Here is a 72,089-nt window from a genome sequence, read left to right on the forward strand (position 1 = left end):
TGCAAGCGCTTTTGCGCTTCTTACAATCTACCGGCCTGTGTGAAAGACTTTAACTGGAATGCCTTGTGTGTGTGTGTCTCCATGTGTGCAGGTTCCTTTTTTTTGCGTTTTCCTCTCTGTCATCTTCCTAACCCCTATACCCCATCCCCAGTGTAGGGTAGCAAACCGGAGACTCACATCTGGTTAACATCCCTGCGTTTCCTTTTCATTCTCTCTCTCTCTCTCTCTCTCTTGTATTTGTTAATTACATTCCTCCTCTGCTGTGTTAGTATTTGTATCGTATTTCATCACTGGCCCCTTTACTAGCCAATGGCTATGGGTCCAGCAACTGTTTTGTATTTTGAAAGAAACATAAATAAAATCCTTGATTTGAATTGAAATTGAATTGAATTGAAGTTGTCCAATGTATATTTGAGTTTTAAGAAATGAGCAGTTCGCGTAAGTATATTTGCAGCACTCTTCAAGCTGCCGTAGAACAATCTAATGCTCGAAATCACGTTTCGGGAAATCGCATTTGAATGTGCGCAATGCATTTCAAGTGTGCTTTCATAAATACAAAATTAATTCGTCCAAAGGATACTTCAATTCTAAAAAATGGGCAGCCCACATAAACATATTTGCAGCACACTTCAAGATATCGTGGAACAAACTAATATTCGAAATCTGTCGGCATTAGTGTGTGGCGACTTCTTTGCCATCCCGTCACGTGACCTTGCACTGTCGTAGACTTCATGATGCTTACAGCCGGTTCAGTAATTAATTGTACTGTTGAAAACATTGATCCCTCGCATCTGGTAAAACCGACTAGTTCGAATTTTTTTAGACCAAGCGGATATATCTTTAGTGTGTTAATAGTGTATTTTAGTGTATTTTTAATGTAATGTGTTTAATGTATATTTTAGTATATTTTTAATGTATAATAAATATACTAAGCGGGCAGAAATTGTATTTTTGATGCATTCGTAAGAATGTTCAAAATGTTGCTCCCGACATACTTAGAAAGCATTCGTGTTGCAATTTAAGTATAGGGACAAAAATTCAAAATTAATATGAAATTAATACAACGCGCCCGAAATTCATTTTTAGCACTACCTTTTTTCGCTACGGGAGCTATAGGCATGGATTAACCGCACTGCTGACATCGAAAAACCGTCTGCCTCTTCGCAAACCTGCCTGCAAGTGATGTGAAGCCTCTGGACTCAGGTTAATGGATGTCATAGATAAGTTGAGTTCTACAGCGACATCAAGTGACATCAGGGACCTATATAGTGTACCAACAGAAACTGGGAACTGAGAAGGGAGGTGACTGGGTGGTGCAGTTAATATATTCATTGAGACCCATGGGAAGGGCTAGCGGGTAGTGTATGTTGTCTTCCTTCGTAAGCGGAGACGTCAGTGCAAGACCCAATAACTATAGAGCGATTCGAAGCGCCCGGTTGATCAGCCGTTGCTGGTAGCTCGAACCGCGCAGAGCAGCCTCCCAGGAGTAGAAAGAAGGATGTGACACGGGTTCTTACACGGGTTCTTACACGGGTCTTGGCCCACCCGGAGGGCGTGATAAAGGTTGTGGTTTGAATTTTCGCATGCAATATAATATTCAGGGTATTGGTGGTGAGGAAGAAAAGTAATTGTTATAAAGGTTAGGGCAAATTAAGTGGTTTGCTGTGTCGGAGTAATCTTCTTCAAGGAGTACTGGCTGTTCCTGAACTCGAATGGTGACACGGCCTTCTCAATAAGTTGAGGGGGCACTGAAGCTCAGCTCCAAGGGCATCAGGTGCCAGCGTTGATGCTTCCCTTCAGCGGCCTGCGGTCCTCTCTTTGCATATGACTTCGCAGACATAGACACGGTTCTTTTCGACGCAGGTTTTGCGCTCGAAGACTTAATACTGTTCACGCGCCATCTGTTGGGGCAGCGGCGTGCATCAGATAGAGGAGTTTTCCGGTGCCTGCTGTATGCCGGCTCAATTATGCCACGTGAAGCAAAGAGGATATTAAACTCCAACATGGTCTTTTGTTACTCTCTTAATTAATCATTACATAACTGAAACCTCGCTAACTCTACATGCATTAATTAGCAGTCGTAAGATCCTACTTCGCGTAAAAGACCCCATGATGTGCATATATATATATATATATATATATATATATATATATATATATATATATATATATATATATATATATATATATATATTTATCAGCAGACAGGGTAAAGAAAATGAGGGGCTCGTTTGACAAACTTATTAAGAGAGCCTACAGTCACCGAAACCAAGGTGCATAGGGGAATCTTAATTTTTTTAATGTGTTTTGCTTATCAGTGAGGTAATATTACTTACATTAATCTATCGCCTATAGAAAATTACTTATAAAGCAGCACAAAAAACAGCCATGCCGCCGGTGGGATCCGCATCCACGACCTACGAATATCGCGTCCGGTGCTCCACCAACCGAACTACGGCGACGGCTGTCCAATCTGCTATTCTCGTGGGAATTTATGTTTACTGGGTGTAAGCGAACTTTGAGAGTGTTCACCAGCGCCACCCTCGCCCATCGTGGCGGACGTAGCACGTCCTGTAATACCGCGAGTGCCCTTGTGGCCATGCTGCACAACCGTGCCTGCATGCGTGACGCTTGGGGAGCCCGTTAAACTCGGTAGTCAAGGAAGGCCGGTTGACATCCCGACTAAAATGCATTTTTGTTAAAAGGAAATCATTTACTTCATAAAACTACATCATTGAGACGTGTGGCGACATTTAATTTGCATTACATGTCATGTTTTATTAGCTTTCATTCCACAGATCCACTTCTGACGCCACGTTACGCGTGATGTTGCGTGTCACTTGAGTTGCACTGTACAACGCTGACGGGACGACGCCACTTTTTTCTCTGAACGGGTGGGCTAAAGCTATCACATTAAAAGCGACTTTTAAAGCCGTTTCGCAATCGCTTACTTATTCCATTCACCCCACACCCAGAGAGTTGAAAATGAATAAACCCCAGTCTATCATTCTCAGCGTCGTGGGTCTGGCTGATAGATCGGTGCCAACGGGAGGACCGCAAATGCCACAGGCTGAATCCGTTCCTGCCTGTCATAGCTCCGTCGTGTGTAGTGCTTGTGAACGTGTTCTGCTTTTTGCATTCAGTTCTTTGAAACATGACAGTGCTGAGGCGGAGCTGGCGCCCGTATTGCCTTGGAGGGCGACAACCGAATGTCGTTAACAGCATTCTCCTTTGCGCCTACTGTGGATATTTTTCTTTAGTTTCATTTTCAAAAACCAGATGGCATGCGCTGCCATCGACTTTCACGAGACTTGTGTCTACTTCCTTATCGTGCTTAGTAGGTGTGTCAGCGACAGCAATGTTCTGGTAAAAACACCCACTTAACTGTCATGCTTAACACGTCACTCTACTCAACTGTAGGCTAAGAAGATATCATGCGCGGCGATTGGGCCGCATCCGCCGCAACCGATGCTACCAGACCTACGCCGTCATGACAAGGAGGGCTCTGCTGCGCCCGCAGGATTGCTCTCGATGCAGGTGGCCCGGTTCTTGCAGATCTACACCAGCGTGCTCGCCGGCTTCTGCCGGCTGCTGCCACCCTGCTCGCTGCTCATGGGCGTCGTTAAGGTTGTGACGCTCGAGTGGGTGCACACCAGCTGCCAAAACCTGGCCGGCTGGCGCAGGGGCAACATAACCGCGCTGGTCGCCTTCTGCCGCGAGGTGTTCGACTACCGAAAGAGCTACGCGGCAGACAGGTTCACTGGCCTCGCCCAGGAACCCATAGACATGTGCTGCCTCAGTGAGTGCCTCGCGAGCAGTGTGCCTCTCACTTATACTCCGGCAATCCTTCCCTCGGGGTCAGTAGGAGTTTAGATTGTGCACTTTATATCGGCACTACAGTCACATCTTGCATGCTATTAAACGGTTATCAAAGCTGTGCCTCAGCGTCTCCATGCCACCGCAGCATTGCGGGATGGTGACAACCATTGTTTTGTAGGGAGGCACCATTTTCGATTCTTAAGTATTGCGTAGATTGCTCTTTGTTAAGAAGAAGCTCGTAACTTCTTTCTGAAATTACTTTCATTTTGGGAAGCTATAGTTTTTTTTTCTTCGTTACTGCAGCGCCCCTTGAAGCCAAAATTTAGATGGGCACTCAGACCTATGAGCTGGGAAACTGTGGGAGAGATAAACGTGAAAACTTATGGGGCCGCTTAAGTCCACTTAAAGGGGAAATGCTATAGCGGTGTGTTTTGGATCCACTGCGCGCGGATGAAAGTGTATGGAGACGGCATCTAAAGCACAGCGCGAGAGACTGGCAGTTAACCACGTGGCATGTTCGGCGGCGGCTATAGCGGAGTGATCTAATGCAGTGTCCAGAGAAGCTGATCTGTTATCGCCGCTGGGGTGAGGGGGGGGGGGGGGCGAATCCTGCTGATGACAATAAAATGCTTTAATTTATTCATTAATCTGTCCATCTTGCACTCTGACGACTGCAGATATATGTCTGCAGAGGGGGCAGTGCACCTCCAGTCTCCAGCTATTTGCGTTATTATTCTAAACCATCGTGTAACTGAGCTAGTCGCCTTTACTTGATATAGTCAGTCTTAAAGGCTTTCATTTGAGTAACCTAAAATAATCTTGTCCCACTAGAATTCATTCTATGGCTGACCCCTATTCATGAACACTATTATCAGAATGGAGACAGATTGTGCGCAGACCTTTTTTAATGCTCTCAAACACTTCTCGTGTATGCATGTTTATAAAGCTGTCCATGTCATATAAGCTTTACATGCATTAAATAAATACTACTTAGAACATTACAGGTAATAAGAATATAAATAAAATTCAATGAATATTCAAGTATGTAAGATTGGATGAGGAAATTATTGACAGACTATTACTGTAGTTGGTAATGAGAGATTTGAGCGCAGCTGTTCACACGCCACCAGCCGTGTAACACGCCACCAGCCGTGTAACATGTACTAACATGTACCTGTACATGTAACCTGTACCTGTGGCATGTTACGCTGCCAGCCACCCTCTAGGGTCAACCCGTGGCAGCCAGCTTCCGGTTGTCCACTCCTCCAGTCTTGCCTTGTCAGGTGGCGTTTCGCTCTATTACAACTTGCCAACACGCTACCTGTCGCACTCCTTCGCACGCCCCCTGACAGGTGACGTGTTACGCCGGCAACGCCTACTACAGTGCGGGCACCTACAGCAACGGGCGCCGAGGAGCTGCGATCTAAAATGAACAAGAAACTCGAAGTCTTGCAACCCCCCCCCCCCCCCCCCCCCGCTAAAAAAAAAAAGTTCCGAGGTCCCTGCTGACGCCCCCTGCTACGCTTGCCCTCTCAATTGGCGACGGCGATGCAAGAGACAGCATACCTATGAAACCGGAGACATACCGCCGTGAAAGTATACCGGTTTGCCGGACGCCTGTTCGACACTCGCCGTGGCGCCGCCTAGCCGAGACTCTACCCCTGAGTGTGCGCAGCCGGCGTCGTAAACCTGTATACGCCTACCTTAGTACTTCTCCGGTATACTAAAGGCAACTGCTGTCGCTGCTTCCCAGCTGCTCCGGTGGCGATGGATTTTCGAGTCTGGCGGCGCATCCTTGATGGTCACACGAAACTTGTGACGTCATCACAGTTTTGAGCAATCAGGGAAGTTCCATACATCCGGATAAATAATTTTGGCTTAATGACAGCTCGACTGCTATCGCATTTAAACAGTTAACGTCCATATTGTCTTGAACTGGTTACACAGACGTCTCAATGGCCGCCTTGCTAACGATCACGAGTGCGGTAATCAGCTGGTAATAGAGCTGGTATACTGTGAAACCTAGCTATACCATGACACCGGTGCATGAATAGCTTCCAAAGTGTGCATCGAAGCAGATTACGATAAGCGGACTAAATAAGGCGCAACTTTTTGCCCTGCTCCTGATCACCAACAAGCCGGCCCCTGTGACATGAGGGCAAGGTGTCAATAAATTTATTTCACTGTTAAATATCCTACCATCCCAAAGGCCCCTGTAATTACTCTTTACGTTTCAGACAGCCGTTGACATTCAGAGACAAGCTATATTCACTGCTTTTCTTTAAGTTTTCATTCTTGCGGTGAAGGAAAGCAGTGCTTGCCGGGGAGGCCATTGAACTTCTTTGATTAGAAATACAGACAAAATAGCAAGCTTGTCGAGAATGACGTGGATCGAGCACCATTATGGCTATTCCATAATGGAGTAGAGATAGGATCTTTGGTGAAACTGTTCTTTATAACAGTGACGCTTTGGCGGCTGGTTCCCGCCGCCACGCAGCTCTCGACCCGTCCAGCGACGTGAACTGGAGCCCGTTCCAGATGTACCACGTCGGCGTCGGCCTCGAGCTGGCCTCGATGCTCGTGCAAGGGGCGCTTCTCTTTCTCTTCATCAGCTGGCGCCACTCGGGCCGCACGCTGTGCCGCGACTCCGTTGGGGAGCTGCCCGACCGAGAGAACCAGGATCCGGACGTGTACAGTGAGACGCAGGTAGGTGGGTGTGCCGCCAGTTATCTCGCAAAGCACCCACTTTCACACTTACGCACGCGCATGCTTACCATGATCACTCAAAATGGCCCCGCTGCAGTGGCTAGCCCAGCAACAAAGGCACTCTACGGGAGTTTACCGCGGTATACCGTGTTCTAAAACATGACTTAAGAAAAAGAATAAACCAGCTCAGAGCCATGACTTGGGAGTAATTAACATTCATGGGGGGAACGTACTCTGTAGCTATCGCTGTTCACTGGTCCGCCCTAACCAGTATGGAACAATGCTCCTTCCAAAAGAGCGAGAACTGGGTCTAGTAGGTTGTACATCTTACAAGGAACGCGCTATACACATTACTGGCGACTACGAAGCATATGACACGACACACAAAGCTCGACCGTGTGTCTTGTCAGTTGTTTCGTGGTCGTCAGTAAAGTGGATAGTGCATTGCTTGTATGAGTCTTCTCTCCTTTTCTGTTGATGCAGTTCGGAACACGCTCTTCATTTACTCAAGCGTAGGGGAGCCGGGCCGGCCGATGATTGCGTTTCGTTTTCGTGATGTTTAGACACCGCAATTCCATGAAAACGTCAGCGTATCCACTATGCACAAAGGATATCAGGAAGAGTAAGAACGAGAACCAACAAAACTGTCCTCGCAGTGTAGTAATGGGTCTGTCGAACTTGTCTACAAGCATCGAGCTTAACCCCTTTCCGCAGGCCGTGTACCTAGCGTGCCGCGACCTCTCGCTCTCGGGCTACACGCTGGTCGCCGAAGACCTGCAGAAGTGGTTCCGCGGAGACCACGCCGTGCGCGGCTTCAATGTGGCGCTGCGGCCGAGCGAGTGCTTCGGTCTGTTGGGCGTCAAGAACTGTGGCAAGAGCAGCACGGTTCACATGCTGGCCGGCCTCTCACTGCCGACGCTCGGGGAGTGCCACATGGCCGACGCCAAGCTCTCCTGGGGCGCCAGGGCCGTGAGTATACAAGTCTTGCGGATAAGCCGATGCACTGTTTACAGGGATAGCACTCTTAGAAACTTTTCCGGGGGCGACAGCATCACCTTGTGTGCAGTAGTTTCAAACCAAAAAATTCAGCAATCTTGCTAGTGTCCATAGAGAATATTCATGTGAGCCGTTAAGTTTGGGAACCCAGGATTCTGTCCTCTGTATGTCATGAGATCCAGGCGGGTGTGGACTATGTGAGCGCTGAAGAGCATGAGCCTTCGCAGCTTTGAGAATGAGTCCAATATACTGCTTCGACAGCGTCCGGCACTGCGCTCTGCTGAACGCTGCGACTGCTGGGCGTGATACGCTCTGATGTTAGAGACAAGACGTTTCCTTCTTGATTGGAAATGGCTCTTAGCGAATAGATCTGTACGGAGGATTTAGCTTTGGCGTAGTTAGTGTCGCACCAGCATGAATGTGAACATGCTATTCCTTGAACCAGAATAGGAGGCTATTCTGTACTAAAATATTATTGTGCGAGAGTATCCATCTTCAAACAAACCTGCCACGCGCAGTGGCAGTCCCGCGTGGGCTTCTGTCACCAGGAGGACACGCTCATGGACGAATTCACGGCCGTCCAGACGCTGCAGTTCTTTGCCCGGCTGCGAGGCGTGCCTGGCGAGAATATCGGCGAGCTGGTCAACAGCTTCGTCAGAGTCGTGGACCTCACGAACGTCGCGCACCGGAGATGCGGGGAATACTCGTACGTTTACCCTACTGCAGTGCTTGTGGCGCATCTCTCAAGCAAGGATTTTGGAACAAAGGACACTTGCGAGAGAAAACCGTGGAAGGCGTGCGCATGCATGTTCGTTGTGCCTGCATCAGTCCGCCCGACTGTTCTATCTTCTAAGGCGAAAGCCTGTAATGGCTCATGCTCGCGTCCGTCCATCCGTCCGTCCGTTACGCTCTTCAGCTCGATAAGAAAAAAATCTTTGTGCACGGTGTGATTCGAACCACCATCATACCGTTCCGCAGCTGAGCGTGCTAACGACTACGCTATCTCCTGCCAACGCGAATGTAGTTCTCTTTGTCGAGGACGATGGAGAGGGTTTGCAGAAAGGCTTCGAATCAGACGGATGCCTCTCAAACGCCCTCAAGTGTCTCCAGCATTTAAGATTCACAAACAATTGTGTGCTTAATTAACACCTTAACCGCACATAAGTGACACAAGCACCAACACCGCGCGAAAGACTTTCGCCTCACCGCACTTTAGGTCAACAAAGTGCCCCCCTAAATTTTTGTCATAAAAGCCTGGAGATGAGTGGCCTACCGAAATATTAGCAGCCGACTGTACCTCAAACTTCGGAATTCCACTTCGTAAGTGCTGAGTTATTTAAATTTACATTTTCTCCTGCTGCAACTTGCTCCAGAGGTTACTATTGGCATATACGTGTGATAGTTTTCTTAGCTCTTCTTGCCTGAAGGTAATTTGCATAACCTTAACTACACCGCTACTTTCTTTCTTTGTGGTATTTTTTCTTTTAATTTCAAAGCGCTTGAGTTTTCCGTTGAAACTCATGTTGAGATGGTCTGTTGCTTTCTTACATTGCCCACTTGGGTCTCCTCGGTTCGTTGACGGTCAAGGTTGAGATGAACCCACGCGTTTAAAATACTATTTAGACAATTCCGTACGCGGTTGTTTCAATAGAGTACTCTACTGGATTTGTTAATCGCGTTGTGCAGTTCTTTACGGGAGCGGTACACGGTGCCAGTGGAGAAATTCGCCAAGCATCTTATATTAGCGCCAACATACCACACTCTGATCAGCCCACACTTTGAAACTCTACACACTCGCTGGTCACCTAATGACAATGAAATGAACGCTGTTCTTGAGATACCTTCAAAACTTGCAGAACGCCGTTTAATATCAGTCTGACTACGCACAGAGCAGGAGATACGCCTCTCCCTCATCTGTCCAATTAACCGGGTCCTGCGCCAACTGCGGTCACCGCATCCCGCAAACTTCTTACCGACATATGCCAACCTAACCTTCTTCCGCCCCCTGCTACGCTTGCCTTCTCTTGGAATCCACTCCGTTACCCTCAAGGACCAGACGTTCTCTTCCCTTCACATTACATGCACTGCCCAAGCCCATTTCTTCCTCTTGATTTCACTAAATTTCAGTAACTCGCGTTTGTTCCCTCACCCACTCTGCCCGCTTCCGGTCTCATAACGTTACAGGTATCATTTTTCTTTCCATAGCCCGCTGTGCTGTGCTTAACTTGCTGAACCCTTTTCGTTAGCCTCCACGTTTCTGCCCCGTAGGTGAGTACGGGTATGATACAGCTGCTGTATGCTTTTCTTTTGAGGGATGTTGGTGAACTGCTATTCATGACCTGAGAGAACCTGCCATATGCGCTCCACCCTATTCTTATCCTTCTAGTTATTTCCATCTTATGATCCGTTTCAGCGGTCACTACCCGACTTAAGTAGATGTATTCCCTTACCACTTCCAGCACCTCGCTGCCAATTGTGAACAGCTGTTCCCTTGCGAGACTGTTGAATATTACTTTCATTTTCTGCGTGTTAATTTTTAGACCCACCGTACTGCTCTGCCTGTCTAACTCATTGATATGCTTTGTAGTTCGTTTCTTGAAGGACTTAGCAAGGCATTGTCATCAGCGAATCGCAATTTACTTACGTATTATCCCTTAACTCTGTTTCCTGAACTGTTCCCAATCCAAGGTACTTGACACTATTTGAAAAATTAGTAGGAATGCAACAACAATTAAGACAGCGCGAAGAATGTAAAATTCTTCGCACTCTCTTAATTATTGTTGCATTCCTATTAATTTTTCCAATAGTGTCAAGTACCTTGGATTGGTGAATGGTATTGTAGAATCGTTTTTACATTCTTCGCACTGCCTTAATTGTTGTTGCATTCCTATTAATTTTTCAAATAGTGTCAAATACCTTGGATTGGTGAATGGCACTGTAGAACTGTAGCAATTCTACAATTTAAAAGTTGCCTTAGTTAACCCATTACATAAAAAGGGGCCCTTTAAAGGCTATTTAAAATTACAGGCTTATTTCAATTCTACCTGCGATTGCGCAGATTCTTGAAAAGCACCTATTCCAAGTTATGTACAGTTTTGTTTTCACGAATAATATCCTATCAAAGGCATAGTTTGGTTTCATTAAAGGTAAAGGAACTGTTTTGTTATCAGAAAGTTTTACTGATATTATTTACTCAAATTTTGACGATAACAAATTCGCATGTGGTCTGTTTTTGGACGCTAGCAAAGCTTTTTATTGTGTTCGGCATGACCTGCTTGAGAAACTTGATGTCATAGGGTTTAGGGGTCCTTTTAATGGTTTGCTTAAAGACTATTTTTCTAATCGGGCTCAAATTGTTGAAATAAGCGGGCATCGAAATTCTGAATCATTTTTGTCGGCAGATGTTCCACAGGGCTCTGTTTTATCGCCTTTGCTTTTCAAATTATTTGTAAGTGATTTATCAAATGCTGTAGCAAAATGTTAAATTTTCAATACGCCGATGACGTGCTATTGTTGTCAGCAAATGCTTCGCTGCCTCTGGTCATGGATGCTCTTAGAACCGATGTGGTGCATGTTATGGATTGGTTCTTAAATCATTCTATTTCAATTATTCAACAAAAAACTAAACTCATTTGTTTTCATAATCCCCATAAAAAGCTTTCCGTTTTTGAACCATTGTTTTTACATTCTTCGCACTGTCCTAATTGTTGTTGCATTCCTATTCATTTTTCAAATAGTGTAAAGTACAGTCATCTTGCCGTAGTATATAATAAGCTTCGCGGTTTATCATGTGTACTATAAAATGTTCGATATTTATTACCTTTTCAGACTCGCAAGCTTATTGCACATGATCTTTTTTATGGTATCCTCAGATATGGAGTCGCTGTGTATTATCACTGCTCAAAGACATAGCGAATGAAATTAAATGCTATACTAAGGATCATTCTCAGATCCATGGCATACACAACGTTTGTTTCACCTGACTGCAATTTATTTTCGTTTTTACAGCTGCCCTCTTTTGATGCCCTCTTCCACCATATAGTTATTCGTGCTCACCTTTAGGAGAGGGAATTTTTGGTTCCTTTCATTCCTGTTCGTCTTTTCCGACAGCACAGACGTTTTACGGTACCTCGCTGTTACACTTATTATGGCCACTTCACTCGTAATAATTATATACCCAAAATTTTTAATTCTCGGCCTGATTCGATCTTTTCAGTTTCTTCGCTGTCACAATTAAAGCACTTCTTAAAAACCCCTATTTCGGCAACTTAAACTGTTTGTTCTTGTTTGCTTTTGATATTAAGGTTTATCTTTCTTTGCTTGATTTGTCACACCTGTTTTTCAATATATTTGTCATTCACCTACTGCCTGGTGCTGTCCTACAAGCCTTCATGGCTTAGGAAGACCTGTCTTAAAGATTGTAAATATGTTTTCTGAAAATGAAGGTGTTTAATTATTATTATTATTATTATTATTATTATTATTATTATTATTATTATTATTATTATTATTATTATTATTATTATTATTATTATTATTATTATTATTGGAGAGATCCCGTCTCCCTGCCTGTCACACTTCCCTATTGTAATTTGATTTCCGGCTTTATGGGGAACTCCGGTAGGCGTGCAGGCGTAACAGATGTCTTCCAGTATTTTCACATAAGACACCTCTACACCCTCATTCTGGAATGCCTGCATTCTGTCGATAGCATTACACGCTTTCGTGCTTTGGCGTTTCTTAATAAGACCTTTCGTCTCCTGAGATAGCTTGCCGCTATCCTGTCCAACCATGCTACCGCCTACTTCTACTGCGCACTCCGTAAAAATAGCTGTGAGATTTTTGTTCATTGTTTAAAGATTAAGATCTGCTTCCTCGGTTGAAGCCGAATATCTGTTCTGCAGCGATATCCTTAGTTCCTCTACTTTTCTTCTTACTGCTAACTCGTGAATTGAATTCCTCTTCATTAGCTTCTTCCGTTCCCTCTCCAAGTGTAAGCTAATTCGAGACTTTACCATTCTGTGGTGGCTGCAACGTACCTTTCCGAGGACCTCCACATCCTGCATGATACCAGAATGAGCTCATAGAATGAGCGCATAGCGAGACCAGAATGAGCGCATAGAGCGCATATTTCATTTTTAGTCTCACCATTGGGGCTCTTCCAAGTCCACTTCCTGTTGTCTCGTTTCCGGAAGAAGGTACTCATGATCCGTAAATTATTTCTATCTGCGAACTCTACTAGTAACTCTCCCCTGCTATTCCTAGAGCCTATCCCATAGTCGCCTACCACCTGGTCACCAGCCTGCTTCTTGCCCACCTTATCATTGAAGTCACCCATCAGTACAGCGTACTTTGATTTTACTTATTTTGTTCATTGCCGATTTCACGTCTTCATAGAAGCCTTCGACGATCTGGTCATCATGGCTGGATGTAGGCTCATAAGCCTACGCCACCTTGACCTTGTACATTTTAAGCTTAATTACTGTAGGTGCCACACCGTCTCGTTAACACTATAAAACTCCTCCATATCGCCAGATATATCCTGATTAATGAGGAATCCCACACCTAGTTCTCGTCTGTCCACTAATCTCCGATAGCACAGTACGTGACCGCCCTTTGGTACTCTATGCACCTCATCTGTCCTGCTGACCTCACTAAGCCCCATGACGTCCCATTTAGTACCTGCTAGTTCTTTGAACAGCGCTGCTATGCTAGCCTCACTGGGTAAGGCTCTAGCGTTAAACATTGCCAGGTTCCTAATCTCGAAATCTCATCCAGATCTCACCCGGCCGCCCAATTTCCTGCCACCCGCTTCTATACTTTCCTCCTCATGGAATCCGCTCCGTCACCCTTAACGACCACCGTTTCTCTTGCTTAAGCCTTACATATCCTTCCCATGCCCATTTCTCCTTATATTCGGCTAGTATGTTATTACCTGTCATTAACGTTTCGGTCCTCTCGTCTCTCCTTTTCGCTCGGAACATCAGTCTAGCCCAAAGCCGACCTAAACAGTCATTAACTAGCATTTGATCCTTGATCCGCTCTCCACTATTCCTGCATCTTAACGTTATAGTTATATTTTTCGTTTTGACAGCTCGCTGTCCTGAGCCTAAGTTGAAACATTATCGTTAGAGTGCAAATCTCTGCACCGTAGATGAGTACTGGAAAGGTGCAGCTGTTACAGACTTTCTCCTGAGGGATTCAATATTCTGAGAGTACTTGCCAAGTGCGCTGCACTCATTCTTATTCTTATAATAACTTTACAATTGTGGTCCGGGTCTGCGGCTACTATATGCCCTAAATAGATGTATTTTCCCTTACCACTTCCAGCGCCTGGCTGCCTAAACTAAACTACACTTGTGGTCCGGATCTGCGGCTGCTATCTGCCCTAAGTAGATGTATTTTCCCTTACCACTTCCAGCGCCTGGCTGCATAACCTAAACTGCTGTTTTCTGCATACTGAATTTTAGACCTACCGAAGGCAATGTCATTAGCGAGTCACAGATTACTAAGTGCCAACTCCTATCCCCAACTGGTCCCAGTCCATGTCTCTGAATAAATCTTGTAAGCACGCGGTGATAAGCATTGGAAAGATCATGCCTCCGTGCCTTACACTCTTCCTTATTGAGATTTCAATACGAAAGGTTTACAAGCCTCATCATGTAAACAACGCAGTTTTGTTAGTCATAAAATTCTATATTTGTCGAGACAGTGATGATGTGACGTGGTCATTTGTCATGGCATAGCGCTGTTTAGTCAATGGGGTGTGTCACATAACAAAACCAAGAAATAGGGCTGGGTTGGCAGGTTCACTGAGAGGTGACAGTTAAGTGACATGGCCGGGCGCTGGATGGTTGTCGGGGTGCGCCATGTCATAAGACCACGTGACATGGCTCAGCGTGGTGGCGGGCTAGGTGGCAGTTGAAGGTGCGCTTGGTTATGTACAGACGTCTATAGATAGCTCCACGCATCAGGTTGGAATGAAGCCAGAATGAACGGCCCCTGTGTCTACTGTACTGGGAAATCTCCTGAAGTGGAGAGGGCGACCGCGGAAGTACGCCGTTGAAAACAGAGTATCGGCGGCTGTAAAGGCTCAGAACATGCGCCGAGCAGCAATGACGGCTGAGGAGAACCAGGCCGAGCGCGCTTCGGACTTTAATGCTATCTCATTCACAACCCGTTATATAATTAAGTGTAATAACGGAGTAATTACTCATTGGCACCCAACCAAGCGCAGCCATACGGCCACAAAGAAAAGCTGTACAGCTTTCTCAAAAATTCGTCCTGGTCCTGGGTTCGAACCCGGGACCACCGCTTCACCGGAGCAGTCGCTGTACCAACTGAGCCAACCTGGACGGCAAGCTCATGGTAGGGCGAGAGCGAATTGACCAAGAACTCGAAGTGGGAACAGAGTTGGTCAAATGTTTTAGGGGAATCCCCTCAAGGTCACCGGGAGTAGTTTTGTAATAAGGGAGTAATTAGTCATTGGCATCATCCACCCAAGTGCAGCCATTCGACTACAAAGGAAAGCTGTAAGTGTCCTCTAAATTTTTTATTACTTACGTTATAAAGGACTCCGGTGGCTGTGCAGTATTCGAAACCCACCGGTTGGTTCCAAACCCACCGCCGGACACCAACCGGTAAAAATGGGTTCAAGCCACCCCGGCCCGGTTCCCGCAGCTTCTTCAGGGGTGTGTGCTTGGAAGAGGCTCCGCAAACCCCGCTGCGACCCTTCGGGGGCAAACCCAGTTTCGAACAACTCAGCCTGCATAGGTGGAGTGTTCTACTCCTAAGTGCAGAGTTCGACTCAAGGCTCGTGCGTTGACATCAGCGTACCCAGCGTAAACAGCGCTGACATCAGCGTTTAACACCAAGTTCCATCTTCCTCAGAAGCGATCACTGATTTCCGGCTGTTCGACCTTGTGAGACCTGGGCGTCCGCTTCGGCTGCGGGAGGTGGTTGGTTGCGAAACCCACCGCCGGACACCCACCGGTAAAAATGGGTACAAGCCACCCCCGACTCGCGGCCGGCTCCTTCAGGGGTGTGTACTTGGAGGCGGCTCCGCAAGCCCCGCTGCGACCCTTCGGGGGCAAACCCAGTTTCGAACTCAGCCTGCAAAGATGGTTCGTGTTCCACTTCCAAGTGAAGAGTTCGACTCAAGGCTCGTACGCTCTAACCAGCGTCAAGTTCAAACACTAAGGTCCTTCGTCAGAAGCGATTGAGAGTATCGCTGCGGTCATGGGCTAGTCCGGCTTTTCGGCTTTCCGTGGCCTAGTGGTTTGGTCGTCCGCCTTGGCTGCGGGAGGTGGCAGGATCGAAGCCCACCGTCGGATACCCACCGAATGCGTACAGGCGCCCCCCGACCTGACGACCGGTTTGTTCAAGGGGTGCAAGCCTGGGGGAGTCTCCGTTGATCCCGCCATACCCTTCGGGGACGTACGCTGTTTCGAACACCAGGCAGATCTATCCTGTCCCATTAAAGTCCCTCCTCCTACTGCTTCGAATGATCCACCGCCACCTGAAGAGGTGGTTTCTGTAAATGTTTCTACGTCCTCTATGTGGTTGTCTCAGTGCCGTGTTATTGTTACCTGTAAGCCCGTCTCAAGGGGTGATGCCCAGGTTATCAATGTATTTTTACATGCGGCTCTTTTAAACCTTGGTCCCGTGTTGCCTGTACGCCTGCTGTGGTTTCGACTGAGTCAGATGCTGTCATGTAATCTACAACCGCTGTACGTAAGGGTTGGTTATATTTTGCGCATTTCTGTGACAACCTGACTAATGGTGTGATTACGGTCTTTTGTATATTAGCCTTTATAAAAGCCTATCTGGCCCTTTGCTTGATTGATGTTTAAGCTTGTCCTAATTTTATTATTGATTATCTTAGTGCACACATTGCAGGCAACATACAGTAACATGATCGCTCTTTTCAAGTAATTTACGTCTCATTATGGATTAACGCTTTTCTTACCGCGCACTCTTAGCATCGTTACCCTGCTAACGATTACTTCGTGCTCCGATTTCGGAACCTTCCGCGTTGCTTACGGGCACGATGCTCGTCTGGCTCGTTGTCCAAGAACTGGAAGTTCGTTTGTGGCGTGGTTTTATTTTTTACCGCGCTGCAGTATCTTTTTAAGCGACTGCGAATACGCGGTACCACGCTAATTGCCCGCCAACGAAGTCTCCGACTCTCGACTTCATAGCCTTCCCCATTGCTTACGGGCGCGCTGCGTCATATGGTTTGTAATTAGACAAATAAAAATTGGGGAAGACACTTAAGTTCCGCCTTAAGGGTATGGCACGATAGCATAGTGGGTCAGGCTTTCAATTCTGAGCTGTTTGACACTTTTGAACGCATTTTTTTTCACTTGTCTCAGTTATATAATTGATCAATTGCACACTCTAAATTTTTCTAATTAGCACCATTAACCACTGCATTTTAATTCTGAGCGTATCAAAAGCTTTGAACTCCTTTTCTCTAATTTTTTACACTTTTTAATTCCTTCAATTAATCAATTAATTGCTATCGTTTCATTAACTCGTGCTCATTAATTCGTGTCATGCTGCAGTTGTAGCTTTACTGAAAGACTTCTATTCAATATAGCAGTTTGATTTTATCACAGATTTTGCGAATAGAATATAAAATATTTCCGAAAATAAATTTTTTGTTCTTTTTCGATATAAACGTGTTTTTACAAGTTTTATTCAGTTATGCCTAAAATCTTGTTTATGGCCAATAAATTTTTTTATTGCAACGCGGAATTCACTGTTTTATCTCATGTGCCTAAAAAGCATAGTTATTTGCCTTGTTTTCGTGTTTTGCATTGCTGTTTAAATGCTTTTTAAATTTTTTGCAGAAGAAATAGTACTGAAACCTAAAAAAGAGAGTCATTATCCCCGCGTTAAGGAAAGAGTTAAGATAATGTTATTTTTCGAATATTCTGGCGCAGTCAAGGTATGAGCAATTACTTATTCAGTGTAGGCAATTTTTCTAGCACAATCTCTTCGCCATCCGTTAACACATCTGCTGGTGCGTCATCCTTGCCAGAAGTGCCAGGGAGCAATATGCTGCCTTGAGCCATTCAGAACAAAACTAGCGCGAGGAACCAGTGTGAGGCGGGAACCCAACTTGAATTATCTTCGGTATAGCCGTCATCGGCAGCCGGTGCTGCCTTAGCCGCATAAGACCGGTGCTGCTGCTATACATCTCTGTATAACTCCTTGGCCACTTTAAATATATTATCCACATTTATTATCGGAATTTCCTTCCTTGTGTTTTACCTCGTATGTCTGATTCTTGCCTATGCCTAATTCCCTCTTGACCGCTTTTAGGCTCCCACTGCTTTTTAGAGCATGCTTGATTCTCTTTATAATATACTTCCTACATCGGTCACATCACGCTTATTCATTAAATTGTATTACTCGGCCAGTTCTGTTCTGTCAGATGGGTTAAATGCTTTCCCGCCGCGGCTGGAGGCAGCCGCGAAGAGCAACGACCAAGACCAACAGCTATGGGCCGTCCAGCAGGTCCTCGGGGCACTCGAAAGGCAGGGACCCTGCGAGCCGGCAACGGCGAGCGGAGACCCGCGCCGAGTAACGGCGACCTCGTAGACGACGTAGGCCCTCGTCGGGGCGCGCGAGCGCCCAACTTCAGGCACAAATAAATTTTGCTCCAATACAATCCAATCACGATTTACAACACTGCTAGCGTGCCTCATAATCTTCAGACTCTGGGGAAAGTTCTTTACTCGATTAAAACACTGCCTTTTGTGGTACACGCCAATCACGCATCCGGAATAAGTTCAGAAGTCACGGAATACTCGTACCGTTCTCACATTAGTTACCTTTTCAAATCCTGCACAGCAGAAGTGGCACTTTGAGCAGATCTTCGAAATGGTTCCACTCCCTGTTCCAACGTTATGCTCACGGCGGCAAAAGAAGTGTCAAGTTTATGGCGCAAATTCAGTCTATAATGAACACTCGGAAGACGATGCAGCTACCACTTTTTAAGGACTTTGAGGGACATGAGAGAAATCCAATCGGAGGCACATGCGGCTGCTTCATTATTTGTTCTTTCATGTACAGATGACAAACTCATCCACCTGAAATGTAAGGTTTGACTCAGACTCAGAGTTCACGTTTTTCCTCAGGTCTGAAAATGCTACGAGGTTAAGTTGTTATCTTTTATCAAACAGGACACATAAGTGCTTTCGAGTTTGTTAGTCTCTCATTCTGCAAGAAAAGTAACTATGTCCGACCGAAGAACCTAGCAGCTAGCTAACCTCATGTGTTTCGGCCAGACTTCTCCCAAAAATACACTTCTTTAGAGCACTTGAATCCAAGTAGGGTGGCCGATAGTGATTTCCTTCAAACGGCATCCATCTGTGCTTGTCCACGTGGCGCTCCGGCTTCGAGCAAGGACTGCGACTGAGCTACCTGCTCAACTGCAACTCATGTCTGTGTAACTGGCTGTCGCTAAAATAGACTCCGCCTCACGTCGGCGTATTGCGTGTTCGCCGCAGCTGGAGCGCTCGACGCAAGCTGGCGACGGCCGTGGCGCTGGTGGGGCTGCCTCGTGTTGTACTCTTGGACGACGCGACCACCGGCATCGACTTGGCTGGTCGGGAGATGATCTACGGGGCGCTGAGGCACATTCGGGAAGCCGTCGGATGCGCCATATTCATTACTACGTACAGGTGCGCTCAAAGGGCAACGTTTCAAATTATGTTTCATTTAAGTTCATTTATTTGAGGATGCTCCCTGTGGAGTCAGTTTAAAGCTCAGTGCTGCGTAACTAGGCTTCGCTCCTGCTTAGATGGACGCAAAGATCATGCGCTGACTTAGCATGAAGTGAAAGACACTAGCAGTCTAAATCGTAAACGTCGAGTGGCCGTACGGAAAAGACTGTTCATCATTATATACGCGAACTGATTCTAATGAAACTACAGAATGTGCTCGTTAAGTGCTAAAATGGCACATGAGTGCAGAGGACGGGGTTGAAGTGCATGCGGCGTAACATGCTGCACGCTCTTCAGTGAAAGATTTCTATGAGCATGTAGCACAAAAAGACCGCCTCGCTACACGATATTTGCTTCCACGTTAGGAACCTGAGGTTGTCTAAATTAGAATCCAGAGCCTTTTAATATAGCGCCTCTTCTTCTCTTCGTTTCTTCACCCTTTTCTTCCCTCAGTGACTCGCAGGGCGTTCGAAAAGTCCGCCGAGAGTGAGAATGTCACCACGCCGTTTCCTTCGTTACGAAACACTTACATTTTTCTCTTCCCAGCACGGAGGAGTGCCAGGCGGCATGCACCCGAGTGGGAATCATGGCTGGCGGCAAGCTGAAGGCCCTGGGCAGTGTGGAACACCTGCGGGAGAGGTTCGGCGACGGATGCGCGCTCACCTTCAGGCTGGTGGAGCAGATGACCGTCTACCTGGTCGAGCGCATACACGTCGCACTCACCAGCTTCTTCCCCAGCGCCCGCCACGTCGACTACCGAGAGGTACGTGCGCATGTCCCTTTTCTTTCGGCGGCGCGGAGTGAGAGCGCACGCTATGAAAGCGAGCGTAGTTGGAGGTTACGCTGGCCACTGGCACAGGTCTTTAAAATAGTGCTGTGAAAGCAGACGCGAGAGAGTTTTGGCCGGCCGGTTGACAACTCTACCCTAAATTTTGGTCTACCCGTCTTCCTTGGAGTGGTAGACTAAATTCTAAGTACCAGTGCTGAGTGTTTCCTCCTGGTGTTGTCTAATTACCTACCTCCAGCTCCAGCCGCGGCCAACCCATGCCAGAAAGGTTCCTGATCTTATCTTATTGCCTAACTTTTTGATCGCTCTGAGCAGGTCTTCCTTCCACTGTGCTCCTTTAACACTATTAGCGTCTTTGTTACCTTAACATATCACCGGTCACTTGTCCCGATACATATCTCACTTCGATGCATTGTTCCCTTTACGATAAAATGTTATGAACCCAAGTTTGGTTAATAAAACATATAGAATTCACGGAATGTGGTTTTACATTCCATTATTGGGAATCATGAGTTTGATGGCTTATTAAATGCGGAAAGGGCAGGTTAGCCGAAGGAGTTCTGGCCGAATAATTAAGGTTTACGATATGAAAGGTAGGGAAACTGAATTGCGGCACATCAAAATATTCAGTGACGTGGACTAGTTAAGTATAAATTAAGGCAGTATTCATCGGGGCGTTGTTCTTTCTCAGCCCTCAGTTTCGCAAAAGAGATAGACTGCTGTTCGCGATCGTACGTTCCATTTTCGTGGATAATGTAGACACATCAATATTGCGCTTAGCGCATGATGGCATTAGTTTCCCATGTTCCTTAAAACCAAATGCAAAAATGTGTTCATGGAAAAGTTACGGCCATTTGAACAAGATACTAGATAAAAAAGTGGCATCAGATAAAGAAGGATAAGACTGTTCAAAGCTAGGCGCTGTTTGATAAATATTAGCGAGAATAACGAGCCTTAGCTGTTTATATGCTAGTCAGCATTCATAACAGGCATTGCAACAAACATACGACATGTTTACAGCATCAAGTATTTCAATCTTTTCAACGCTGCTGAAAATTTGGAGTTCGTCAAGCAGAAAAACCATAGGCATCTTAGAGAGGTGGTACGGCAGTAGCCTCACTCAGCCGAGGAAGGACGATGACACGAGATGAACCCGAGGCATCCGCTTGAGAAGGAGTGGACGTACGGCATTACCGCTTTTTTACGCCTATCATCCGGTCCTGTGCTCTGCTCCGAGTCGCACTAAGAAGATTTCAATTTCCAGCGGATTTTACTAGCGCGGAGACAAGGACCGAGACCTTAAAACTGGCCGCCCTGCAACTGTGTATACCTTCGCTAAGAGGCTGTTGCTCATCTTGTGAAGGCAAGGTTTCTTTATTGTCTTATTCAGGCATTCAATGACTACCCCATTTCTTACAAGTTTTGAATTACATGACTGGGGCTTCTTGCTCCCCAGGCGAATATTGCCAACAAAGGTGAGCTTAAGTCTATTTACTGTAGTACGCTATTTTGTGAAACTTCATGCCTGAATTTAAGTCCGGACCCCTGTTTTTACGAAACAATAAAGAACATACGGTACAGTTTCTGGCTCGAGGCATCCACAAAAACAAAAAAACAACCACAAAAAAATCATCCACATACCTACAAATGCGTATGAAACGACCGGCCAGGTCTCTCCGTTTTCTTGTGGACTTGGCTAAGGGTTTATGGGTTTATGGGGGTTTAACGTCCCAAAGTGACTGAGGACATGGGGGACGCCGTAATGAAGGGCTTCGTAAATTTCAACCACCTGCCACTGACATGACACAGTACACGGGCCTCTAGAATTTTGCCTACATCGAAATCGACCGCCGCGGCCAGATCGAACCCGCGACTTCGGGGTCACCAGCCGAGCACCACAACCACTGAGCCACCACAGCGGCGCGGACTTGGCTAAGAAAAGTGCTGCTAAGTACAGGGGCTACTTTTTCTCTTATAGACGCACCAGACGTTAGCAGCAGTGTTTGGCCACCCCAAACAGCGTACGTATTCTTCAGGTAGAAAATGAGGAGTTCTAGAAAGGATCCTGTAGGAACCCTGGCGGATTCTGGCGGAAAAACAGGATAGTCACTGGCTGCGTGGATATGGCAGTAAAGAAATCTTGTCTTCACAAGATCAGTAATAGCCTCTTAACCAAGGAACGCCGTTGCGGGGAGGCCGGTTTCAAGGCCTCGATTCCTGTCTCATATGAAGCAAAAATCCTGATGAAACTGACACACTTTAAGAACAACTCGGAGCAGTGCTTTGGATTACAGGCGCGACAACAGACAGACCACAAGGTAGATAAACGGGACGGAGCGCCACTCACAACTGATTTATTCAGAGGCACGACAAACATATATATACCAGCTGACACGCAAGGAATACTATCATGTTCCAATCTGATATGACAGCGAACGCGTGAAAAAATCGTTCTCTGCCCTATACAACGATATGGACGTGTCGCTGACACACATGCTTCTTTTCTTAGCAATAAAGAATGCTTCGATTAATTCCCTGGCTTTTGTGTCTTTACTTCTTGATAAAATTCGCACACCAGAAAAACATGGCTCACAAGAGCGTGACGGGCAAGACCTTATATGCTTAGGCAAATTTGGCCCTTCCTTATTTTGCTCCACATTCCTTTCATGTTCCCTGATTCGCTCATTAACGCAGCGTCCAGTTTGCCCTATATAGGAGCGGCCGCACGAGAGGGGGATGTCATAGACCACACCTTCGGTGCACTTCATGAACGATCGCCCATGTTTGGTGCCACACCCTCTCTCATCATTTCGTTCTCTTTCAATGCTAGAACAAAGGCTTCCGAGCTTTTTTGGGGCTGAGAAGACAAGCGGCACACCATGCCTGCTCGCAACCTTTTTCAAATTGTGGGATAACTTGTGCACATAGGGCACCACCACAGGTCGCACCACCTCTTCTCGAGGGACATCTTGGCCAGCTCTCACATCCTTTCTTTTTATTTTCTGTAGTAGGCTTTCTGCGACCGCCGTTACGAGCGAACCAGGGAACCCGGCTGAAGACAGCCTAGCCAATTGGTTTTGGAAACTTAGTTGCATCTTGTGAGAGCATGATTTTCTAATGGCGGATTCGAGGCAGAGTGTAGCAATCCCCCTTTTTATTAGCTTGGAGTGAGCAGAATCATATGGAAGAAGCCCCTTTTTTGCGCGCGGAGCATACGCCCAACAAACCTGTTCCTCACAAAAATCAAAACTAACATCTAAAAATTGTAAAACATTACCTTCAGGAACTTCACAAGTAAAACTTAAGCCATTTCCATTTTGTCTAAATAAGGATAACACATCACGCACACTTTCTTCGAAGTTTAAACTTCCGTCCTTGGTAAGAATGATTAAAAAGTCGTCCACAGATCTGAACACTTTAAAAACTTTGCTGGCTGGTAAAACCTGGTTCAAAACTTGATCCATTTGGGAAAGAAAAATATTACACAAAACCGGTGCAACACAGGAGCCTATACATATGCCAGCTTTTTGCAGAAAACACTGCTCGTCAAAAGTTACGAAGGTAGACTGTAAATAAAACTGTAAAAGGGTTAAAAAGTCATCGATGGATACACCCGCAGTATTTTGAAAGGAAATAGGGTCTTTACTTTCAATGCAATCTCTGACAGCAGTAAACAAGGCTTCGTGAGGAACAGAATAAAATAAAACCACAACATCTACCGAAAAGGCGCGTCCAACATCACGATGCGATTCAAAGAATTCACACACTTGATCGGACTTTTTGGTAAGAAAGGGGTCTTCTATATCAAGCTTACCCAACTTATCTAACAAGAACCGGCTAAGCAGCCTCTGCCATGACCCCTTTTCAGTAACGATAGTTCTAAAGGGCATACCTTGCTTGTGCGTTTTTACTGAAAAGAACACTTTTAATGCATTATTCTTGCATTTGGCAATCTGTTTGCTCAACTGGACTAAACCGAGCTGCTCACACATTGCAACAGCTCTGTTCTTAACTTTTGTCGCTTTCACTTTGACAGGCGAAAAATTCTTATCAATTGCCCGGGTTGCTCTTTCCGAGAAATTATTTTCCGATAAAACTACAAATCCACCTTCTTTATCTGCTTGTAAAAGCTTTAGGTTATTGTTCTTAAAGAAAGACACAATAGCTCGGGGTGAAGTTCCCTTATGCCGAACAGGTACCCGGTTACAGGATTTTAGCAGGCAGTCCACGCCCTCAAGTAGACACTTTTCATGCTCCTCTGGATTGGCCTTACTGGCGATTCGACGATTGATGGCTATCAGTTCTTGAGGCGGCACTTGTGGTTCCAGTCCAAACTTGAGCAAACTTGAGTTGAGCAAACAGATGGCCAAATGCAAGAATAATGCATTAAAAGTGTTCTTTTCAGTAAAAACGCACAAGCAAGGTATGCCCTTTAGAACTATCGTTACTGAAAAGGGGTCATGGCAGAGGCTGCTTAGCCGGTTCTTGTTAGATAAGTTGGGTAAGCTTGATATAGAAGACCCCTTTCTTACCAAAAAGTCCGATCAAGTGTGTGAATTCTTTGAATCGCATCGTGATGTTGGACGCGCCTTTTCGGTAGATGTTGTGGATTTATTTTATTCTGTTCCTCACGAAGCCTTGTTTACTGCTGTCAGAGATTGCATTGAAAGTAAAGACCCTATTTCCTTTCAAAATACTGCGGGTGTATCCATCGATGACTTTTTAACCCTTTTACAGTTTTATTTACAGTCTACCTTCGTAACTTTTGACGAGCAGTGTTTTCTGCAAAAAGCTGGCATATGTATAGGCTCCTGTGTTGCACCGGTTTTGTGTAATATTTTTCTTTCCCAAATGGATCAAGTTTTGAACCAGGTTTTACCAGCCAGCAAAGTTTTTAAAGTTTTTAAAGTGTTCAGATATGTGGACGACTTTTTAATCATTCTTACCAAGGACGGAAGTTTAAACTTCGAAGAAAGTGTGCGTGATGTGTTATCCTTATTTAGACAAAATGGAAATGGCTTAAGTTTTACTTGTGAAGTTCCTGAAGGTAATGTTTTACAATTTTTAGATGTTAGTTTTGATTTTTGTGAGGAACAGGTTTGTTGGGCGTATGCTCCGCGCGCAAAAAAGGGGCTTCTTCCATATGATTCTGCTCACTCCAAGCTAATAAAAAGGGGGATTGCTACACTCTGCCTCGAATCCGCCATTAGAAAATCATGCTCTCACAAGATGCAACTAAGTTTCCAAAACCAATTGGCTAGGCTGTCTTCAGCCGGGTTCCCTGGTTCGCTCGTAACGGCGGTCGCAGAAAGCCTACTACAGAAAATAAAAAGAAAGGATGTGAGAGCTGGCCAAGATGTCCCTCGAGAAGAGGTGGTGCGACCTGTGGTGGTGCCCTATGTGCACAAGTTATCCCACAATTTGAAAAAGGTTGCGAGCAGGCATGGTGTGCCGCTTGTCTTCTCAGCCCCAAAAAAGCTCGGAAGCCTTTGTTCTAGCATTGAAAGAGAACGAAATGATGAGAGAGGGTGTGGCACCAAACATGGGCGATCGTTCATGAAGTGCACCGAAGGTGTGGTCTATGACATCCCCCTCTCGTGCGGCCGCTCCTATATAGGGCAAACTGGACGCTGCGTTAATGAGCGAATCAGGGAACATGAAAGGAATGTGGAGCAAAATAAGGAAGGGCCAAATTTGCCTAAGCATATAAGGTCTTGCCCGTCACGCTCTTGTGAGCCATGTTTTTCTGGTGTGCGAATTTTATCAAGAAGTAAAGACACAAAAGCCAGGGAATTAATCGAAGCATTCTTTATTGCTAAGAAAAGAAGCATGTGTGTCAGCGACACGTCCATATCGTTGTATAGGGCAGAGAACGATTTTTTCACGCGTTCGCTGTCATATCAGATTGGAACATGATAGTATTCCTTGCGTGTCAGCTGGTATATATATGTTTGTCGTGCCTCTGAATAAATCAGTTGTGAGTGGCGCTCCGTCCCGTTTATCTACCTTGTGGTCTGTCTGTTGTCGCGCCTGTAATCCAAAGATGTACCAACTTGCCCAGCAAGACGTTCTTTTAAGGAGCAGTGCATTAGTCCGCATGAAAGGCGTAAAAGTAGCGGTAATGCCATATATTCATTCCTTCTCAAACAGATTTGAGAAAGTGGGGGCCAGATATCATGTCAATGTTATGTTCTCAGCTCATAATAAAGCTGGTAATGAAGCAGCAGCTGTCCAAAGAAAACAAAAATGAACTCGCAAGAAGACAGAATGCAAAATAATCCTTGCAAGCAAGTTTATTCCTTGTAATATTGCTGTTGCATATCAGATTCCTTTGTCCTGTGGCCATACATATATATGAAAGACAAACCGGTGCATCAATGTAATTATTTTGGAACGCCTAAATTCGTTACAGAATAAGTCTGCAAACCTGGAAAATTATGGTTTAGAATGTCAGTGCATACCATTTTTGACCTCGTGTTGGTTCACAACGACCGCAGCACAATTGGCAGAAATGTTTCGTATTTTTAGGAAAGGAATTCGATGCGCTGGTCAGCCTTCTTTAACCCTGTCATCCAAAGAAACGGGCTTGTTCATCAGGGGTGCACAACGGACATGGTCACACGTCCGTACACGAGACAATTTTTAGAACTGGTAGGTGCATGTGTTTATTTGACAGTGCGCATGCGCGCAAGCTTGATGTTGTGCTTGAGAAGCAAGCATAATCTTTCCATTAAACCCAGCAGAAAGTCAGCGTCGTTTGTGTCCTTTTTTCTATGTCCTTTGTTCGCAGTAGTGCTTTCTAAGTAACTATAAGAAATCAAATCACCCAATCTGCCGTTCTTCAGTTATGTTTGTGCATGTGCTGTCTCTTTAGGCTGTAAATAAAGCCGTTTCCTGAACCAACATCTTCTCAGTGAATGCAACAGGTTGTACTTTTATTAACAGGAAAACAGAAAACACCCGTCAAGCCCTGCCCTACGCTACTATATAGGCGGTGCGCACGCTTAAACATGGCGGTTAGGAACAGACCAGGGGACTGATGGCGGTAAATTCCAGAATGGGAGCACCTCGGAAATAAGAAAGGCCGCAGATGTACCAGATGTGCGGGTTGTAACTTTCGTCCATTCGCTGCCATGTGTTTCACTCAGGGTGTGTTCCTCTACCACATCTCGAGCCGGTGCGCCTGGAGCGAGGTGTTCGGCCGCCTGGCGCAGCTGAAGCGCTGGTTCCGTATCGACTCGGTGCTCGTGTCAGACTGCTCGCTGGACGAGATCTTCCTGGGCATGGCGCGCGCCGACATGGCCGAGGACGCTGCCGAGGCCAAGGAGAAGGCTGTCGAGGCCACGGCGAAGGCGCTGCGAGAAGGTGACTGCCGCTCACAGCGATAATTCGGAAATTATCAGCGCTGAGAGCGAGGGTAGGTACATGCTTAAACATACTGATCGGATAAAGGCGATAACTCTGAAACTGGCACGTTGAAAAGGCTAGTAGATTCACACATGGGATGAGTCTACTGCTTGCCAGGATAAGAGGATACCACGCTAAGTGTGAAAGAGGCTTCAAGTGAAAATCAGGAATGGGGTTAATTGGCTCATAACCAAAATACCCAGAAGCAGCCCATTAAAAAAGACAAACGGAAAGAACACACTCAAATGCAAACAGGCGCTGACTCTGGACTGGCAGTGTGGTATTGTTTGTCTTCAATGTCTCCCCGCGTGTTTCGCCTCGCAATAAATTCAAGCTCGCCACTCCTTCGCGGCCAATTGTCGCCGATGCAGCTTCGGCACATTAAAATGCACCAAACAGTTAGCCAGTCAGTCAAGCGCACATTGTCAAGATGGCTGTTCCCCAATCACTCATTTATGGGTGTTGCCGCACCGTCGCAGATCCGTGGGGCCGCAATCCGCAGAACAAGCGCATCCGCCAGCTGACGTCCAAGAAGCCCGTGCGCGCAGCCAGGGGCGGCGGGAAGAACCCGGACAATGCGGAGAGCGCCTGAAGTGGATTATTATAGCCGTTTTTCTTAATTTGACGAGGACAACAGTTATCTGACGCGTTTATTATTCCCCCATTTTATTTTACGACAGTTACCTGCCTTTTTTTCATAACGTCTGAGACCATAACAAGCGCAGCGCAACTTCCATGTTCGTGCCCTAACCTCTGTTTGAACGTAAGGCATGAGCCACAGGGCGATCATCTGCTGCTGTTTCCCTTTAGTAAGGTACGGCGGTTAATTTTTTTTTTTCGCAGCTACTCTGGTTTTTAAGTTTCTAACGGCTGTACAACGCCATCAACCGCCGCGACACCTGTGTATGTAGTATCACGTCTTTCAACATATGTCTCACGTTCATGCTGTGCTGTCGTTAAGACCACTTTGTGCGTGAAAGTGCTACCTAGACATGCAGTTGCTTTGGGACATTTTTATGGCAACGCTAGTTGTGACGGTTATTTTAAATCCCCCGTGCTTTTGATAAACGCTGATTCTACGCTTTCACTCGTCGTAGATCTCGCCAAGAGCTTTCGTCATTGCCATCCTTACCGTGCGTAAAACAAGAAACTCGTTTTCTTTTAGGTTGGCGCTGCTATTGTGGCCAAAGATATCTGAGCATGCGCAAATGCGGCCTGAAAGCATCGTATTCTTCCCTCCGCTTCAACCGAACTAGCCGAACGACTTGAATTTGAATTTATTTCAAAGCAAGCATGTTTACATACATTTTTTAGGTGTATGGGAGTAAAAGCCCCTCAAGAGCAACTTGACAAACCTCCCATATTCCTTCTATATTCGGCAGTGCAGGACAGAAAGCACAGGTTATACTAAAAGGATAACAGATAACAAAAATCAGCCAGGAGCAGTACAGTACAGTGAAAATTGTGCAGATACAACAATACAAGACATTATTCTAGGCTCACTTTAAAATAGTAGTCTTGCAATCAATATACAGGTGCATTAAAAAAGTTCTTTTATGCTTTTAAAATAAAACGTACAGCTGGTAATGTTCTGTTGTATAACTTCAAATTTATTTAATGTGTATGAAAAAGCATAGTTAAGTGTTTGAAAGCCCTAGTTAGTGCGCGGAAGTGGAACCTGCCAGTGTTCGCGGCATCGTGTTGTGTTATTTGTGGTATTTTCATGTAATTTAGCGGTGTCTCTAAATAACATTGTTTTGATTAACCTAAACTTCATAGGACCTAATAATGCGAAATTCACATATTTTTTTCGTTGAGAAATGGGAGTTAACGCGTGACATAAAAGATACATTCACTATGGCTCTCATCGTAGCCTTCTGCAATCTCAGAAGTTTATTTTTACAAGAAGACGTTGTGGTTTCCCCCCACCAAATTACAGTAGTTAATATAAGAGTCGAATAAAGCCTGATATATTGCGATCTTTGTTTTAGTTTGCAATGTGCGCTGAAATTTTATTAATACTCATACAACACGAGCTAGCTTAGTGGTTATCAGGTCCACATGATTGTTCCACAATCATGAATTCGTTAAATTAAACTCCAAGAGTTTTTACACCACTCACTATTGCTTTTGTGTTACTACCAAGGGTTAAGGTGAGGTCAGTCGCAAGATGCACTCCAGCAACTGTCATCGTACTTTGTGGAATCATGTAGTACTGTCGCTGGACATGCAGCGCGGTACAGCGCTGGAAACACTGCGGTAGCATCTCTCCGAAAAATTTGTCCTCACTAAAGACCTTTGGAAAGAATACTCTCTGTGCGTCGCCCTATTCCTCACTGGACTTGTACGTCCGGGCGGCGCAACCAAGGGTCAGCTCGTGTATAGGACCTGCGCTTGATTGGATGATGAAAAGTCCCACCTGACCACTAACGGCTCCTAGTGGCCGCCGCCTGAATTACTGTGTTCGACGCAGGCTGCGGCCGGCCGCGGCCGTAAGTGCGGAAAGGCGACCGAAAAACGCCAAGCCCGACGGCATTCAACGGAACTTACAACTGTCACACTAAATAAGACGACGATAAAAATGTTTCTACTTGTTTCAGTCACGACCACGGGAAAAAAAGGCAGCTGTAGATATAGAGTCGGCCGGAAGAGGGCGGCAAATCCGCTTGCGGGTCATTTGTTCGTTGCTTTGCTGCACAGCAGCGCGAAGCATGCGCGACTTGCCAAATATAAGATTTTTGCGTACCTAACATCCCATTTTCCAACATTATCTGAAGTGCCTTTGTCTTGTTGCTGCACCGTATGTGAAAAATTCCACGTAGTAATGTCAAATTTCTCTTCCAATTAATCTGTCGCCTCACTGCTCTGGAGTGAAAAGCCGAGGACACGTATGAAACCGAATGGTCATATTTTCTAAACTGCTTCCCTTACTGGCTTGTGCCGCAGCAAAAAAAAAAAAAATCTGAGGGCACTTAGGTCTGCTTACGTGCAGGAATGCGAAAGCATGGAACTTTCTTGAACACGAGTTTTTCCAAGACGACAGTTCCCGCCGCCGTGGCTCAGTGGTTGGGGCTCTCGACTACTGATCCGGAGTTCCCGGGTTCGACCCCGACCGTGGCGCTGCGTTTTTATGGAGGCAAAACGCTAAGGCGCCCGTGTGCTGTGCGAAATCAGTGCACGTTAAAGATCCCCAGGTGGTCGGTCGAAATTATTCCGGAGCCTTCCACTACGGGCACATTTACGTTGTTTCACTCCCTCCTTTATCCTTTCCTTTACGGCGCGGTTCAGGAGTCCAACGTTATATGAGGCAGATACTGCGCCATTTCCTTTCCCCGAAAACCAATTACTATAAGACGACAGTGCGCTTTTTTTTTGTTTCTGTATTCCCATTCGTTATTTATTTTATTGAGAATTTTTCTTTTTTCTTTTTATTTATTTTCTAATTATTTCTCTTGAAATTATTTTTATCTTCATTTCTTTTCATTCATTTTTAATAATAATAGTAATTGGTTTTTGGGGAAAGCAAATGCCGCAGCCTCTGTCTCATATCTCGGCGTACACCTGAACCGCGCCGTAAGGGAAGGGATAAAGAAGGGAATGAAAGAAGAAATGAAGAAAGAGGTGCCGTAGTGGAGGGCTCCAGAATAATTCTCACCACTTGGGGATCATTAACGTGCACTGACATCGCACAGCACACGGGTGCCTTAGCGTTTTGCCTCCATAAAAGCGCAGCCATTCATCTTTAATATTTTGTGTTTAATTCTGTTTCCTTTTTTATTTACTTTGTTTTATTTTCGACGACATCCTTTGATTGACCGGTGAGGCGGACGCTTTCTGCAAACGAACACTTCCGGCGGACTCCTGAGGCAAGTAAGGCTTTCGCCTTAATAATTCATATGGTTGCGTTTTTCTTTGGGTGGTGTTGACTACACGTAGACTGACGATGCGATGCGACGACGTCTTCCTAATTCATAGAGAGTAAGTCACTTTATTCGAGGAAAAATTCAACTAAAAGGTTTATTTTTCCTTTCAAAACGTGAAGAAAAATCATCAAAAGCGGCGATTCACAAAGAGACCTCACAAATCGGCCCCTGATAACTATTTTCAATCCTATTGTCCCTGCCAGGGTAAAATAACAAAGAGGAGCCGGGGCTACAGAAGCTGCCTTACTCGTTTCGCAGAATCGTCTTCACCAGTTGCTAGGAGACGCTGGCTTGCTTGTCTCACTTGATAGTCGTCGTGCGAGACAATATATCTCACATAAAGAATGAGTCTGGGCAAGACAGAAAACCATGTTTGAGGTAAAGCGCGCAGGAAGGCGCGAGCTAGTGAACACGACCGACAACCTCTCATGCTTGCTGCTGTTGTCATCGAAAGAGGCAAAAAAAAAGTGATCTATAGGACCCAGAAACACGCGTGAAGAATTTTACTGACGGTGCTGCAGACGGCAATGAAAAGAGCCTCTTTTTTTCCCCAATTGTGGTTTCTTTACAATCGATATGAAAAGGAAGAAAACTAAACCTTTACAGGGAAAAAAAGCCGCCTTTCGTTCGCGTCACGTCGCCACGGCTCCTTTGCTTACTGACTCACAGAAGGTTTGGCGCCAGGATATTCGTAGTCAGCTGGCGCGTAGTAGTAGAGTGGTGGTGGTGGTGGAAACATTTATTGCCAAATACAGAGGGGGGAAACCCCCTAACATGGCACGAGACAACCCTTAGGGGGCTGCCCTTACATAGCAAACAACAACCCTTGAAGGGCTATCCGCTTCAGGGCGTCGGTAATTATCCGGCGCGAGTCAGCAGCAGCGGAGCTGGCCAGGAGAGTCTCCCAGTATGACTCCGCCGTGGTGGGGGATGGAGGGTGTGTGAAGGTAGGTTATGTGAGGAGGACATGAAGGAAGTCTCCCGGTTTCCTGCAGAGCTTACAAGAAGAAAGGAATTGATCGAGGTAGCGGACATGAAGGAGATTAGTGTAGGGAGCAGTTCGGGTCTGGAGTGGGCGCCAGTGGGAGGCCTGGGTTAAGTTAGGGAGGGAGCCGGCGGTGCGTAAACGCGCCGGGTATCTCGGTAGTAAATATCTTTGAACGTAAGCAGACGCTCCTGGGATGGTGGAGGAGGTCCAACTCCGGCCCGGAAAGTGAGAGCTCGGGAGAGGGGAGCGGTTGTTATGCCTTCGTGGCATTAAGACAAAACAAATAAAGTGAACAAAACGCTGCTACGATTCACATACTCGCTTACCCGCAAGAGCGAACGCGACACCGTGTTGCAGCGCTGCCACGGAGTCCACGGAACACAATCACCTATTTGGCGCGACGCCTTGCCCGACGGAGAAATCGGTCAGAGTCTCTAGGAGGCCTCTGAAAGAAGCCTATCCGCCACTCGAAGAGAAAAAATTGAAAAATTGCCTGTTTGGTTGTTGGGGAAAGTAAATGGCGCAGTGTCTGTCTAAAATCTCGATCTCGACGGACACCTCACCCTCACCGTAATGGAAAGGATAAAGGAGGGACTGAGAGAAGAAAGGAAGAAAGACGTGCCGTAGTGGGAGGCTTCGGAATAATTTCGACCACCAGAGGATCTTTAATGTGCACTTACATCGCACAGCACACGGGCGCCTGGTGTGTTTCGCCTGCATTGAAACGCTGCCCGAACGAACTGCAGTGCCGCTGCTACCAGAATTGACCATCCTGCGTCTCCGCTGTGATTGTGATTTTAGAGAAAAGGAAAGGCTCGGTAACTGTGTCACATATCGGTGAACACCTCAACTGCACCGTAAGGGAAGGAAGTTTGTAGTAAGAGAAAAGACGGAGAGACCATAACGGAGGTCTGTGTCTCCGGTGGAAGTCGCATTCGTTGATCACAACAGCACACAGACGCCTACATCACAGGCGCTCGGGTGATACTGGTTCCATGACATCGCAATGGTTGACACACGCACAAAACAGACGCACAATGGTCCCGTCGCCGCTGCCTGCCCGTCTGAAGCCCGAAGAGGTTGCGAAGGGTTCCACCCACGCTGCCGCCCGCAGGGGTGAAACCATCGTGTTATCACCTGGCTCCGCGTTCGGACCAGTAGTTGACGTCTTTAAAGTTTCCGTCTGCCGGTCCTCAAAATTCAAATAAAAACACACCTGCGATGTGAGTTAACGTTAAAGAACCCCGGTTCGCCGAAATTGCCGGAGCCATCCACTACGGCGTCCCTCATAGCCTCAGTCGCTTTGGAACGAAGAACTAAGAACGAATCTCACAAGACCCTACACAGGGTCGCACAAGCTTTCCAGGACAGCGACAAAGAGCTCGTGACCACATTAAAAAATCAGTACGTAAACGCCCAATGATATACCCACGGCAGATGGGTATTCAAGGTCGGATAATACTCACGTGGATAGTGTTTTTACCTCAACTTAAGTCAGAGGTGCTCTTAATCAAATTAACACTACCTCGGAAGCTGGGGACGATCTCATCACCAATGAAATGTTGCGCAACTTAGAGGATAAATGAGGAAATACCCTTACGGACATCTTCAACAGACACTGGACAAAAGGCGGAATCCCCATCGAATGGAAGCACGCTAAAATTATTTTTATTCCTAAACCGGGAAAAGGGCTATAAATTGGGAACCTCCGCCCAATTTCGCTAACGTGATGGAAAAGTAATGCGCGTTGTCTTAGACAGGCTCCAAATGCACGCCGACGCAGAAGACACGTTCCACCCCCCCCCCCCCCCCCAAATAATTTGGTTTCGAATGGGTCTCTCGACTCGGGACATCATGTAGCAGAAACAGCAAGACTCGTAGATCCAAATTGCATAAGAGCCACGCGTACCATCGTGGTACTCGATATGAGTAGGCCTTTGACAATGTGTCACGCTCTTCCATCCTCTCTCACCTGTCACTGATGAACGTAGGCAAACGGACATACGACTACATCGCCAACTTTCAGAGCCAGCGCACGGCTACGCTGCATTTCGGGGACTAAAGTTGCGACAAAATTACACTCGGCACCAGAGGAGCCCCTCAAGGCGCTGTACTTTAAATGTTTCTCTTCGACATTCCTATCAATGGCCTCCCGCGTCTGTTATATGCTATCCCACATTCATCATTCTATATCGGCCGACGACATTACCATATGGACCAACACCGGATCCGATTGAGAGATTGCAGATTCATTACAAGAAGCTATCAACACGGTACACTCTTCCGTGCAGGGGAACGGCCTTACGTGTTCATCGGCTAAATGGGAAGTCTTTGTTGTCAGGAACAAACAAGCCTCACAGGCAGCACGCGACCCTCGGGAACCCATCGAGTTGCACATTGATAACCATTTAATACCCCCGGTAGCCATGATCAGGGTTCTTGGGATGCTTATTCAGAATAATACAACACGGAAGCGATCCGCCGCCTACGTGTCACGGCGCACCAGATAGGCGGCCTGGTGAGACGAATTGTCACCCGTTGCAGGGGCATGAGAGAAGCCGACCTATGCAGGATCATGCAGTCGTTCATTTTAAGTCGAATCACGTGCGTCTGCCCGTACTATTATCTGCGTCGCAGGGACGAAGTGGCACTTAATAGCATCATACAAGGCGGTCCTTGGCCTGCCGGCATACGCCAACTCAGATCGACTGATGCAGTTGGGAATTTTTAACACGTTGGCTGAGCTAATCGAAGCCCACATGACGGCACAAGTGACCCGCTTGTCGCGCACTGTTGCGCGATGTGTAATTCTCGACAACCTCCACATTCACACCGTTGAGGAGGTATGTGCAACTTCACATTTATCAGTCGACATTGCTGGTAGACTATTTGGTAAACGAGTAGCCGAGAACAAACTGCCAGGCAGACACGACGCCCGCAGGAAAGCAAGGCGCAGGCCCTTGAGGAACAGTACGAGAACCAACGACGAGCAGCGTACGTGGATGCAGCTCAACACATAAAAGGCGGAACATACGTGGCATGTATGGCCACTCCACAGTCAGCCCTCGTCAACGCCACAACGTTTCACGCTAGCTTTATACGCGAGGCAAAGGAAGTAGCTATCACGCTGGCCATCGCGGATCCCCGCAACAAAACTATTCTAAGCGACTGAAAGAGCGCCATTCAAAACTTCGCTAAGAACACTGTAAGCGCGCTCACAATGCGAATTCTGCGCAACCGAACTCTCGATCACTACATCAATCTCGTATGGGTTCCGGCCGAGGCGCCTGGCTCGTACACGGAGATTACGAACTTCTATCGCAAGCTTAGGTGTACGTATCCGGCACCTAACCCCGACATGGACAGGGCGCAAGCCACGACATTCAGACGCCTACAAACAAAGGCTATTCTTAGCCCCTACCGATTACGTTCAATCACAAACGATGAATATGACCCTGCATACCCGCACTGCGGTGACGGGACGCGCGCCACCCAAGACCATATTCTATAGGAATGCGCTAGCAAACCCCCTCCACGACACTCTTGCCGGCTCCCTCGGCGGAGGAATGGCACAAGCTTTCCATTCCGAGCACTTTGACAACTTTGAATCGCGGTTTTACAATTTTATCACTTCTTCATTTTTAGTTGCATAATTATTCAATTAATTTTAGTGATTTCATTAACTCGTCATCGCCTATCACACAGAAAAATCAATCATCAATAACTAGAACCACAAATTACCTTGACACGATTTTTTTTACGCAGCCCACGAGTATAGGTCACCAGTTCAAATCACTGCCGCGAGCTAGGTTTTAGCTTAACTGCTGAGTTTGTTGCACGAAATACTGAATCGTACGACACCATTCGCGACATTCTGCGGTAAGCGGCTGCCATGATGCTATTTTTTTATGAACCCCCGGATTATTTCCGACACGCGGTGCCGAAAAAACGCCGATGACTTTTCGACCGAACGAGCTGTATACTCTGTCACATAAACACTTTTGGCTGACCGGGTTTACAGTGCGCTCCACGGCTTAGCGGAGCGGGCGCTGAAGTGCGCATGCGCAGTACTCTCATCCGATAGCGGGTGAGCAGAGCGCTGCTTCCGTTCCGCTGGCGCGCCGGCTTAGCGCAGCGTCGTGCCTTACGGAAACGTCTCGGGTTTTCCGGCTAGTTCAAATTGGCTGCCTCCGGCTCCACGGTCGCGTTAGGAGCTATTCCAAATTCCACTGTCCCGACTCTCAAGGGCTCCCTTCCGCGACTACAGTCGTCGAAAGCGGTTCAAAATCGACACGAATTCCTGTTTGCAGTGCGTTGTAGTTACGGTGAATCCTTTAGAGCCTCTGAGTGCACATGTGGCGCGGGTTCCAGAAAAAGCCGCGGTCGCAGTCAAGCGCGTTGGACGTTGCGTGCTGTTGAGAACCGCGTAGACCTCCTTACGGGCTACTTTCGGCAAGAAGCATAACAAATATCAGAACTTAAGTCGCTGCCTTCACGCTCGTCTCTATTTTGGTAATGAGTAGATGTTCGCACACTCATATCCAACGGGGCTCAGTTCACCTCAACAGCCTGCAAACAATTTCAGCTCAAGAGATCATCCCTTTACCTTCGGTTTAGTCGCGACAAAGGGAATGTACATTGGCGTAGTCAGAATTCTTGTGCGCTCCCTAGGAGCCAGGAAAAAACACTGAAAACGAGGCTGAAACCGGCCACCACTTGCACTAACAAGACAGTGCGGCATTGATCTGGATGGATCAATCTGCCGATGCAAGTTGCATTTTCCTTAATTCAGCTGGGAGGTCAGGCGTTCTTCCACTAAGCTCGTCTTCTTAAGACAAGTAAATACCAGGGAAGCAACAACAGAAACATGAGCGAGAAAGATAAATTTTGATTCGGTTTGTCAAAGCAGTTCTATTTGTCACCGCTAGATGGCGCCGCAAGTCCAAACTGACGAAATCGGCACTAGAAACATACCGGACCTTTAAACAGGAAATTGTCAAAGAAAATATCTATGATAATTGTAGGGGAAGTTCTTTGTTGTTTGAGGCCAGGACTGGAGTTTTGCGGACTAAGAAGTATAGAGTCAGGTACCAGGAGATAGACACTTTGTACATTGCGTGCGGAGAGGAGGAGGAAACGGCTGAACACTTGATACTTTTCTGTAAAGGGCTTCACCCTACAGTGGAAGGCAGCGGGGCTGACTTACCCAAGGCATTGGGGTTTAAGGATAGTGAAGGGAAAGTAGATTTTAAGAGGTTAGAAGTAACCAAGCGAAGGTTATCTGATTGGTGGCTAAAAGCAAGACAGGAGTAAAATTTCACAAGACATGGCTAGGTGGCTTGAGCCACCGCCCGATGTAAAGGGTTCAGCCGTATCCATCCATCCATCCATCCATTTGGCTCCCGAAGCTAAGTGCTTTTTGGTATTTTTTAAAGCGAAATTTATTGCTCCAGGGCATCAATGATGGGTGAAGGTGTGACGAATAATGTAGTAGAGATTAAATGAATAAAAAAAGGTTAGCTGATTTGAGGAAGTCCAGTAGAGAACGATGGTACGGTCCCTGCGTCAAGGCAATGTATGATAGTTCGCTGTTCTGTTTCTTGTTGTGTTGTTGGCTTTCTTGGAGGAAGGTGACGTGGCCCAGCAATCCAGGCTGTGGGGCAGCGGCTAAGTACCTGGCGGTGTTGCGCTGGCTTGCTAATTTTCTCCTTCTTTTTGTCTGTGCCTGCTTGCTCCTGTTCTGGGGTGATTGGGCGCGGGACGAGAGCTTAATGTCTACTTCTTCTCCCGGCCGGGGGTTTTCCCCTTGGTCGGCATCTTTTCCTCAAGACCAGCTCCCAACTGATCTCGTTTTCCGCATTGGAGTTTCGAGCATTCCGGTCGCTTTAGTGCCTTCCGATGGTGGCGCGATCCGACTGCAGTACAGGCGGCTCTTCAGTCAACATCGAGGAACTTCATGCGCATTACCGATGTCCGGCAGTTCGGCAGGGGTGGTATTTTGTGCAGGTCATCGGATAAAGACTGTAATGAAGAACTGCTAAAGTGTACGACCTTCGCCAACCACCCGGTGAGCGCATTCATTCCGCCTCATCTAGCATGTTCCAAGGGCTTGGTCCGAAGGGTCGACTCTTGATTGAGCCTGTGGAAACGTTTGAGAGCCTCTCGCCTGCGGGAGTGATTGCTTTCCATCGATGCAGCAGGATGGTTGACGGAGTAAAAATTCCTGCGGAGTCCCTCATTGTCACATTTGCAGGAATATTTTGCCCGTCAGAGATTAAGATGTGCCATTGGTTTTTCGAGTAGATGCTTTAACTCTCGCCCCTTCAGTGTCAAAACTGCTGGCGATTTGGCCACAGCGGCAAGCCTGCAAATCGGCCTTACGCTGCTGTGCCTGTGGGGAACGTGATTGCAGAGAGGAATGTCCTGAACAATAAGAGAAATGTTGTTTGTGTAGTGGTGCTCCCTCTGCTGATTCGCCTGACTGTCCTGCACGAGCACAAGATCAGGTGCTTGAGCTCATAGACAAGCGCAGATGCACGCGGAGAGAGGATTTTGCCGCTGTCAAGGAGAGAGGCCTCAGGCTACTCTAGTGTGGCCGCCAAATGCCCACCTATAATGGATTCTAGTTGGTCCCAGGCTATTACAGCGGCAGTTGAGAAGGCTGTGGCAAATGCAATGGATCGCATTATGGAAACCGTATCCACGTGCATTTCGCAGGTCATAGCTCCTCAGATGATCAATCTTCTGCAGGTGTCCACCGCTTCGCTCTTGCCTTCGTTGGCTTCGGCAGCTACTCCTCCTTCTGTAGTTATCGATTCCGCTCCACGGGGCCAAGAACAATGTCAGCAACAAAAGATCTCTCAGGCCTCTCCTTCGAACAGCATTACAGACGCATCCTCTATGGACTGTATGGATATGGAGTCTGATCTCCGCGCCCAGAAACGAAGTGGGTCTCCTCTGAATATTGCAGGTACATCTTGTCCCCAGTCAAAGACAAAGAAAAGTAACACAAGTCAAAATGCTAAGACCAGGATTCTAGAAAAGGCAGTCGCTGCTGCGGCACTCCCGCCAAGATAGGGTTCCTAAGTATACTATAGTGGAATTGTCGATCTATATCTTCAGCTTCAACAGATTTAAATTGCCTATGCAATCAGCTCCTACCAGATTTAGTTGCTTTGCAGAAAACATGGCAAAGACAAAGAAAAGTAACACAAGTCAAAATGCTAAGACCAGGATTCTAGAAAAGGCAGTCGCTGCTGCGGCACTCCCGCCAAGATAGGGTTCCTAAGTATACTATAGTGGAATTGTCGATCTATATCTTCAGCTTCATCAGATTTAAATTGCCTATGCAATCAGCTCCTACCAGATTTAGTTGCTTTGCAGAAAACATGGCTAACTACAAATTTCAATTATCATCTCAAGGATTACCGTCCGTTCCGGCTTGACCGGTCATCACGAGGGGGAGGGTTTTTAGTGCTCATCTCTACAAAGTTTTGCCACAGGGCATGCATTTCTTTCCAATATGCGGACAATGAATGTGCAATCCTTGCGGTTGACCTCAGTGTCCCAGGTCAACAGCCCTTTACGGTAGCTAATGCATATTTCCCGTCTGGTGTGCGTGACACTCGGCCCCTTGACTCACTCAAGTCTAGTAGCCGATCTCAGGTTCTATTACTTGGAGACTTCAATTCGCACCATGTGACGTGGGGGTTTAAAACAGACAGCTTTGGTTCTAGACTTTTTGATTGGGCTTCTGACAACAACTTGATCTGCAACAATTCCGGATTACCTACGTTTGTTCGGAATCAATGCCGCTCTGTCTTGGATTTAACTTTTTCCTCCCCAGAAGTCTCTGTTATGTCTTGGGCGCCTGTTAACTGTGCAACAAACAGTGATCATCTACCGATTAGTTTCAAGTTTTCGTGTAAATTAGCTCTTCCTGAGCGACGTCAGCGCACGTTAATAAATTACAGTTGCTTTAAAGACACGCTAATATCAGCCCTCCAAATTACTTCCGACCCTTGCGCTCAGACAAGTGCCGAAAGCAAGGCTGCAAATCTATGTTCAGTACTGGACCATGCAAGGCTAAAGTCTGAATTTTTGGTTAAGGGAACCAAGGGTGCAATCACAAACAATTGGTGGAATGCTGAGTGCACGCGTGCATACAGACGACGGAAAGCAGCTTGGGAGAAACTTTTCATCAATCAATGCCCAAAAATTTGGTTGGATTATACGCAAAGGAGGAGCATAATACAAATCATTATAATTTCCTTTCAAAGTCAGGAAATAAACGAGCTTTGTTTAATTTCATGAGGCGCCACAAGGTGATTCCCGCGGCTGCCAACGTTGAATCCCTCATTCAGTCCCCTGCTGACATCGCAAAGGCCTTATAGGATATTGCGTGTGGCCTAGAGCTTCGCTTTACATCTTCTCTACATTCTGCTATATTCACATGCACCTCAAGTGATTTCACTGAGGTCTCTATGCCTGAGCTGTCGCAAATTGTTCTGCGCTTATCCCCTGCGGCTCCGGGCCCCGATAAGGTCACTTTATCTATGATCAAATTTTTGTTCAGTGAATCTCCTGCAGACCTGTTGGTACCAGTTAACCATTATATTGAAGGTCCATGGATACCTCATTAGTGGCGTCTTGCGGAAATAGTTCCATTGCTTAAAAACAAGGGGAGGGATTAACTTTAGACCACATACGCCCAATTTCATTAACATCGAACCTAGTGAAATTGGTGGAAAGGGTCCTTCCCAGCCGCGTCATGTCATTTCTTTTCGGAAAATGCTCTCTTGAATCCATGTCAAATTGGTTTCAGGCCGGGTTGTTCAAATTAGTGTGCTCATGCTGATATAGAGAGTCGTATTAAATTAGCTCGCAATAGAAAACAGTTTGCTGCGCTTGTCACCTTGGATGTCAGTAAAGCATACGACAGCGTGGAGCACTCGACTCCATTACTAAGATTACAGGAACTGAACTTCCCTAGCTATTTTGTAGACTGGATTTCTGTTTTTTTTTGCAAAATGCAGAATTTTACTGCTGCCAAAATGGTGTTTCCTCAAGGAGATTTCCACAGACAAGAGGTGTACCGCAAGGATCAGTTCTCACACCTGTTCTTTTTAACATTTTTCTAAGCTCAATTTCATGCATTCAAAATGTGAAAACCTATGTGTACGCCGACGATATTGCATTTTTTGCATCAGCAGGTGACATTCACACTCTTTATCGAACCCTGCAAAATAACCTCAATGTTCTTGACAACTGGTTAGGAGAGAGAGAGAGAGCATGAAAAGGAAACGCAGGGAGGTTAACCAGATGTGAGTCTCCGGTGTGCTACCCTACACTGGGGATGGGGGATAGGGGTTAGAAAGATGACAGAGAGGAAAACGCAAAAAAAAGGAACGTGCACACATGGAGACACACACACAAGGCGTTCCAGTTAAAGTCTTTCACACAGGCCGGTAGATTGTAAGAAGCGCAAAAGCGCTTGCACGGCCTTCTTCTGCAACGGTAGGTCCTTTCGCTGTTGTAGAATTCTTTTTTCAGATAGCGGTTGGTCGTCCAGTTGGTCAAGTTCGTGGCTAAGGCATGCCCTCTGTGGACTGTACTGCGGGCAGGAGCACAATATATGGCCAATTAATTCTTCATGGCCGCAGTGGTCAAAGGTTGGGGTGTCGGACATCCCTATGCGGAAGGCATAGGTTTTAGGAAAACTGGTTAGGAAGAATTCATCTGCCCCTCAATGTGAAGAAATGCGCATTGTTAGTATTTCCGGTTTCTGTTCCTGTAAATATCTGCCTGGTCTATCGAAATAACATACCTCAAGTTCAGACGGTGAAGTATCTCGGAGTAATATATGACTCTACTCTATCCTGGCGGCCACACATGGAGCAAGTTTTTGCAAAAGGAGTTCGGGCCATTGGCATCCTACACAGACTGTAGTGCTAGGTCAGGCGTGAGAAGGCATGCAGTTCTGATGATTTATAAAATGTACGTCCGCCCAATTTTGGAGTTCGGGTGTGTTTTATTCTCAGGAGCTCCTGCCTATAAACTTCGCCATCTTGTGCTGTTGGAGCGTGAGGCGTTGCGCCTTTGTCTGGGGCTTCCAAAATATGTCGCCAATGCTGTTCTGCACCTTGAGGCGCGAATCCCATCGTTATCAGCTAGGTTTCGCCTTTTAACAGTTGAAATATTTTTAAAATTGTGCGACTCTCCTCTTCACGCTTCCAGTATAATAATTCTTAGTCAACCTTCCGCCTTTTTTAGTTCCGCCTGGTCTCGTTTTCATACTACGCAGATATGTTACATGCAGTCCCTCCTTGATCCCATAAATATTCATTTCACAGATGTCCGCCAAATGTATAACAACTCATCATATTGTTACAGGTTCTATTTACAAATATGTCCAGATTGAATTCGATGACATTTTCCCATCGAATGCAAAGCTGCAGCCTTTCCCGCTTCTTCGGGGTCTGTTGCAGGACCACCTAAGGTCCTTTCCCTCTCATGTTCTTATTGCTACCGATGCCTCGCAGGATCGCGAAAAGGCAGGTGTGGGAATTTTTTCGCCTTCACTGCATTGGACTTTTTCTCTCCGTCTTCCTGACTTCACTCCAATTTTTCTGGCTGAATTATTACCAGTAATCTTAGCCTTACGAAAATTAGAAACCACCATTTCCCAGGTCGCGGTTATGACAGACTCTCTGTCCATTTGCTCTTCATTATCCTCACCCACTGAGTCTCGGGCATTACGCTTCTTTAAGTTCCTGATTCCGCTCCATCTAAATTCGGTAAGGTTGCTTTGGGTACCAGGTCCTATGGGCTTTTACTTAAATGAGGTTGCAGATTCTTTAGCAAGAGCCTCTCTCTGCGGCCCAATTGTTGCTGCCCTGCCAACGTGTGCATATACAGCTGCGGTCAGGTTTCGCAGCTAAAAAATATTTCAGGATTTTGCTGCCTCGACTCTTACATCATCTCCCGAATATCAGCATCTTCTGCATCCCTGGAGTAGCAAAGACTGGCGCTCGCGCAGACTAGAGGTCTCTTTCACTTCCTGCTGTTCTGCCGCCGCTTCTCTCATTTGAGGAAGCGTCTTTTGCAAATTCCATTTCATCAACTGGGCTTGCCTGTGTCCTCCGAGGGTTGTTCTTTCCATCGGCGCTTCTTTGCTTGAACGAAGCGACAGGAGTGTGCGCTCTGCTGTGCAAACTTTTCTTCAAGAAACGCAGCGACTCCCATTCTAATTCATTTTTCCCGCTCTCAGTCAGTACGACATTGAAACACTACAGGCATTGTATACTATTATGCACATTAAGCCATTGACCCGTCCTCGATCTCCAAGTTAACAGTACGTTTGTCCTTCCGTCTTCCAATCTACCAGACTACATACTATTACCACTCCTTTCCCCGTAAAAACTTTCCAGTATCTAGCAATTAACCGCCTGTGTCTTAGCTACTCCCCCGTAGTGGGTATGTGCCAGCAACGTCTGAGGCCTTCCTTCCTTCCGTATGAAGCCGGGTTGCTTGGTGAAATACCCGCTACCATCAGGTGCCGGATCCTTGTAGGCTTGAGAGCTGGGCAGTCCCACAGTAAGTGATGAATGTCAGCCTCAATGTCCTCGTGTTTGCATTTCGGACACCTTGGCCAAGGAAACGATTCTCGGTACTGACGCCACTTCCGAGTGATGGCTGATGTGAGGGCAACCCGCACCCGGATCCTCCTAAGCGCAACCTCCTCTGCACGGGTAAGACCGCGGGGAGGGGTTACCGCACACGGAGGGATGAGAGCACGTGCGCGGCGCCGGAGGAGTTCCTTTCTTGCTTAAAGGAGGGTAAAATTGTCCAAATGAAAGAGCCGATATGGTGATGAGTTTGTATTTGCAAGGCGGGTCGCTAAATATGCATAGCTTTGATAGGTCAGCAGATCCCGTGGGACCCACTCAATACGTACTGGCTGCCGGATGCGTGCCGCGAGCCGGTGGATGTCCTGACATATTGTTGGACAGCGACTAACACGTCGTAGCAACCGGACAACTTGAAGGGCGTCAGTGGCGATGACAACCCTGGCCGCAGGGAGCATAGTTATGTCGGCCACGGAGCAGAGTGCTTCTTCAACTGCAAAGGGTTCAGCAAAAAAGGACGAAGGGGGTTCCGTAAGCTGAAACCGAGAGGTTTGATTCAGGGCAGGTCTGCACGGGCAGTAGATAGCTATTGTTGCTTTGATGTCTTGTATGCTTGCGTCTACGTAGACAACAATGGATCCGTTACGAAGGCAAACATCTTGTTCCTCAAATTTCTGGCGAAGAACGATGCCGAATTAGCAGATGTTGGCCGGCGATTTTCTGTTGGCTTGTTGTCGCTGAGCTGTACAAACTTCCATGGGGGAAGAACTGGAGTTGGTGGCTGAAGAATGCAGTATGACGTTGCATAAGTCCTCAGTGCATGCGTGGAGTGGGATAGACTGGCCTTAAGGCTGCGCGCTTCACGGCGCTGCTGCACCAGCTCATCAATGGTATTGAGCGGCGCATTCTCTTGTAAAGCTATGACCGGTGTGATGCGAGGAAGGTACGTAATGGTCCTCATAGCCTCGGTTCACGGCTTCAAGGCGATCCTAATGGGCTCTTGTAAGATGTTGAAACTGGGCTTGATAAACAATACGTTGCTGCCGAACTGCCCTCACCAATTGTCATGCAACGAACGAGCCTGCGCCACCAGTTTCAGGGGCAATTCTTCAAATCAAACCCAAAGTCCGAATAGCTTACTTTTTTGCCTGAGAAAGTCATGCAGTCGCTGATCCTGATTGGTGAATCATTAAGCCAAGTATTTTTACACTCAGACTTTCCTGTAGCGGGGTGCCTGATAGACAAAGACGGATTGGACTTGCAGCAAGTTTACGGCGTCCCCAGCGGTTGGCGACTTACGTGTGTGTTGTTTTATGCACGGATAGCTGAAGTCCGATGGATGATGCGTAATTACAGGTAACATCCAAGGCAGATTGAAGGGCAGCCTCCTGAGTACGGAGATCTTGGTGAGTACTCCACACCGTGATGTCGTCAGCGTATTGATGAAATTTATTGTCACGGATGTCATGTAAGCGCTAAGCCAGCGGGATGAAAGCAATATTAAATAGCGTCGGCGACAATACTGATTTCTGGGGCACGCCGCAGATAGGAACAAATTATCCGACCGCTTCGCCGCTGAGGCGTATTGCAAATTTTCTGCCTTCCAAAAGTGATTGGACAAAACTACGCACTCTCAAAGGGAGATGAAGCAGGTCAATTGAGTTCAGAATGGCTGCATGACTGATGTCATATGCCTTTTCAACGTCCATTGCTAAAACAGTACGCACATTGCGGCTGCGGGTAGATGACAAAACTGCAGATGTTAAGACAGCCAACCCGTCCTCTGTACCAATATATGATAATAATAATAATTGGTTTTTGGGGAAAAGAAATGGCGCAGTATCTGTCTCATATATATCGTTGGACACCAGAACCGCGCCGTAAGGGAAGGGATAAGGGAGGGAGTGAAAGAAGAAAGGAAGAAAGGGGCGCCGTAGTGGAGGGCTCCGGAATAATTTCGACCACCTGGGGATCTTTAACGTGCACTGACATCGCACAGCACACGGGCGCCTTAGCGTTTTTCCTCCATAAAAACGCAGCCACCGCGGTCGGGTTCGAACCCGGGAACTCCGGATCAGTAGCCGAGCGCCCTATCCACTGAGCCACCGCGGCGCGTACCAATATATGGACGAAAGCCGATTTGTGCTGGGAGATAAAAGTCATGCTGCGCTAGCCACCATGACAATCGTGTGGCTAGCATTTTCTCTGCCAGCTTGCACAGCGTAGGAGTTAAGGAGATAGGTCGCCAATTGGCAAGGTCCGTCGGAGGCTTTCCTGGCTGCGGTATAGGAATCACGACAGCGGATTTGCAGCTCTCGGGCAGTACGCCATCCAACCATACTTTGTTTATGGTGTCAAGTATTTGAGGAAGTGCAGCGCTACTCAGGTTCTTGTACACCTCGTACTGAATATTGTCCGGGCCGGTCGCTGTTTTCCGTTTCGTATCATCTATTGCAGCCAGCAACTCAGGCATAAAGAATGGACACGCAATTTCATCTACGTCGACATCAGACGGCATTTGATATACATGCGCTGAGATGCCTGCCATATTTAACCTAGCGGATGAAGAAGGCACAACATCGTATTTTGGGAAAAACTTTCGCGTTGCTTCTTTGGCGTAATCATCTGGCGACCAGTTAGCCGCGAAGCATGCGGTTGCCGCTGCGTCAGTCGAACGGCGACCGCGTTCTTCTGTACAGAATGTTCGCCAGAGAGAGGCAGGCATTCGAGGAATTTGCAGAAAATTGTTCGCACCACGTATGCCACTTCCGCCGAGAGAGGTCGCGATCATATTTGCGTGCCTTAGCTGTAAGATAGTGCAATCGCGTACGTGCCGGCGACGAAGTAGGGTCTCGCGTAGCAGCCAGCTCTGCTTGACAACGTGCCGCCCACAAGTTAAGAAGGCCGAGGTATGGTGCCGGTCGACCAACGTCAGTCCAGGTGGTAGTTGTAGCACTGTTAAGCGCTGTTTGTATGCGCTCAAGAAAGATTGGCGAAGAATCTGAGGAGAGATTGTCCATACAGGAGCGAGAACTGTCCCAGTTGATCACAGAACATTTGTAGCGTAAAGGTCGTAAATGTGAGGCGTGAAGACCGCTGATGATAGGGTGATGATGACTTCCCCAGCAGTCTGGTTCCATGTGCCAGGAGGGACCACCACGTCAAGTCTGGAGCATAGGAAGCACTGCGAGTTTGACGCACTGGTCGTGTTGCTCTCCCAGGGTGGTTGAGCAGCACAAATTGGGCATCCGTGAAGGCGTCCCGCACACGCCTGCCATGAGGGCTTGAACTGGGGTACCCCCAATCCTGGTGTGGGGCGTTAAATTCGCCTCAGACTAAAATCGGACACCCGGGACACTGCCGACGGACACTTGTTATTAACCAGCCAAGATTAATACGGGAGGAAGCACCACCGGCTGGTCTAACGTAAAATGAAACGACCACAACGGTTCCCGTCTTACGTTTCGCAGCCACTGCCACTACCTCTTGATACGACGTGCACCAGTTTTCGAGAGCAAAACGTACATGGGGAAACCGTGAGTCCACATGAACCACCGCCTTTCCCAGGGGAGCAGCAGTTCGTACACGGCGGTCTATCATTGAAGGAGACATGTAGGCATTGAAGCCTGGAATCGATGGCAAGGCGTTTGTTTCCTGTAGTAGCATGGCCCATACCTGGAGCTTGTGAATTTGTAGTCGGTTCTTTAGCTCTCTCACCTTCGTGGAAATGCCTCTGCAGTTCCACTGCAGCACACCAGCACGACTGAAACTTGCCATTTCTAGTTACTAGCCCAAGCGCTGTAGAATCACGGACGTCAGATTGGACAACTGGTTGACCATAAACCGGAGCAACGAAGTCGCAGAGTTGTCCAGTGGCATTGCGGTAATCTAGGAAGAGGCGGCAGGAAATGACACTGGTGGGCGGCAGGAAGGCGATGTTGCTGCGCCATTGATAGATGTGGCGGATGATTCCGCTTCCTGTCTACGTCGAGCGAGCAGTTCACGGTGTTGCCGGAGCTTGGTGACCTCCGCTAAAAGACGTGTGATTTGTTCGTCGACTGCAGCCATATCGTCCGGCGGTGTTTCAGGCACACTGCGCTGCTTTGTGGGCTGTTTTTGGAGGCGTTCGTTTCGCACAGTACCGTTAGAAGGCTGCCGAGCTGAAGGATCATGCGAGGTGTGCTCAGGGAGCTCCGGCCACTGGTCGTCATCCCACTGGAGAGCTGCGAACCGATTGCATGTCTGCAATAAAGTTATGCTGTCTTTTATTGGCCAATGCTTAGTCATTCGACGACGAGCCTGTTGTGTTGCCTTTTGTTTTGTTGAACAGCTTGGAGATATCTCGTGGTCGTCGTCGGATTTACAAAGGCCGCATCGACAAGCCACTTTCCCTTCCGATGTACTTTCACCGGCAGCAGTGAAGGGGCAGGACTTGCGCATATGTCCAGCACGGAAGCAGTTATATAAATATACCGCACTAGGTTTATATGACCGAGGCAGTAAAATACAGCCATAATAGTACAGACGGGCTGGTAGTGTAAGAGGGCCTTGCAAGGTGACTATGCAAGAGCGCCCCTTTCCCATGCGTCGGGCCTGGATGACACGGTGCGTTCGACAGTACAGCTAACGCTGGGGTGCAGTTTGATCCTCAGTGATATCGACGTTGTAGACGACGCAGCGCTGCAAGTCGGAGCCTTCAACTAAATACACTTGTACTGGCACTGAGATTTCGCTTGTCAGTGAAATACTGGTGAGCGTTTGCAGCCCTTCTACGGCAGTCAGAGTAGGAAGCCACACTGCAATGGCGTTGGACTTTGTCCTGGCTGTGAAGCCCCGAAAACCTTGAATTCCGAGGCACGCGCCCAAGTTATCTTGTAAAATCTTGTTCGGTATATCTGTGAGGCTTTTGTTGGGCAGTGATTTAATGGTCACTTTGTAACAAGACGATCTAGGTGTAGGCTCCACCGAGTTCTCGATTGTAAGACAAGAGCACTTAACTTGGGAGCCATCACTTGCTGAAGATGGAATCGGTTGGCTGTCGTTTGAGGGACGCTTGTGGGTTGCGCAAAGGCACTTTTGCACCGGCAGAGGTGCCGATAAGTCCATTGTAATGCCCTGTTCGTCATGCCGTGCTGTTTGAGGCCCATCCGGTGATGTAGAGTTGATGGCCATGTGCCCTGGTGGCAGATCACTCACCTGCAGTCCGGCATTTCGGGAAGGCAGGAGGGGTGCATCTGCCGATGAACCGGGAACACAAAGCTGGACCTGGCGCCGCGGGTCAGGTGTCGACTGCGTGGCAGGTGCTGCCACGAGAGACGCCGGCAGAGCTACCTCCGCCAGCGGGGCAGTGGAGGAACTAAGCCTAGCGTCAGTGCCCAGCTCAGCTGCACTCATGCATGGTTCTCAGGAGGCCTCAGACGGTGGGAGGACGTCCGGAGCTTATTGAGAAGGCGAGGATGCAGTTCTCTTCAAATAGGGCACTTATTTACGTGGATGGCGAGGTTTTTCTGAAGAGCGATGTGCAGCTACTTTAGCGAAAAGAGTTATTTGGAGGTAAAACCTTTTTGGTATTTGCTCTTGTACATGCTGTAGGGGCGGTAGTTTTAAACCATGTTAAGGGTAGGAATGCTAGCGGAAGTGTGTGTGCCGTAGGTTTTTGTGTAGGAATTTTGGCGGGCTTTTACGTTGCGTAGTGGCGAAGGTTTTTGTGTAGGAATATTGGCGGGCTTTCACGTTGCAGAGCGCGAAGGTTTTTGTGTAGGAATTTTGGCGGGCTTTTACGTTGCGTAGTCGGCCAGACGATAGGTCGGCAAGCTAGGAAAGTCAAGGTGGGTGGGGAGTTAGTGCAGTGCCAGGAGTGCGACCGTTGGTGCTATTTAGACGAGACCAAGTTCAGGAGCTTAGCCGAGGAGGATGGGGCTAGCTTCGCGTTGGTTGTGAAACTTTATTTCCAGCGGATATAGAGGAATGCAAGATATGTAAGCGTATTGAGGAGGCCATTCGGACATTGAAAGGGGAATGGGCAATAAGGATTGAGGAACTCAAAGGGGACCCGAAGATGAAACGAGAGGAACAGATTAAGCTAGAAACTGAGGTCGCCGAGTCGCTTAAGAGGGAGGAGGCTAATGCCGAGCTTTTGGAGCGAATTGAGGGCGAGCTGAAAGAGGAACAGGAAAAGCGGGCCTAGCTAGAACAGCACGTAGAAGCACTCAGGTCGCGGCTGGCAGGGCACCCCGGTTCGGAGCAGTGTCAGGTGGGGGACGAGGTTCGTCGATCATACAGTGCTGTAGTGCAGCAGCCTTTGAGTGGGGAAGACAGATAGGTAAAAACTGGCACGGAGACTCACGACAGTAGCGTACGGCGACGGGAGAGACAGCCAGTGGGATCTAGTGGGCAACAGTCGCAATTAGGAAGCGAACGGTTAGAGCACAGGAGGGTTCTGGTAGTCGGCGACTCGAACGTAGCGATGGTTGAGGGAGGGGTTTTGATGACAGTGAAGGCGGACAGGCGGGCGCAGGTGGAGGCCCAGTAGGAAACTGCATTATAGATGTAATGGCCAAAGCCCAGGAGCTCTTAGGGGGCAACATGGACGGCGAACACCTTTGCGATGGTTGAGGGAGGGGTTTTGATGACAGTGAAGGCGGACAGGCGGGCGCAGGTGGAGGCCCATTAGGAAAGTGCATGGTAGATGTAATGGCCAAAGCCCAGGAGCTCTTAGGGGGCAACATGGACGGCGAACACCTTTTCGTTATTCATGCTGGTCTCAACGATTTGCTGAAAGGGAGGAGCCAAAATCTCGAGAAGCAGTTTGAAGTGGGGATGCGTAGGCTTAAAGAGGCCTCTGAGAGTGTGCATGTGACCATATGCACAATCCCAGAGGTCCAGAGGAAAGCTAGCGAAACGGAAAGGAGGGTCGTTTAGGCTAAGCGTGTAATTAGGTTAATGAGCCGACGACTAGGATACGGGGTAATGGAAGTTAACAGGAAAGTGTACGAGGTCAGCCCCCACCATTTTGCATAGGATGGCACTCACTACAGTGGTGCCACTGGCAAGAGGGTGGGTAGTTGGACAGGTCACCAGGCAACAGCTTTTTTGGGGAGATCTAGAGCTCTGAGGGCACTAGTGTAGAGAAGGAAGAAACAAGGTCAAGGTAACGATGGAACCATAGGAGAAGAAATAGACACAAGGGCCAGGGCCAAGTTAATTCAGATTTAGGTGTCATTAACATGCAAGGTGGCAGGAATAGACTTAAATGGGAGGAAATAGAAGAACGGTTAAGGCAAGAGGAATTAATGGTATATGGATTAGTGGCAACGCATCTTGGAGACATGGAGCAACCACCCTGTAACCCAGACTGCGCATGGGAATATTGCAATAGAACAGAGGGCAGCAGAAAGGGGGTGGAATTGAGGCATTCATTCATAAATGTAAGAATTTTCAAAGGGTTAAACTGGGATGCAAGGAAACATTTATGGCTAAAAGGAAAAGTGACAGGGGAGCAAACATTCCTTGGCTTTGTATACCTGTGGACAGCAGCGAATGCCAAAGAGGAAAACAGGAAAATGTTAGAATGTATTGCAAGCGACATTCATGAGCTAGGAGGACACGGCGAGATAATTATATTAGGCGACATGAACGCACATATAGAAAACCTGGATGGGTACACAGATTCGACAGGAAGCATACTGCAGGATATGTGTGACAGGCATGATTTAGTTTTATGCAACAGTACTGAGAAATGTGATGGGCTCATACGATGGGAGCCAGGGAGTCTGCGCTCGACGATAGATTATGCACTAATGTCACAGAGGATTTATAGTAGATTAGGGGTAATGAGCATAGATGAACATGGTTCCAGAAGTCAAGGTAGTGACCACAAGCGTACCAAGTTGAGTTTCAGAAGAGAAACCAATATAGGACTGAAGCGAGATGAACAATCAGAGGGGAATTTTTACTGAGAAGAGCAATTGGAAGCAGCAGCCAAACAAATTGAGAAAGTAATTTTTGAGGATAATGAAACAGAATGGACTTATACCAAATTAACTCGATTACTTGAGCAAGAGGTAGCTAAGCTGCGAGTAAAGCCAAAAAGGAAAAGACGCAAGCCCAAGAGTTGGTGGGATGAGGAGGTCAAGAGGGCGATAAAGAAACATCAGGAGGCGTTCAGGGAACGCAGATATTCCAAGAAGAGGGGGAATCAGAAGTTGAAGTGGACAGAAAATGGAATATCTTCATAAAATGTAGAAGGAAAGCATTCTATTTGATTAATGAGAAAATTAGAAGGAAGGGTGCTCAATAGATGTCAAAAGTAAATAAAAAGGGTAGAAAAGCAGCTCAAAAATTCTGGAAACATCTAAATGCTATCAGCAATAAGACAAGGCTAGAGCAAAAGTTTATTGTTACGGACCAGGGTATTAGACCACAAGGGGATGAAGCAATGAAACACATAGGAACAAGGATGACAGAAAAATTTATAGAAAGAAATGTCGCACATAATTTATCGAAGGAGGATAGACCGGTTACTGCAAATGCTTCACTTCAGCAAAGAGAGTGGGAAAGGACAGAGAAAAAGGTTCCTAGTGGCACGTCAACAGGACCAGATGGTCCTGTTGATGGTATTTTTTTAATTGGTTTTTGGGGAAAGGAAATGGCGCAGTATCTGTCTCATATATCGTTGGACACCTGAACCGCGCCGTAAGGGAAGGGACAAGAGAGGGAGTGAAAGAAGGGAAGAAGGAGGTGCCGTAGTGGAGGGCTCCGGAATAATTTCGACCACCTGGGGATCTTTAACGTGCACTGACATCGCACAGCACACGGGCGCCTTAGCGTTCTTTCCTCCATAAAAACGCAGCCGCCGCGGTCGGGTTCGAGCCCGGGAACTCCGGATCAGTAGTCGAGCACCCTAACCACTGAGCCACCGCGGCGGGTCCAGATGGTATTCCAATTATGTTAATAAAGGAGCTACGACCAAAATCCAAGCAAACATTAATACAGGGAGTGAATAAAATGATAGTGGATGGCAAAGTCCCAGATGAATGGTGATTATGTAGAAGGAACATGATATATAAAGGAAAGGGGGACAAAGCTGACGTAAGTAACTACCGCCCCATAGCAGTGACATCTGTAGTTTACAGGGTGGCGATGCATATTATAAAAGAGAGACTGCAGGCCTGGGTGGAGAACGAGGGGGAGCTAGGGGAGCTGCAATATGGGTTCCGGAAAAAAAGTAGGTTGGAGGAAAAAATGTTTTCATTGACGCAGTGCACAAAGATTGCGGAAAAGGAAAACATGCTGCTATGGCTAGCATTTCTGGATATTAGGGGAGCCTACGACAACGTTAGTCAAGAATATTTGTGGAACATACGGGGCTCATTGGATGTGGGAAATAGAGTAAATAATCTTTTAAAGGATATATATAAACTTAACGGAGTGCTTATAAAATGAGAAAAACTGTATCAGGGACTATAGAGCTACAGCAGGGGCTTAGGCAAGGATGTCCTCTGTCTCCTTTGTTGTTCATGTTGTACCTGAAAGGCTTATAGACCAAGCTAGAGAGAAGCGGACTAGGCTTCAACCTTTCTTTTTTTAAGCAAGCGGAATAGATTAAACAGTCGTTACCGGGACTAATATACGCGGATGATATAGTGCTAATGGCTGACAAGGAAGATTTGCAGAAGTTGTTAGACATATGTGGTACAGAGCGAGATAGATTACGTTTCAAGTTTAGTAAGGAAAAATCTGCAGTCATGATATTTAATGATGCGGGCGGCAAGCATAGAATACAGGAGTTCACGCTACAAGTAGTGGATGAGTGCAAGTATCTTGGGCTGTGGATAAATAACGGTGCTTAGTATCTGGCAGAGCATGAAAAATATGTAATGAATAAAGCTAGCAGGAATGCAGCTGTCGTGAAAAATAGGGTACTGTGGAATTAAAATAGGTATGAAGTGGTAAGAGGGATCTGGAAAGGGGTAATGGTTCCTAGCATGACTTTTAGTAATGCTGTCCTCTGGATGAGACCAGATCTTCAAGCAAGGTTAGAAATCAAACAACGCGGCGTAGGGAGGCTAGCTTTGGGAGCACATGGCAATACACGAAATCAGGAGGTACAGGGTGACATGGGATTGGCGTCGTTCGAGAGCAGGGAAGCTAGCAGTAAAATAGCATTTGAGGAGCGATTGAGAAAAAGGGGGGGGGGGGAGCAGAGGGCTAGGAATGTTTTCAAATACATGTAAATAAGTAATGCTGGCACGAAGTGGAGAAAGCGAACTAAAAATTGACAAGCAAATATCTGGACAGCAGTAGGGGGACAAATGAGCAAGAAACAGAGAGACCTCTGTGGAAAACAGAGATGCTGACGAAATCGGCACTGGGAACATACAGGATCTTTAAGCAGGAAATTGACAAAGAAAATATCTATGATAATTGTAGGGGAAGCTCTTTGTTGTTTGCGGCCAGGACAGGAGTTTTGCTGAATTAACACTCTTGTCTGGGCGAGTTGGTTCATTTCTAACAAAGAATGTACTTGCGCAAAGAACACAGAACACAACAAAGTAACACATACGACAAGTACAGGGCGCAACTTCCAACTAGTTTATTAAGAGCAGGCAACTTGAATATATACCAGTGTTGGCCAACAGAAAGATTACAAAACCAAAAGAAAGATAAGCCACGTGCGCAGTTCATACTAGCATGCCGCCGCCAAAGGTACGACCAGATATCATTCTGTCCAATTGATATGTTACTCCGAACATAAGAAGAAAAACATAAAACCAAAATAGAGAAACTGTAGATTCATGATGTGAACAATGAACACGGGGAATATGACATATCTTAGCAAAGCAGTGTCAAAAATGCCATAACAAAAGCAGTCAAACATGAAAGTGATACCTGTCAACGGGGAAACTATCCTCGTTGCAAAAGCAGTGTCCATAAAGCGAGTGTGAAACGCTAAAAACATTAAGCCACAGAGATAACAGCACCGAGTTTCACAGACGTAAAGCAACCTAAAGGACATCGAAATGGATGTGTGTGACAGTTATTAGAAACACGATTAGGCAACATGACGTGCACTGAATGACAAGCAAAACAGCCCGCTCTCCTGAGGCAGTGACCGAACCTGTTTGAGTCAAAATTCCATTGCTTACCTTTAAGCCTTGCAAGCACAAATCTGGCATTAAGAAAACCTGCTTACTGCACGCAAAACTCTAATTTAAAATCCCAGTTGCATCAAGGAACTGTTTTTCAGGCAAGTGAAGCCCCTTTTGAACAGAAGAAAAAGAAGGTTGGAGAAACGCTAAGGCGCCCGTGTGCTGTGCGGTGTCAGTGCACGTTAAAGATCCCCACGTGGTCGAAATTATTCCGGAGCCCTCCACTCCGGCAAGTCTTTGTTCCTTTCTTCTTACACTCCCTCCTTTATTACCTCCCTTAAGGCGCGGTTCAGGTGTCCGCCGATATATGAGATAGATACTGCGCCATTTCCTTTCCCCAAAAACCAATTATATATATAATAATTATACCGCCAGCGAGCCATTTCGGCTCGTCGCGCCGTATGTCGTATGCCGCATGCCGTGGCCGGCCTTGAGCCGCCGTTGCCTAGCAACACCGCAGCCGCACTCCAACAGATGGCGCCGCCGTCGACGCCACTGCCGTCGCCGCTGGCTCTACCAGATGCGCTCCGCTGGGGTAGAGGGAGAGGAGGTGTCGCCTCGTGGGGGGTATATAAAAATTAATGTCGATTAGCTCAGCTATTCCAGTATATACAAATCGAAAGATGTCGGCGTTCACTTCATTGACGTTGGCGTTGGCAATGTTCTAGACGGCGATGGCTTTGAGGAAATGAAGGGCGCATAACTGGCTCCCTGGATATGCGGACGTCACATTCGTGCTTTGATACATGTGGCGCTGGTGAGAGAGAGACAGAGATGTGGCCTGAATGCATTAGCGCTGACAGCGTTGTGGCTGACATGCGGCACTGCAGCAATTGCTAGGCCGCAGCGTTCATTTGGTAATCAATATCTCGCGATCAACCATTAACTGCATGCCACCTCCCAGGCTGACAGGGAGGGCGCGCTGCCTATCCGGTGTGCGGAAAGCAATCAAAGCAAGCAGGCTTTGACACTTGAACACCAACGCTATGTACATGAAAGCGAGTTTGAAATCTCCACTGACCCACGGACCCGGTAGTGCGCCTTTCGTGAAAATGAACGGCCTTTTCAAAGTTGTCAACGCCAATGAACGCAGTCGCCTCACTTGTTCTGTTTGAGTTTTGAGGAAAGGAAATGGCAAAGTAACCGTCTCACGTATCTCGGTGGACACCCGAACCGCGCCGTAAAGGAAGGGATAAAGGAGAGAGGGAAAGAAGAAAGAGAAAACTGAAAATTGAAAGTTGGATTAGGAGGAAAAGTGGTAGTGGTGGTGGCAAACTTTAATGAATATTGAGCCATATCTTAACTATACCTGTGTTGGCTCTTGGTCGCGTGAAGTGGCCGGCAGTCGGCGACTTCCGGCGACTTCCAAAGCCAAGCCCACCAGCTGCTTTTGGACATCTGGGTCGGAACTTGACACCGCGTCCTCCCATCGCTCGAGGTCAGTGAGTTGCCACTCTGAAGGCGGCTGGAACTCAGAGCGTATGTATAGTATGTGACGGAAATCACCTCTTGGGGCTCCACATAGGGAGCACTCTAGAGAGAACAGCCCTGGGTGCATTTGTGCTAAAAGGGCGGAGGAGAGAAAAGTGCGAGTTTGTAGCTGGCGCCCCGTCACCTGCTCTAATTTAGTGAGTGATTTGTGAGGCGGATAGTGGAGTCGTTGCTCTCTGTAGTGGAGTGAAATTTCGTGGTATGTGATCAATCGGTCACGGGCGCTCCCTGGCTCGGCGGCTTGCCCTGCTCGGTTGACGTACGCTCGAGCGGTGTCATGGGCGGCTTCGTTGCCTGGATGGCCTGCATATGACCCATATGAGTAGTAGAATGGGCCTAGTGGGGGTCTGAGAGGAGTTGAGAATTTTATGGGCGACGCCATGCGTCCGCCCTTTTGCAAAGTTTCTGATCGCAGTTTTTGAGTCACTAAATACGAGTGTGGTTCAGGTGTCCAACGATATAGGAGACAGATACTGCGCCATTTCCTTCACTTGAGAGGTGTCTAAACGAAGATGCAGCTAGAAGAAGTCGTGCCACGTACCGGAGTGACAAACTACGGAGGAGACCGGTTTGAGTTCTCGAGAGCGTGGGAATGATACGCTGCGTAGACGACGTGCCGCCGAAACGAAGCTTTCGCAATTCAACTAGGGTTAACCAGAGCTAAACCACAGCCGATTTTTTTTTTTCGTTTGGTTCGTGGTGATGAGGACGCCGGCAGCCTATTGATGGCTGCTGGCGGGGTTTTCGCACAACGAGCCAGGTAACGATGTTGCATTAAAATATCTCTCCTGCTGGTGCGCTTAGCAATTTCCTTATGCCTCGCAATTTCTGCAGCTTTATGTTCCCCGTGGCCTTCTCAGCGCAGCTGCATTGACGTTTGTTTAACGTGCACGTCCCGCCTCGGTTGATCAGTAACAAACGTTGGGCTCCTGAGCACGGGGGCGTCAGAAAAAATTCCGGCCGCGGCAACCGCGTGTCGCCAAAAGCGAAATCCTAAACACGCCCCTGTGCTGATCGAGCTATGCCAATGCAGGTTGAGGAACCACAGGAATCCGGAGACCCCTGCTACGGGAACTCTTTCTCTCTTCCTCATTTAGCCCCATCCCCCACGGAGCACCTGAGCCCTTCACCGAGATATGAAAAATTACCGCGCGCATTTACATTCGTCAGAATCAATTTATTAGAACGTTCGCAACGTCGAGGTTACTAAGGCACGGCGGCGGACCCAAGGCTCGCGTTCTTCCTGGCTCACTTTGTATGTGAGAAAATGCACGCAGTGAGAAAATGCAAAAGCAGCCCGCGGAACGTAACGCGTTGCGGCTGCCGCTGTTTCCCCTAAATAGCCTATAACAAAGCTGTTACAGCTCTCGCTATTAAAAAAAAGAAGTTCGGCTGGGGATTAGCTCAGCTATTCCAGGATATCCAAAGCGAAAGCTGTCGACGCTCATTGTATTTATTGGCGTTGGCGTTGATAACGTTCCCGATCGAAAATTTTGAAGAAAGGAAGCGCGCATAACTGGCTCCCTGGGTCAGTGGACGCTTCAATCACGCTTGGAGGTACGTGGCGTTGGCGAGAGAAAGTTGTGGGCTCAATGCATTAGAGCTGACAACCTTGTGGCAGACACGAGACACGAGACCAACCTCATGCGATCAACCATTTATTTAACTAACTCCTGCCAGCGTGGGACGGTGGGTGCGCCGCATGTCCAGTGTGCGGAACACACTAAAAGTTAGACTCCAAGCCGCGTCTTCTCGGATAGATCACGTGATCAGGAAGCAGCCACTCCGGGGCTGTGGCGCCCTGAAGCAGCAAAGTCACGTGATGCGCTGTAATGGCAGCGGTACCCCAAGTAAATTCAAGGTCAAACGTGTAACGACGACCAAATCACTCCGACGATAGTAGTTAACGCTTTCGCTTTCAAAAACCTCCCTTGTCTTCTCAGCGGAGCTGCAAAAACGCTTGTTTTTTTTTTATTGCCTGGCTTTGACACAGAAAATTGCACATAACAAACAATCAACAAAAGACAAACGCTATGTACACCCGACTCGAAGTCGGCCAGCATGAGTCTGGCTTCGTCAACTTAAAATTCACGCAGTGTACAGAGTGGCTCTAGTCTTGAGAGCCACTCTGTACCTGCACCTGAACCCGAGCACACAGGACGAAATTCCGGCTGGAGCGGCAGCATTTAGATGAAGGCTAAATCCTAGTGTACGTTAACGAACCCCAGGTGGCCGAAACTAATCCAAACGCCTCTCCTATGGGGCCTATTTGCCCTCATCTCCACGGCGCAGTTGGGGGTACACCGAGACATGAGAGAATTAACGTCCATTTTCGTTCGTCAAAATCAATTTATTGTAAGAATCGCGAGATCGAAGCCACGCTGCAATGGGCCCAAGCCTTAGACAAATCTGCTCACAGGCTCAAGAGAGTAATGGGTGTCCAAGACGACGCACTGTAGGTTGGGCGCCGGTCCAACTATGAAAAACGGCGGAAAACGAGTTTCAAAGTGCGTTCCGTCGTACTACACTCGAATCTCGTGGATGCAGGGATGTTGTCTCGGCAGCCAGGCCATGAGCATCTCACCGTCGTTTCGGTCGTACTACTATCGAACCTCGTGGATGCAGGGGTGTTGTCTCGGAAGCCAGGCCATAGGAATCTCGCTGTCATTTCCGTTGCCAAAATCGTGATACCAGGCACTGCAATCATCGGGGTCGTAACAGGAACGCACGTCGCCCTCCTAAGACTTACAATACCAGCCTTGTGGCCCACAAAGCCGTGTTCCCCGAAGCAAGGTGGTCGATAAGCCAGCATTCCATGAACGCGTCCGCGGAGCAGGAGCGTTCGGTGCTAAGGCCACATAGCAAGCATTCCAGGCTCCATCGCCAAGGGTAATGGCCTTCGTCGCCCGCTCCTGTTCTTCGCTTTAGGATCCGTAACACAGCGTTCATGCTGGCAGCCAGAGCGCGACACGTATAAGGTCTGTTTCTTCCACTTGGACGAAGACGTAATGTTGGTACTCACGCTGTGCATGCAGAAAGCGTCCGAGGTTCTTCTGGTAACACGAGCTCCAATTTCTGGATCTTCAGATGCGTCCCCGCTGATCCCACAGAAAGCACACTATCTGTTCAAACGCAAGAGAGTCCTGCGTTGTCAGAGTATTTGGAAGAGTAACCGACCAAACGAAGCCTTTCACGCATACTGCCACGCTTCCGAACACGACAGCTGCCACTACCAATTTCTTCTGGATTCGTCTTGGCTTGTCTCCAGGGCAGACTCTTAAAACTTCAGACTAAATGAAAAAGTTCTTGTTTCTGTTTTTTCCGGTTAAATCTGAATTGTAAATTGTGTGGTTTAACATCCCGAAGCGACACAGGGTCTATGAGGGACGCCGTAGCTGATGACTTCGAAATTATTAAACCGTCTGGAGTTTTTTAAAGTTCGCCAACTTCGCTCAGTAAATGGGCGCTTTTCGCGTTTCGCTAATTTAAGTGAGGGTGTCGCGGCCAGAATAGGACCGCTACCGTTTTCGTGTTTTTATTTTTCAGGAAGCAAAACAAAGAAAAACGACGTTGGTTAAAAAAGAAAACAGAACTTTTAACGTTCGATTTAGTCAGTGTATTAATTCTACATTTTACTATAAACTCATCGGGAATATAGACCGAATTCTCACATGCCGTAATCAGCAATAATAATAATAATAATAATAATAATAATAATAATAATAATAATAATAATAATAATAATAATAATAATAATAATAATAATAATAATAATAATAATAATAATAATAATAATAATAATAATAACACTAATAATTAACTGCTTGTTACGAGCGTAGGCAAAGGGCAGCAACTGCTTCACTCTTCGTGGACACTGAACTGCGCTATGAAGGAAGAAATGGAGGGATTGAAAAAAGAGGCAAAAAGCCGCCATCTCCTCTGTAGAATTAAGCATCAGAGATGTATTAAATGCTCTAACACATCGCGTTCCACTTATGACCAAGAAATACGCAGGCTGTAAACTTTGAGAATGTTGGAAAGCAGTAGTAACTATGTTAACTTAATGAATGTCTTATAGCCTAGGGGAGGAGCCTGTACTGAGATGGTCAGATGTCTTGTATATTCAGTGCTTTAACTCAGGATACTACAGCATACACATAATAAAAATTGGTTTTGGGGGAAAGGAAATGGCGCAGTATCTGTCTCATATACCAGCGGACACCTGAACCGCGCCGTGAGGGAAGGGATAAAGGAGGGAAAGAAAGAAAAAGAAATAGTACCGTAGTGGAGGGCTCAGGAATAATTTCGACTACTTGGGGACCTTTAACGGGCGCTGACATCGCACAGCACACGGGAGCCTTATCGTTTTGCCTCCATAAAAACGCAGCCGCCGCGGTCGGGTCCGAACCCGGGAACTCCGGATCAGTAGCCGAGTGCGTTTTTATGGAGGAAAAACGCTAAGGCGCCAGTGTGCTGTGCGATGTCAGTGCACGTTAAAGATCGCCAGGTGGTCGAAATTATTCCGGAGCCCTCCACTACGGCACCTCATTCTTCCTTTCTTCTTTCACTCCCTCCCGTACCCTTCCCTTACGGCGCGGTTTAGGTGTCCAACGATATATGAGACAGATACTGCGCCATTTCCTTTCCCCAAAATCTAATTATTATTAATTATTATTAGCCGAGTGCCCTATCCACTGAGCCACCGCGGCGGGTTACAGCATACACAGTTCCGTTGACTGAGGACGCAAGAGCGGGCCGTGCTGGAAAGAATAAATAGGAATGCAGTGCGCAACATCGTGGCTTTGCTAAACGTCCCGATTCTCCAAGACTGCACGACTGAACACAATGATTGGGCTAAACGAACAGAGAGGGGGAACAAGACGTTTTAAAGCAAAAATGGGTTGGGCCTGTTGCAGCGGCACACAATGAGATGACAGCACAAACATCGAAAATGTAAGACCACTTCCCCACTACAGTGGGCATTCCTAGGCGACAAAACTATTCAGTAAGAAGATGCAGACAGCTACTACTTCGGTTTCTATGCCCAGGAACCTGCATAGCATGTAGGGGTGCGTGTATCTTATATAGGGGCTTCATAAATTCACCTTTACTGTGCCGACGCACATTGCAGTAATTACCCAGACGTGATGGAGTTCCATGCTGTCCGTGCCACTAAGAAAGCTATAAAAACACTTAGCATACGTAAAAGAAGGCTATATTTTCACGGAGACCTTAACAGCCATTAACCAATTCAAAACTGCTACAACGACACTAAGCCTTAGTCAGAAGCTACATGCATTCATTATGGATATGACGAGATGCGTCCAGACACATTGAATACAAGATGCTCATTGACCAGAAGAGAGCAGACGCGCTTACACTCAAACGTCAAAACACGAATGCCTCCTTCACAGCCTCCATTTCGACCTGTGCTCCGCTCTTTTCACCTTGCCGTCCTCTTTTGGAAAAAAGTTCACTAGCCCTTATTTCCCTACGCAGTTTCCTTCTGCATCATAACCTCTGGAGATTGGACATAAATGCTGAGGCGGCCCTTAAATACATCGTCGTTGACGTGGCGGTAGGACTCTCAAGAAGATGCAGTACCCAGCATACGCCCACAATGTTCCACGCCGGCAGCTGATGCGGACGTTCGCAACTCTTTGCAGACCATTGCAGGAGTTTGTACTTGCAGATACATAGCAGAAATACACCTCTATGTGGGCGACAAACAGCATTAAGAACCGGAGCCTGGCACATTGACGCTGGCTTGCTGTTGCACTCGATATTCTTCGGGCAAAGCAATATGTCTCTTATTAAGGAATGAGTCTGAGCTAGCTAGAAAACCACGTTTGAGGTAAAGCGCGCAGGAAGACGCGGGCTATAGTGAACACGACCGACAAGCATTCATGCCTGCTGCTGTTGTCATCGAAAGGCAAAAAAAGTAATCTATTGAATATGGTTGCCCAGAAACAGGCGTGACGAATTTTACTGACGTGGCTGAGTGACAGCAGTGAAAGGAGCCTCTTTTTTCCTCAGGTGTGGTTTCTTTACAAGCGATACGAAAAGGAAGGAAAATAAACAGTTACTGGGGAAAAAAGCCGCGCCTCTCCCCGAGCACCTCTCTGTATATATAGCTAATTATATGCTTTTCATCACCACCACCACCAGCAACATCTTTTGCGTCATGCAGCCACGGCTTCGTTGCTTTCTGACGCAAAGAAGATAGGTTTGGCGCCAGGATATTCGTAGTGAGCTGGCGCGAAGAAGTAGAGAGAGGAGTTATTATGCATTTGTGACGTTAAAAAAACAAATAATGATCTGGACAAAACGCTGCTACGAGAGCTTCGCATACTCTCTTACCCGCAGCGCGCGCGACCGCGACAGAGTGTTGCATCGCTGCCACAGAGTCCACGGGACGCAATCGCCCGTTAGGCGCGACACCTTGCCCGTTGGAGAAATCACTCGGAGTCTCTAGGAGGCGTCTGAAAATAGCCCATCCGCCACGATATCTCCATGGTTAGGGCGCTCATCTACTGATCCGGAGTACCCGGGTTCGAACACGACCGCGGCGGCCGCGTTTGGATGGAGGTGAAACAAAGGCGCCCGTGTGCTGTGCCATGTCAGCGCACGTTAAAGATCCCCAGGTTGTTGTTGTTGTTGTTGTTGTTGTTGTTGTTGTTGTTGTTGTTGTTGTCGTCGTCGTCGTCTTGGTCACATGGCACATACCCACGACGGGGGATTGGCCAGGGTTCTGTGGGGAGGCCCCATAGAATAGGTTAAACTGAATCAAGCTAATGATTGTGCCTTGGGTGAAATTTCAGTGTAAATTAAAAGAAAAGGAAGAAACAAAATATCGGGAGAGAATATCTGAGAATTAAATAACTAAAGATAAGAAAATACCCAAACGCTCTTTTGAATGCGAAAATTTTGGGAACAATTAACAGGGAATCTGCCGGTACCAGTTATATAATTGTGGAGGTATTCGCAAACTTGATGCAATGCAAAACCCCTGGCGCTCGCGCCGAAAGAGAGGAGAAGGGGAACCGACAAGGTGAAACCTAACTTCGTAATGGGAATTTCTAGGTGTGCTCTCCTCTGATGTGCAAACCTCCGGCAAGAGAGTAAGAAATGCTCCAATGTCTCTACTTCACCACAAGACGCACAAAGGTTTGTGGGACTGAACCCGCATCTACATAAGTAAAGATTTAAAAGGGGAATCCTGCACCGCATGAGTTTCATCGCTGTCTCGCACTGCCGGGTTTTACACGCACGAGTCTTCCATACGTACAGAGATGTTGTTGGTCGACAGTAGAGCGTAAGGGATTGTTGTACGCGGCGGTTATAAACTGAAAACGCTGAAATAGAGTCACAGCGAAAAGAACAAGATTAGGGACGCTACAGGCGACTGGTGCATTTAGAGCTGATTTTGCCAAAAGGTCTGCTGCTTCATTTTGTAAAATACCGCAGTGGCCTGGTATCCAAACGAAGCGCACCTCTCTCACCCATCCAGGAATAAAAAGGTTTAGTGAGCGTCTCAAAAAAGCGTCTCGTGTGGACTCCAGCGCCAGCAAAACAGAGAGACAATCTGAGAGGAAGATCACCTTCGAAACAGGTGTGGGAATTTTCAAAGCGCCCAGCCCCAGAGCCATAAACTCTGCTAGAAATAAGGTCGTGTAATCCGGGACTCTAACAAAACAGCTCCACGAGAGAGAATCTGAAAAAATATCAAAACCTGTCTTCCAGTCGGCCCCGGAGGCATCTGTAGCAATTACAATAAGATTCAGGTACTGGGCAAGGTGATAAAAGAGGATTCCAGTTAATGTCCTTGCAGGCAGATTTAACCAAGGTGGTTAAAGATTCCCAGGCGCCACTACTGCACCTTTTCTTCTTTTCTTCTCTCAGTCCCTCCTCTATCACTTCCCTTACGGCGCGGTTCAGGTGTCCGCCGAGATGTGAGACAGATACTGCGCCACTTCCTTTCCCAACAACCCGCAACAACTGCCACTCGGAGAGATCTCGAACGAGCTGCAGCGCCGCTGCTACCTGAATTGATCGTTCTGCGTCTCCGCTGTAATTGTGATTTTAGAGGAAAGCCTCAGTCACTGTGTAACTTGTCGGTGGACAGCTCAACCGCACCGTGAGGGAAGGGATAAAGTTTTAGTGAAAGATGAAAGGCATAAAGAGAGACCGTAATGGAAGTCTGCGTCCCCGTTGTAGTCCCATTCGTTGACCACAACAGCACACAGACAAGTATATCGCAGGCGCTAGGAAGATACTATTTCCACGACATCGCAATGGTTGCCACCCGCTCAAAACATCGTGCACATAGGTCCAGTCGCCGCTGCCTGCCCGTCTGAAGCCCGAAGAGGTCGCGAAGGATTGCATCCACGCTGCCGCCTGCAGAGGTGAAACCATCGTGTTATTACCGGGCTCCGCATTCGGAGAAGTAGTTGAGGTCTTCAAAGGTTCCGTCTGCCGGTCCTCAAAATTCAAATCAAAAACCCCTGTGCGATGTCAGTGCACGTAAAAGGACCCCAGGTCTCCGAAATTGCCGAGGCCATCCACTACAGCGTCCCTCATAGCCTCAGTCGCTTTCTAACGACGAACTAAGGCCTCATCTCAAAGGACCCTACCGAGGATCGCGCAAGCTTTCCAGGGCAGTGACGAGGAACTCATGACCATATTAAAAAATCAGTGCGTAAACACCTCACAGGATATACCCACGCCAGATGGGTATTCCGGGTCGGACAATAGTCACATGGATAGGGTCTTTACCGTACCGGAGGTTAGAGCTGCTCTTAATCAAATCAACACCTCCTCGGTAGCGGTGGACGATCGCACCACCAATAAAACGTTGCGCAACTTAGTGGACAAATCAGTAGACGCCCTTACGGACTTCTTAAACAGATACTGGACTGAAGGCAGCATCCCCGACGAATGGAAGCACTCTAAAATCATTCTCATACCTAAACCGGGAAAAATACTCGAGATTGGAAACCTCCACCCAATTTCGCTAACGCATACTGACAACACGGAAGCGATCCGCCGGCTACGCGTCTCGGCGCATCGGCTAGGTGGCCTGGTGAGGCGCATTGCTATAGTATACCCGCCGCAGGGGCATGAGGGAAGCCGACCTTTACAGGATCATACAATCATTCATAAAAAGTCCAATCACGTACGCCTGCCCGTACTATCATCTGCGTCGCAGGCACGAAGAGGCCCTTAATAGCATCATTAGAACAGCATACAAGGCGGCCCTTGGCCTGCCGGCACACGCCAACTCAGATCGACTGCTGCAGTTGGGAATTGTTAACAGACTCGCTGAGCTAATCGAAGCCGGTAAGACGGCACAAGTGACCCGCTTGTCGCGCACTGTTGCGCGATGCGTAATTCTCGACAAACTCCACATCCACCCCGTTGAGGAGGTATGTGCAACATCACATTTTTCAGTCTACTTTACTAGTAGACTATTTGGTAAACCAGAAGCCAAGAACATGCTGTCAGGCAGACACGACGCCCGCAGGAAAGCAAGGGCGCAGGCCCTTGAGGAACAGTACGAGAACCAACGACGAGCAGCGTACGTGGATGCAGCTAAACACATGAGGCGGAACATACGTGGCATGCATGGCCACTCCACAGTCAGCCCTCGTCAACGCCACAATCTTTCCCGCTAGCTCTATACGCGAGGCAGAGGAAGTAGCTATCGCACTGGCCTTCGCGGATCTACGCACCAAAACTATATATTATAAGCGACTCTAAGAGCGCATTTAAAACTTCGCCGAAAACTCGGTAAGTGCGCTCGCATTAGCGAATTCCGCGCAACCGAACTCTCTATCGCAACATTGATCTCGTATGGGTTCCGGAACACACGAGTAACTCCAGAAACGAGAGGGTTGACCGTCTAGCCTTTATGTTTAACCAACCGGGGGACCGGAGACCTCTCGGGAACGGACTTCCCAGCCGAGGCGCCTCGCTCGTACGCGGAGATTACAACCTTTTATCGCTAACATGCAGCTACCCCGCCCCTCACCCCGACCTGGACAGGGCGCAAGCCACGACATTCAGACGCCTGCAAACAAAAGCCATTCTTAGCCCCTACTGATTATCTTTAATCACAAAAGCTGAATATGACCCTCAATGTCCGTACTGCTGTGGCGGGACGCACGCCAGCCAAGACCATATTTTATGGGAATGCGCTAGCAAACCGCCTCTGACAACACTTGCCAGCTTCCTCGGCGGAGGAATGGGACAAGCAATTAGCCAGTTCAAGAAAAACAACGCAGCTGGCCCTCATTACGCGAGTTCAAAGGGTCACCCCGACTGAAGGCCACTCTGGACTTGCCCCTGCCCCAACTAATCCCATCCATTTTATGGAAGTAAAGTTGTAACCACAACCACCCCCATAAACCCAAACTTAATCGGAACATTGTAACACTACCTACCCCACTATAGCGCAAGCTATTTGCATTTGCTTTCTTCTCTACCAAAGAGATGCCACTGCGTTCCACAGCTAAAGGCAGTCAATTGAAATCCTTTATTATGTAGAATGAGATTTTTTTCCGGTCCCGTTTCAAAATTTGCATACTCATAATTGCTCATGTACGCATTACTACCCAAAGACACTTACGAAGTCAAAGATCACAACGCATTCACTAGATCCACTTTTTTTTTTTCATTTCGAACCCGCCGCGGTGGCTCAGTGGTTAGAGCCCTCAATACTGATCCGGAGTACCCGGGATCGAACTCGACAGCGGCGACCGCTTTTCGATGGAGGCGAAACGCTAAGGCGCCCATGTGCTGTGCGAGCCAGTGAAAGATAAAGATCCCCAGGTGGCCGAAGGTATTAGAGCGAAAGCTTTACTGGCCGCAGGTTGAGCAGTTTACAATTCCTGGAGAGCTGTGTTGCGTATGCACGAGGAGCAGTGACGACACACGGCGCATTTCTCTCTCTCGCTCCCTAGTCACAACTACGCATGCGCCACCAGTAGCATCGAACGACAGGTGTTCCGCCGCTGCGCAGCGCTGCGCCTTTAATATAATAATTGGTTTTTGGGGGAAAGGGAATGGCGCAGTATCTGTCTCATATATCGTTGGACACCTGAACCACGTCGTAAGGGAAGGGATAAAGGAGGGAGTGAAAGAAGAAAGGAAGAAGAGGTGCCGTAGTGGAGGGCTCCGGAATAATTTCGACCACCTGGGGATCTTTAACATGCACTGACATCACAGCGACTGAGAAAGTGTTAGGTCTCGGTCTTCATAACACCCTAAGCGAGATTATTGAAGCGGTAACCGTCTCGCAGTACGAACGACTATCGGCCACACCAACTGGCAGACACATTCTGTCCACACTAGGCATAACATACGAACGACAAGGCGGACCCACAACTGACCTTCCCAAACATATACGCCAGCTTCTGGTCATTCCTCCACTACCTCGGAACATGCACCCAGATTTCCACGCTGAACGTCGTACAGAGAGAGCCAAATCATTAGGCAAACGCTTTATTAATGATACCTCTGTGGTATATGTAGATGCGGCAGATTCTTCGGCTGACAAGATGGTAGCTGTGCTCACCACGGAACGTGGTACACTCATAACTGGGGGCACTATACGCACTTAGCACACACATGTTGGAGAAGAAACAGCCATCGCTCTAGCCATTGTGGGATCCTCGGCAGAAACCGTTGTCAGCGACTCAAAATTGGCTATACGTAACTACACGTTTGGAAGAATCTCCCCACAAGCAGCACGGATTCTGCTAAAGTATCAGCCCACGCGGCGCATTCGCCTAATCTGGACGCCTGCTCATGCTTCCCTTGCTGGTAATGAGGCGGCTCATAGCCTAGCTCGAGAACTGTCCCGCCGAGCTGGGTCGTGCAGCCCACCCGCCCTATACTCTGGCAAGGACAGGTTGTTTTCTTACAGAGAAATCCTGCAGCACTACAGGCTTGCAAGACTCAGATTCCCCCCAGCAGATAAAACGCTCTCCAAGCAACAGGCCAAAGCCTGGCGTAAACTTCAAGCTAACACCTATACAAATCCCCAATTGTGTAGCTTCTATTCGGAAGGACTCTACTCAAACAAATGCAAAAATTGTGATGCGAAAGCCGATCTGAATCATATGATCTGGAACTGCCCGCAGTCCCTACCCGCAAGTCACTTCATTACGGACTCTGCTCATTGGGAGGCTCTATTGCTCAGCCCCGACCCGGGGATACAGATCAAGCTCCTCCAGCTGGCTGAAGACGCCGCCGCTGCCCAAGGGATAGCGGCCGCCGTTTAAGCGGGGGGCGACTTCGTGTCGCTCCTCTATATCCGCTGGAAATAAAGTTTCACAACCAACCAACCAATGCACTGACATCGCACAGCACACGGGCGCCTTAGCGTTTTTCCTCCATAAAAACGCAGCCGCCTTTCCTCAAAATGCAATTTTCAATTTTCTCTTTCTTCTTTCCAACCCGCCGCGGTGGCTCAGTGTCCGGGTTCGAACTCGACCGCGGCGGCAGCGTTTCGATTGAGCCAAACACAAAGGCACCCGTGTGCTGTGCGATGTCAGTGCACGTTAAAAATCCCCAGTTGGTCGAAATTATTCCGGAGTCCTCCACTACGCCACCGCTTTCTTCCTTTCTTCATTCACTCCCTTCTTTATCCCTTCCCTCACGGCGGGGCTCTGGTGTCCACCGAGACGTGAGACAGATACTGCGCCACTTGCTTTCCCCAAAAAACAATTTTCAATTTTTTGGCGCTGGGTCGCTTGGCGCGCAGCGAGACGCCAGGTGCGAGCAAAGCCCTAACGACTTGTCTTGTTGCTATAAAGCAACGACGTACCGCGCAACTAAAAATCCCTATTGCCATCGGAAAACGAATTTGATAGGACACTCAAGCTCCGCCTGAAGAATATGACGCGGTATCGTACATAGTGGGTTAGGCATTCCATTCTGAGTGGTTTGACACCTTCCAATTCCCCTTTTACAATTTTTCGTTTCTTCACTTCTTTAATTACGCATTTGACCAATAAATATCAATAATTTCATTAATAAGTCATCGCCTATCCCACACCAATCAATCATCAATCACTAGAACCGCATATCACCATGAGACGATTTTTTTACGCAGCCAACGATTTACGTCACCAGTTCAAATCCCTGCCGCGAGCTAGCTTTTAACTGAACTGCTAAGTTTATGCTGCACTAAATGCTGAATCGAACGACACCATTCGTTGCCCCGCCGCGGTGGCTCAGTGGTTAGGGCGCTCGACTACTGATCCGGAGTTCCCGGGTTCGAACCCGACCCCGGCGGCTGCGTTTTTATGGAGGAAAAACGCTAAGGCGCCCGTGTGCTGTGCGATGTCAGTGCACGTTAAAGATCCCCAGGTGGTCGAAATTATTCCGGAGCCCTCCACTACGGCACCTCTCTCTTCCTTTCTTCTTTCACTCCCTTCTTTACCCTTTCCTTACGGCGCGGTTCAGGTGTCCAACGATATATGAGACAGATACTGCGCCAGTTCCTTTCCCCCCAAAAAAACCAATTATTACGACACCATTCGCAGCATTCTGCGGCAAGCGGTTGCCATGATACGATTTTTTTACGCAGCCCCCGATTATTTCCGACAGGTGGTGCCGAAGAAACGCCGACGACTTTTCGACCGAACGAGCTGTATACGCTGTCGCATATAGACCAGATTCTTTTAGCATCGCACGCAGACTGCGGACGCGCTCCTACTCTCGACACCAGGCGCCGCTTCTCGGCGTGGACTGCGGGATGAGCGTTGCGGTGCCGGCGAATGTTCGTGTTTGTTTATGCGTGGCGTTTAGTTGTGTCATTATTGAGTGGTTTGGATGAGTAGCTACGATGTACAAGAACTACTCGTCGGGGCGGCACTGCGCCATCGTTGGCTGCAAGAACAACCAACGTAAACGCAAGCTTGTGATGGATGAAAACTGCGCCGAACATCTGTGCAAGAGGCGTGTGTGTATGTGCGGCGTGTACTCGTTGCACAGATTTCCGGCTGCGCCTGAGAAGTGTAGGGAATGGGAAATCGCCCTGAACCGCAAGAACTTCAAGGCAAGCAAACTTGCACGTGTAAGTGTTATTCCACTTATGACAATGAACATTCTGCTGAGAGACACCGCGCCACTGATGCCGTTGCACGTTTTTTTCGTTTATTACAGGTCTGTTCCGTTCATTTTATTGACGGCAAACCTACCGCCCTAAATCCGTGCCCAATGCTTAAGCTTGGCTACGCGAAAAAGGTGAGTACGTCGTGCACATCTGCTTTCATGAGGTGGAAGTGGCTGTTTCAAAATTGTGATGAATACTAAGCGCTCATACGCGAGATGCGTGTTCAGGCTTTGCTTTTACCCGCAACCGAACTTGCTGTGCGCAAGAACGCCTCGTACCGTGTGCTGGAAGTCGTGGTCGTAATGAGCTAGGCATTAACTGCTACCTCAAGGCTGCCGATAGCCGTCTTACCGTTGAACTATATGCCAATTGGCGTTATCAACCCATTACAGGCATGCGCGTTACGGAGCCAGAACGCAGCGATGAACACAGCGTTGAACGCAGCGATAAGCTGCGTCAAACAGATACCGGGTGCGCTGTAAACTCGCTATTAACGTCAGCGATTACTTAGGGATGGGCGCGGCAAACACTGACGTTGACGCATTCGAGATTCGTGCATAGCGTTTCGTCCAGTGACAAGAACGTACTACTTGCGCTGCGCCACAGACACAACACACACACAGACTTTTCAAAGCTTGTTTTAGTGTGCTGTAATTGTCGTTTAGTTTGGTTTATGGGGGTTTAACGTCCCAAAGCAACTCAGGCTATGAGGGACGCCGTGTTGAAGGTCTCCGAAAATTTCGACCACCTGGGGTTCTTTAATCTGCTCTGACATCGCAAAGCACACGGGCCTCTAGAATTTCGCTTCCATCAAAATTGGACCGCTGCGGCCGGGATCGAACCCGCGTCTTTCGGGCTAGCAGCCGAGCACCATAACCACTGAGCCACCGCGGCGGCTTTTTGTGATGTAATTTAGAAAAGTTACCGACATGCTGTGGTTCAAAACGCGTGGTTGCAATTAACAAGCCACATCTAAAAATTCAAGAATGTGCACGTGGGATACTGAGAAAATAGGAAAAATGCCGGATTGTTAGCATGTTCTCGAGCTTCGCAGTTCACATGGACCATACCCCCTCTGTGCGTTTACATAGGTGACACGTGGAAGGAGGCCAATCCTGAGAACCCTCCAGCCAAAGGCTGCATCGGTGCAAATAATGGATAGCCAGGTAATATGTCTGCTTTGTCTTCATCCTAGTAGTCGAGCTGTCTCACTCAATCAACTCACCAAAATGGGGTAGAAATGAATCGTAATTTGCATAGCATGAACGCATTATATGTCTGAAATTTCCTTCGATGCTTTGTTTTATTTTTATGTGCAGGCCACACAACATCCTGTCT

General features: G+C 47.5%; 1 protein-coding gene across 1 annotated transcript; it reads left to right on the forward strand.

Moving 5' to 3' along the window:
- Nucleotides 1-3,612: 3,612 nt before the first annotated feature.
- On the forward strand, nucleotides 3,613-28,074 carry LOC144124021 (phospholipid-transporting ATPase ABCA3-like). The gene is made up of 8 exons (XM_077656701.1): nucleotides 3,613-3,799; nucleotides 6,317-6,525; nucleotides 7,240-7,494; nucleotides 8,040-8,227; nucleotides 19,041-19,214; nucleotides 19,803-20,019; nucleotides 27,192-27,408; nucleotides 27,930-28,074. Exons 1-8 carry the CDS (start codon nucleotides 3,613-3,615, stop codon nucleotides 28,040-28,042), a joined length of 1,560 nt encoding a protein of 519 aa, XP_077512827.1. The 3' UTR covers nucleotides 28,043-28,074.
- Nucleotides 28,075-72,089: the final 44,015 nt, after the last annotated feature.

Source organism: Amblyomma americanum, chromosome 3 (assembly GCF_052857255.1).
Source record: "Amblyomma americanum isolate KBUSLIRL-KWMA chromosome 3, ASM5285725v1, whole genome shotgun sequence".
NCBI lineage: Eukaryota > Metazoa > Arthropoda > Arachnida > Ixodida > Ixodidae > Amblyomma > Amblyomma americanum.

Coding starts and splice junctions, on each gene's coding strand:
- LOC144124021 (XM_077656701.1), top strand. CDS start 3,613: ATGGGCGTCGTTAAGGTTGTGACGCTCGAGTGGGTGCACACCAGCTGC. Junction 19,215..19,802: donor ATATTCATTACTACGTACAG/GTGCGCTCAAAG, acceptor TTCTCTTCCCAG/CACGGAGGAGTGCCAGGCGG. Junction 27,409..27,929: donor GGCGAAGGCGCTGCGAGAAG/GTGACTGCCGCT, acceptor GCACCGTCGCAG/ATCCGTGGGGCCGCAATCCG.